The sequence below is a fragment of the Galendromus occidentalis genome, unplaced genomic scaffold (genome assembly GCF_000255335.2).
Source record: "Galendromus occidentalis unplaced genomic scaffold, Mocc_1.1 scf7180000076384, whole genome shotgun sequence".
Taxonomy (NCBI): Eukaryota; Metazoa; Arthropoda; class Arachnida; order Mesostigmata; family Phytoseiidae; genus Galendromus; species Galendromus occidentalis.
The window spans coordinates 39595-107439 of NW_003804373.1; the positions used below are offsets into that span (position 1 = coordinate 39595).

Below are 67845 nucleotides of genomic sequence, written 5' to 3' on the forward strand. Positions count from 1 at the left end.
CCAGTCGTCGGAGCGGGCCGCGGTGACTGTAAACTTCCGTGGAATAAAGGGTCGACAGTTTCATACTGAGGCCCGAAAGAAGCAAGGACGCGGTCGGAAAAACTAAAGTTCTGGCGAAATAATCCAAGCTCCCTACATTCTTCACTGTGAAGAGCCAACCCCTCCAATCTAGTCTCGGTCTGACCTCTCGAATCTGAGGGATTGTTCCTTCTTCAAAAAAGGCTCGTACGTGTGTTCATAGGAACTAGAGCGGGAGGCCTCGCAGGAATCTCTGGATCTGACGTGGATTTGCGGATGGTGTTCCTCGCAGAGAGCATTCTTGGAACAGACATTGAGTATTTTAAAGTTGGACAGACATACAGGCGTTTGCATGCAAGTGTTTGTGAATTGTGGGGGGCGCTTAAGTCGATCGACCGTCGCTCCGTGATGAAGAGACGATCCTTTGGTTCGAAGAAAAAGTCGTGACCGACAATGCTGATGTATCAATCTGTGAATGATCCATCCGACGAACGAGAGGAGCGTCCTGGATCTCGAGGGAACACGTAGAGCCTAGCGCTCATCACAAAGTGCACCTCATTCTTAACAGAAGCAGTTAATTAGCCCTTTGTACATGCATGTGTATGTGGGCGTGTGTTTGGCTCTCTGAATCAGCGAACACAACTATCTTGCCAGAGGCTCTTTGTGCGTCCAGGCGTTCCGTCCGCGGTGGCGGCATTCGGTGGGTTCTGAGTTGGGTTCAGCCAGGAGTGATATTAGCGTGTCATCCCCAGGAAATGTCAGCAACACTCCTCGCCCCCGGCTCTCTTCCAATATGATTAACAATAGACCAAAAAAGCCCGCAGCCAGAAAGGTAAGAACTAATCACAAGATCCATGTTTTCCGAAGTGAATCCTCCAACTCGGATTCTCCGGTCTCCGCGACTATATACTGGAAGTCGATTCCGAGCACGGCTCGATTGGAGAAAGCCGTTCTCTGAGCCGAATCTCTCTGAGTCCCCGGTTCCGATGTGTTTGCGGCGCTGGAAAAAATCGAGTGAAAACTCGAGCAAGGTTTTTCGATCAGGAGCATCCGCCGTCCGATATCAGGCGGAGAGGCTATCCATTCCCATCCATTGAGCCTCGATCTATCACGAATTCGAGGTTCTGACCAATCTAATTCCCCGCCCTCAATGGAAGCCGTGCTCAGCCGGAAGGTGAACCTCCCATCTCGCAAAACTGTACTGGAACCTCTCAACTCTTTGCAATGGAGTCTATTGGGACCGACCGACCGACGATTCAAGAAGATGCGACGCCCGTCAGAAGGAGACGACTCGTTAAGGGAAAGAAGTCGCTGGAGTGCGGACGAACATCTCCCGCATTACCCAAGAGGAAAAGAGACTCTTGGGCTCCAACGATCTCCGACTGATAGAAATGACTGCCTGCATTGCAGGTATGCTTGGCGAATCGCATCTTGGATATCCATGTGGCCCATATATGCGGAAACTCTGCGACCTCTCGGAAGCCGAACTGGAAGACAGAAGAGGCGAAAAGTGGAGGTAGACGGTCCGCAGTCCTTCAACTCATCCGAGTCTGCTTGAGGGGAAGCGCTGCCTCGGAAAATGCACGTGCCGAGTACCGCCCTGAACTCTAAAAATGAACAGTGACCGACCGTGCGATTCTTGTTTGCCAAAATTTCTATCATGGCTCGGTACCATTCATCGGCCTCGAAAGGGCTCTCGAGTCGGGGCGGCTTTTCTGAGCTTGTCATCGCGATGTTTCAACAAAAGGAGCTGCAACACCTTTTGTCGATTGCTCGGTGAGGTGCTTGTTCTGCCTCTTCGATTAGAGAAACGCCCGTCTCGTTGTTCAAATTTATCCGCTTGGAAATTTGGTCCGCTCTATTTGGACGAACTTCTTAAAAACTGTTACCGGCCAAACAGCGTCTGTTAAGCCGCGCCATTCGCAGAGCAACGCCTCGGGCGCGAGTTCCTGTGCGGCTTATTCACCGCTGATGGCAGTGAACTAGAATGAAGTTGGATGGAAATTCAGCTAAGAACGGCGAGAGAAGCCGAAAGAATCACCCATGTATCTCGTGCGAGCTGCGGACAATCGCCTCCAATCCGTCGCATTCATTTCTCATCAGGGAGGAACCTGAAGTGATTCTCTTCGGGTACATTCCGGAAACAGTTCCGGTTCGACCGAGTATCCCTGTTCTACGAAAGAGAATCTTCCGCGCTCTGCGAGCGCCTAATGGAGCTCCGAAGAAGTCCGCCGCTTTGTCGGGCTGTCGGGGCGTACCCAGGAGGTCAGACGGCAACGGATCGATACGATGCTGCCTCGAATCGTGAGGAAGGGAGGAGGGCACTCGTCTTTCGGGACTCGGCGAGTACCGATAGAGCCCAAGACATGACGGAATCTTCCGCTTGTTGAAGCGCGCATCAGATCAAGATTCCCGCTCTCATGACAGCTCATCTTCAAACGCTGCAAATGGCCATCAACAAACCATGAAGAGATTATCTGCGCTCCAATGTCAACGATATCATCGGAAATCGTCTGTGGAGAAACATGCGGAGGAATTTCGTGAAGCCCCACCTAATGTCTCATGGGTCAAAAACTCCCGGGACATATCGGATGAGTGCGCCCCCCGCGCAGGCTATCCCGATGGAAGTCGGGCCTCCGGGGATAGTTACATCGATAGGTAGCAAATGTAAAGCCTTTCCACTATGATAACTTCACAGCTCTACTGGGCGCGAAGTCCCCTCACCGCTGGCTTGAAATGAACCCGACTCTGAGAGTAAGACCTCGTGCCCTCCTCCAGAAGTCGGCGAATATGAGCTCGTGCTTATCCGGAGAAACACGGCTCCAATTCATTGCGATTGAAGCCTAAAAACTCGTCGGAGAGTCATTGCTAGTAATCGAACATTTTTCTAGCTACTCTCTATAACTTAATGACCCCAATCGATTAGGCCGAATCAAATTGAGGCCAATTCGATCGGGCCAACCCTGTCCTTGACGGGAACATGTGAGTTGCAGATGCCTAGAATCCACGCTCGAATGCAGGATGATACGTACGACTCGAGGAATGATTTTTTTCGGGTTCAAAGGAGTTTATCACCCTGCATTCGAATCCGCCGATCCAGCGGTTCAGGAGACAACTGCTCTATTGCACGATGATTGCGCCCCCGATGAAGGCGAAGAGAATGCAGAGATCGGAGAAATCTTTCTCAGCAAACAGAATGCCTCCACCGTCCGTCTCTCTCAAAGCTCACAGACATGAACAAAAAACAACACAGGCTGTCCGGCTCCCGAGGACTTCTCCAATGTTTACCCGGCGAGTAGTTGTTAGCAACTCAAAGAATCCCGGGCCGAAGTCGCAGCAGATAAGCGCTCAACGACAATATGTAAGCGCCTATATCGGTATCGCTGTCTTCTTTTCTCAAGGAATAGAGGTTCCAATGTCTTCCGGAAGCCGGAGCAAGGTCACGGCTCCTATGTCATTGTTTCACGATGCCCCCACCATGAATCAATGTGTGGATATCGAACCACTTTTCGAGCGATTCGCATTCGCAGCCTCCTAATTGCTCCACGTTACTTCGTGCGAGTCACGGGCGGCCAACTATTATGACGAATCAGCGTCTTCCCCAGCGTGGATCCTCTTCCCGTTAGACGTGGCTAGCTATGAGCTGATCACTGGGCTTCTGTCAGAGCGAAGAAAGTCGCTGCTCCAGTTCATGTTCGCTATCTGAGGCATCGAATCATTCCGGCGCGGTAGAGCAAGGAGACACACTCTCATCAATGAACCTCATTGTTGGCTAATGTTGTCTTTCCGATCGAAGTAGACCACGACACCGCGATACGACTCGACGCCGATATCGCGCAACATAAAATCGCCCATTAACCTTTTGACGGAGAATTTTTTTCCCCGTGATGATACCGTTGTCGTTCTTCTTGGAAGTCAAAAGGCACCCGAACGCCGGAGGAGATGAGTTTTCGTGTCGTCGTCTTCATCATCGTTTCAACGAAAGCACCAGGAGTCGCCTAAGGGATAGACGATACGTTTATTCGCGGACTCTGTCGAACACCGCTCTCGCAGCTCCTACTAGAGAGCAGCAGCGCTTCGAAATCCGTTCCCGGGGCCGTTCAGCCGTTCTCTGCGAATATATCCGGGAAGGCACACGCGGCGGACTTGTGATACGTGATCACTGTTCACAGGGTCAGCTAAGTCACTGTCACGACTCCGCTACCGGTTCCCTGTAAAGAACCCTCAAGAGCCAAATTTGTCTTCGAGGGCAGTAGTCAGCTCCGTGAACTCGTTACAGTCTTCCAAGTCCTCTGACCGTGGGCTTCGAGACGGCACAGAAGCATATTTTCTCCTCTGACGGGTTCGATTTATCATTATTCTCCGAGCAAGACGCCAATGAGGATATCATGCATAGGCTGCAGGGCCACCAGGCCGCGCCTGTCGGAAAATCGCTCCACTTGGGAGTGTGGACGGCTCTTCTCAAGACTCAGAGGGAAACATTAGCCGGGGAGCATGGAGTTCTAATTATACCGGAGACTACTAAACTGTCGTCTCGAAACAATCAGTCACCAATTCACGCTACAATAAACGCGGTTCGAGGGGGAAGCGAGTTTATGCTGTCATTTTCTGTTGCCATTGTATGCGGGGAAGACTTGGCCCAGGCCAGCTTTGGTAGCACGTGAGCAGACAAGCGAACGTTCCAACGGACGAGCGAGCGTCAGCGGACGGAGGGGCAGGCGGGCGGGCGTTCGTTCAAGCAGACTGGCTGCCTTTGCAAAAATGGCGACAAATTTAAGCTTATTTGACAGCAATTCTCGTCTCTTCCTCGCTGTCGGGGGCTGGGATGGAGTGGGCGGAGCCTACATAGGCGCCGCCCAGTCACCCCCTCCGGTTTCCCTGTACGAGCCCCTTTTTGGTAAGCCCTTTCAGGCATCTGCTGCCCCCAGCACTTGTCCTGTGGCAAAGCGTCCCGGAGCTAGTGCACGCAACTTCAAGCTGTACTCAACGTGATCACCAGCAAAACCAGCTAACATCAAGAACAACAACAGCAGCAGCCGCAGCTGCTGCTGCCGCTGGCCGGGTCTAGCTCCGTCGACAATCGCTCGATCCGTGGAACCTTCCGCAACAAATATCTAGAGGATTCGAACAAGCGTGGGTTTTCCTTTCATCCCCGCATCGTTCCACCGAACAACCAGTCGAGAGCTCATTCTCCATGGTTGCGTGGAGAAGGGCTTAGTGTCAGTGGTCGAGTGCGTGAGTTGACTTGAGTGAAGCGGTTCGTTTGCTCGATTCATTATGTTCGTCGAATTTTGCGCGGAGTGACGAAGCGTCCGACGGCGACCTCGGGCTGCTTCTTCCAAACCCATTCGAGGGAGTTATATACATTCATCATATATTTGGATCGCACGAGGAGCGGACATACTATCATGTCGTTCTTGGCTCTGGATTCGTGCAGTGCAGCCGCGGCTTCATGGCAGGTAAGACTTTCCAGCGGGGATGCCGCAGATAAGTCGACGCTGAGAGATTTAGATCTCCTCTTGGAATCGAGCGGCTCACTCCTCAGAAGCATGAATCAGAGCAGCCCGCTTACGACGTGCGATTGTTGATTTTTAAGTCAGACTTGTCAAGTCCTTCCGATTCCGAATCATATCTCAGCCGACAATTCGATTCGCTCAGTCAGTGGTGCGCTATCTGCAAAGCCGATTTCCTTTAGACCAAATTCACATTTTAGTACATATGTCTGATCTCGCAAAATCGTATCACCGCGAGCGGGTAGGTGGTCCTGTGAATCCCTCGCTCGTGGGGACAGTGGTGTGACAACGATAGCTCGCTCGCTGACGAGCTGAATGGTGGAGCTGACTGCAGTTGCCCTAAAATGTTAAAAACTCTGACACCATCCCCTACAGGGTGTGCAGCCGGTATTATGATATGGGATTGTGACGAAACGAAACCGAACACCTTCTCACTCGTTTGATGGACATCTCAATGAGTGACAGCGGAGGCTCTAGAGCTGTACGAAGATAGTCATCTCTAGTATCATGTTGATCATCATCGTCGCTATCGGCAGAGTCGGCAGAGTATGATCCGAATCCATTCTGCTCATCATGCAGAAAAACATGGGCCGGCCCAGATGGTTTACCGCATTTTTGTAGCATCGTTATGGCACAGTGGCCCGGCGAAGTTCTCGGGGACTCATCTGATTACACGGGAAGCTGTAGCACGTCAGCCGAGCTGAGCATGCCTTATTGAGAGGAGCTCTACGACTTCGGTCCTCCGAACTCCCGTGAATGCTTTGCGGACAGCGGGTGAATCAACCCCATGGTTCGCACGTGAACATCCGGAGCTGACGATGAGGATTGGTCTGAGCTCGCATCCTGAGCTTGTTTCCAGCTTCATTGGTCGAGCTGGATCGATCTTTTGATGACTGATGAGACCGTTCAAGCGGATTATTTTCCGAAGAAGCTTACTTCTTCGGAATGAATGAACACGATCGTCCGAACGCCTCCCCACCGAATCCCCCTCCTGGTTCCTTCATCTCGCATTACGCTCCCGCGATCGATACAGCCCTTATACCGCAGATGAAATAATTCTTCCTCGTGACAATGCGGTCGTCGAAGTCGGAGAGCCGCGGGACTGGCTGAGTAGGGGGCGGGTGAGGCAGAGACTCGCATCAGTCGCGGTCGGTCTCATCAATCGGCGCGCTCCCAGAATTCGGCTTCAAATTATTTCTGAAACACGACAGAGTTCGAACACCGTCTGAGCATCGCCTCGCCGCACCGTCCGCATCCAGCGCGGTGTAGGATCCCTTCTCACTCAGATGTAGTCATTCGGCTCGATTGAAGAGTACCTCCAGCTTAGCTCCCAACGAACTAATAGTTGAGACAGACGATTACCCATCCGGTCGAAAGAATGCGCATCAATGCGGTCTGTCTAAATCCCGGAGCCGTTTGTCATACGGATGGATCAGAGCTATCTCTCTGGTTTCTTTCTCTAAATCCAATTCTCCGTGAGCATTGATCTCCGAGTGAGGGGAATCTGCCGACAACGACTGCATACGAGCATGAGATAACAAATGGCAAGCAGGCTCCGAACGACTCGACCGGAATCAATCTTTTCTTCGAGGCCTTTTACTCGCGATGCACCTCTTATTGGCTCATTTTCATGGGTAGCACATTGCCGATTCTCGGTTCCATTCGTGCTTAAGTATGAAGTATTGCATGCAGGGACCCCTCCGAGCTCCATAAAACCTTTCCGGATTCGATCGCCAGCAGCCGACCAATGAAATCAGTCCTTACTTCAATCGTATTAATTCATCCATGCCGAGAGCCTGGGGAATCGTTTATGTAAAATATGATCTAGATACTGAATTCACAATCATTAATTTTTGTAGGAGGAGGTAATATGTATGTTTGCCGCTATGCGTAATGTCACGGATAGGTAGGGCACATTATGCCTGTGGCCTTGCTGTCTCCCGTCCGATATTCATAAGAGTAGAAAGATCAAGCACGTCTCTGATGTGCAGCGTGGCATATTTGCTCGGGATCCATTTCGGTAACCAGATTCATGTCCACCCTGTGTAGGGTGCCAGACGGTTCGCCATGTGCCGCGTGTGTGTATGCCGCGGAAAAAACATCGAAGACGACTCAAAAGAGTACGTCGACCCTTCTCCAATGAGTCTCGAGACGGAGATCAGAAAAGCCGCTTCTCTTAATCCCGTGCTTGACGGGTTCACGCATCAATGACTTCGAAAACCGTTCGAATAGTGGAATCTCGTGCACAAGTATCGGGTTCCCAAATTGAAACGTCATGGGAACCGTCATCGCTTCTTGATCCGAATCATGCCGTCAATGTACCATGAACCATGACTGAAGAACGATTGCGACCTTCCTATTTCAATGATTCTCCTATCATCAGATTTCTACACGGATAAATGGTCGATTATCGGGAATATAAATCGGAGAAAACACCTGGCCTACGCATCGGGATCCTGGATCTAGGTTTGCCGAGGTGGCAGTTGTTCACAATATCTCGTGCACTACGGATGCGAGCAGAGTGGGTGCCTATGGATGCCGGGCTTGGAAGTCAGCGATGCGGCAAATATTTCAATTTTAGAGCGTTCTCCCCTCGAATTCCTACAGACTTGGCTTCACCCTGTGCCAGCAGAGGGCCGACCGATTAGAGCGAGCACAGTTGAGCGGACCGACGATTGAACCGAATCGAACAAGGGTTACTACCCCCGCTCGTTTAGTGGTTTAGGACACCTGTTCCACGGCTGCTCTGACTGACTGCTTTTCTGAATTGCAGTTCTCCTGAGTACCCGTTCGACGAATCTCGAAGAATCTCTGAAGGACTTGACCAATCTGATTGAGAATAGAGGTGCTTCCTTCCGAAAGAGAATTTGGAGGACTCATTGTTATTGAGAATTCATTGTCAGTCCGCATGTCTGTCGAAAATCTCTCCGTTTCCGAGCGCCGCCCAAGAGCCGCTCAAATAATTTTGACCAGGCGGCCCACAACCAGCGAGAACTCGCGGCGATTCGATCACAGAGGAGACTTCATTCAGCTGACCATCAGCTCGCAGCCAGTCCCCTCGGAGGTCCGGGCGATCAGTGTGTCGAGGAGGCTATATTTGCCTACACGAGGAAGCTGCCCACACTACAAGGAGTTTTCCGGGAAAAGTTCGCGGACGCGAACACCAGCGTTCAATATGTGACTCGAAAACTCCGAAAATCGGACAGGGTATCTTTCCCCCGAGCTCGCCAACGGAATGACGTCGGCAGGGGCTTCCGCATGGAAGCCCCAGCTTCCATGATCTCGAATGAGCGAACGGTGTCTGTCTTTTCGAAGTGAACAATTGTCGAATATGTCAGCCCGACTGGGCTCCGCCGCCATTACGATAACTTCCTTCTAATTGAGTGCAGTACGGACGGATCTCAGATTGGATGGGCCCTGAAATGGCCGCAACGCACCAGAAGACTCCCGCACGTGAAGGCTCCTTTTTTTTCCTCGATATTTGCCCAGCAACGCTACCGTTGTCGAGAAAGACCCATCCCGATGTTGATGGCTTGCGACGGCGGCATGGGTGCTAGAGTGAGAGACAGATAGAGCAGCAGCGTCTCGGTTCTTCTGAGTTTGCAATCTTGTCAGTCGTTCCCCGGCTGGCTGTGCTCCTCTGCCTCCAACCGCCCGAGGGCGTCTGTAGGAGGACGGGACGGATAGGGGCGACGGGAAAGGTGGTCGGTCAGGGGAGGGAGCCTTCGGGAGCGAACGAGGGAAGGAGGAAGGGAGGGAGGAACGCAAGCGAGCAAGCAACGAGCGAACGAACGAACGAAAGGAGGAAGCAGACGAGTAAGCAAGGAAGGATGAAAGCGAACAGCCATCCAGTCAGTCAGTCAGCTGGCCGGCTACTACTTCAGTTCTGAGAGGTGGCATTCCTGTGCTGGGAATCTCATATTATTCCGAACGAACCTACAAGAGTACCTACATCCTGTTGAAGGGTTGCGGGATGCTTTTTCCACTCTCGCCGGGCATTCGGTCACTGAAGTCTGTGCAAAACGACGTAGTCTGATTCGTGTTCCGGGTCCTGAGCTGGGTGCAGCGTAGAACTCCGCCCGACCCTGCCTTGCATAATATGTATGCATGCAGTGACTGAGCAAATATTAACATGGAGGCCGCCGCTGTCGTAGTTGGTGGCGCTACTTCTACAACAGTTGGGCTGCTGGTTGGAGCGTACGGCTCTTTCCCTGACCGACTTACACTGTCCGCAGGGTCCCGAGAAGCGTCACGAGAGACACTCACTCCGATGAAAGCCCGCAAGAGAATCCCTCCTCATAATTTAGATACAGGAATGTCTTAATTTTGACTGTAGATAGCTCTGCTTGATTGCCTGGAAGAGAGACTATCTTCACTCGGAAACGGAACGGAAATGGGGAGGCCGAGCGGAAAAGTGCCTCTCGGCCTAGCTGTTGGACCGGCCTTCCATCTGTCTGATATTGTGTATTTGCGCATATCACAGTCGTACTTATCGAGTTAGTGGGTGAGCGGAAGCTGCCGTTCTCGTCGCCACATCGAGAGCTAGCTAGTAGGGCAGGATCGGACGGCGACGGCTGAAGAGTGACCCGGTGGCTCGGATAGACGGTATGCTGTTCGGAAGCTTGCTTGCTTGCTCGCGTGCTCGCCCGCTCGGTTGTTCAGTTCGCCACTCTCGTCCTTCAGCATTGGTCTAACAGGATTTCGTCGAGCCTTCCCTCGCTGGCTGGCTGGCTGGCTGGCTGGCTGCATAGATCCTCGGCTGCTCAGCCTCTTTTCTATCTAATCCAATCTGCTGAATTACAATTGAGTATCCTCTCGTTTTGTTCAGGATTTGGTACTCGTCTTCGCTCCTTCATCGTCGTCCTCGTTTCCATCGTTGAGCTCTTGCTTGGTCGGCGGTGGCATCACAATTATATTCGTCTGCTGGTGACAGATGCTCTTAGCTCGTGGTGGTGGTGGTCCACCTGAGCTTCTGTGGCCGTCGTCTCACTATCGCTTCCCCTTTTGAATTTGAAATGAATCGGTATTTACACTTCACTTTCAGAGCTCCCACGATCCGAGAAAAGAAGTTCAGTAGCGGAACTCCACACTCATACGTCCAAATACCTGCTGCTCATGATTGGGGATCGTCTGTTCTCGAATGAAGCTCCGAGTTTTATGCGGAAGGCGTGACTCGAAGCTGGTCGAGGCAGCGCTAAGCGGCAAAGTTCGCCGATGACAATTTGTCGTACTATCCGAACAAACCTTCCTGATTCGCGCGATGTGTTCGACAGTGCAAATATATGCCATTCCTGATGCATAAGCCGTACAATCCCCCTGACGGGATTCTTGGGACGCGTCGACGTTCACGGTTTCGCCGAAAGCAGGACGTTCTTCGAGGAGATAGCCGAGCCAGAACACCGGAATCCGCCGAGAAAAAGTAATTCAATGATCGAGCGAAGAGCCCACGAAGGACGCATGGGAGTCAGGGTTCCTCAATCTTCGGGAAGGTGTTAAACTCGCATCGAGCTCTGATTATCCGATGCCGGGGCTATTCTAGCCGTGAACGCAGGAATTGCTTCGCGTCAGCCCTGGGGAGGTGGGGGGATTTTGAATAAGTGTTCCCTTGGGCTACAAGCGCTTGCTCTCGAAAAATGATGGCGAGCACTCGCTCTTCCACCAACTCTTGCTCGCTGTTCCGACCGTTCGTTCGCTTTACACTGCTTCTATACCCCCCCCCTCTGACTCCACCGGAGCATCGACCTGAAGATTCGGAATCATATCTAACTCCGGAGAATCCCACGGGGCATTCAGAGATCTCGACATCATTTACCGTAATGGCGAAGTCGGGGAGGAGGGCATAAGAAGCTCGCTAGAGTGAGGGCTAAGAGGAGACATTCCATGGCGGGAGTTGAGATTCTCGTGTGTCCGCACAACTTCCGCGAATTCAAGTCCAAGGGACGCGGAAGGGGGGAACTCGATATCTTTAAAAATTAACGTCTTCTCGATGTTCCACTGAATATCATGATTGCGTTAAGGAGCCCTACTTCGCGAAATCAGACTGACAAGGAACGTGAGAAGAGATCGGCGAAACTTTCTCCTCAGGGACGAAGTAGATGGATATATTGAGAGTTACCGGATACTCCGGTATGTACTGAATGACCCGAAATGGGACGCTGATTGCCGGAATCGTAATTCTAGCTCTGGACGGTTGAAGTCGAAGTCAGTCTTCCCGGGAAACTTCGAGTAGTTTGAAGTGCCAAGGCGAAACCCGTGATCTGGTGACAGATTCGAAAGGCTCCTCTGAAGCTCACCATAATCCCTCTCTCGCCGTGAGGCGCAAGGTCCTGTGAGATTTTTTTTCTTAATCGACAGCCCAGTTCATTACGCGTATACTTATAACAATGAGTGGTAATCCACTAGGGCAAGCCCTGTCCGTGGTATACCCCTAGATCGGATGCACCCTCTGATAGAAAGTTCTAATCGGCTTCAAAAACGGATTGATTTTGGATCTTGGAGCCGGCAAATAGGATCGGGGCGACATTAAATCTCAGAGGGTCTCGTCCCGACATTTGATCAAAACAAACACTGAGATGCACGAACATAGCCGCGCAATCAAGGATCGAGTCTCGCAGCAGGACTTTGACCTAATGAGCGGAATGTGACCGTCGCGCAGTCGGGGGATCTTGGTCGTAGAGCGCTGGCTGGTGAACCGTGCTGGATGCTTCAAAGCTTGAGAAAGTGTATGTAGGCATGAGATGCTGGAAAGAAAGCCCGCAGTCGTTCCCTCTCGTTGTACAATCTCCTTCGGCTCACTCCGAAGTCACCACGGGAGCTCGAACGTGAGGAACGGTGCTCCGGCTCTCTCCGGAGCGGATGCTTGTTTGCAAATAGAAGCCTCGTCTCCGCAATTCGTTCTCATCATATTTTGGCTCGAGTTGAGAAGTCCGGATCGGATGATCACGAATCCGCGCCACGAATCCTCACTGCCATCTCAGTCTGTTTGCGAGCTCTCGGAGATCCCGAAGCTCTCCACAGTCATAGGGACCAATCTCCCAGGATCATGCTGCTCGATAGTCCTGTTCTTGTCGACCTCTTATGATCTGTACACTCAGGCTGCTCAAGTGAGGAGGAGCGATCAGTGAAATATCGGTTTGACCATTATCGGAGACGAGAAATGTGAATTTGTTTAATTAAGAAGCCATTCGTCGGTCGGTGCTTCGATCGGTGGGGAGTCATCGATACGCAGTAGATGGTTGGAAACGAAATCAATCACGGGAAGAATCAGACCACGCCTATCATGAGTATGTATCGGAGATGGCTCGGCTGGCGCCTCCGGAAACAGCCGTATGTCTCCTGCGAGTAGTGAATAGTCGACCGTGAAAGGACTACAGATGTACAGCACCCCTCACGCAGTCACATGGAGATCACGTATATCGAGGTGAAGAGATATCCCTGTTTTTCGCTCACGTCGCTCCGGTTTCTGGCTCGCCTACGGGTCTCAATTTGTCCATCGCAGAGAACGAGAGCAGGACACTTCGTGACTCTTGTAACCCATAAGTCACGCCTTGCTAGCTAGCCCCTTCAGAGCGTCCAGGCGAGCTGAAGACGCGCGTAAGCTTGTTCTCGCGGCCGTCGCGAATGAGAGTCCCTCCTGTTCTGAAGTACATATATCTCACTCGTATGGATCGTCATCACTCAAATATTTATTTATACGCGGAGATTTTCGAAGACAGTCTGACCTGGCTTGAACACGGTTCGGCGTTCCTTATCCTGGAGCAGTCGGCGGCGTCATCCGCGTATCCGCAACTATGGAAACATAGTGAATCAGCGCGCGGCTATTCGCCCGTGAGAGCTATTCTCTCCGTGGAGCTTGAATTTGTGTCAAACGCATGCGAGCTTGCTCCACTCTAATCGGATCACTTAAAAATCGTTTTCACATTTCTGTGAGCAATGAACGAGACCGCTTTCTCGCCTGTGAGCGCATCCGCTCCTCTACCGATGAGCTCGGCGGTCGACTGGAAAGCTGTCACAATCGCTACGAGTGTTTTGATGACCCGCCCCATCATTGTGGCAGCTGCAAAGATTTTCTCGGAGTCGATCCGTCTGACGAGCCCACGAACTCTTTCGGGACTAATTATCGCTAGAATACTTCGCTTCTCAGAGACAATGTTCGACCGATGAGTCGAAGAGCGCCGAAGGAAGTGCGTCGAGTGTCGAATGCCCGGTCGATTGCTTCGGCGGTTGGAGAGTATGTAGTGTGTTCACTGATAGACTGGCTGTCTTCGTATGTCGAAGCAAGCTTTCCTCCCCATTAGTATTCGTTCTTCTCTACACGCGCGAACATCTCAATTCATCTCCCGTCGGGAGCTTGTTTAACAATTTGCATCACTGGTCTCTGCGGTCTCTGAGGGCAGCCAGTCGCCCGCTTCGCTGACTGACTGCCGCCGCATCTCCGCCGCTGGTCCCACTCGGCTGATCGTGGTGGTGGTCGTCGTGGTGGCGGCTGTGGTGGTGCCGATGGTACGGGGAATGAACCCCACTACCAAGTTTCGTACCTAGCGAGCAGGGGAGCGAAGCCGCGAGCGAACGGGGGTTTCTCGCACGAACGGAGAGTGAGTGGCTGCTCGGGCGTGAAACGAGGGTGTCAGGTGGGTGAGTAGCTGAGAGCCAAGCGTAGCTAAATAAATACAGATTAAATATCCATCTTTTGCAAGGGAGAAAATGACGATGCCGCCACTTGCTTTCATAACAAGTACTTGCGGCGACCTGCAGAGAGACGATCCGCTGTCGGAGGAAGGAATCATTTCCGGCGGGACTCGCATTCGCAAAAGGATCAAATCCGCTCAGACTGACCGCTGGTCGAATGCCTCCCGGAGCTGGCGCTTCCCGTGCGGAGCGCGCATCCCGTATCTGAAAACGCCGTGACGAAGCCGCTCTAGCGGTGGAGGGGGGCGTCGGTCAATGATATAACTCTAGAATCAATCCACATCCTCGACCAGGGCTCGGAAGCACTATTCCATTCGATGTCAATGACGTCGAGAATAGACTGTACGTCTCTAGTGGTAATATTCAACCGGGCTTGGGGGATCTCATCCACATTATTCGCGCGAATTGTCCCCACATTCTGATTGTTGTGAGAACATCTCGGGCAGGATGTTCATCGAATCGATGACGAGTTCGGAATTAGTTAGCAATTAGCGGATCACGCCATTTATGAGCAAGTATTCAAAAAAGAACGGTAGCAGCTGGAAACCCAATCGAACGATTGTCTGTCGACGAAGTAAGAAACAACAAGCCGGGGACGCGGACGAACTAGCAATGAAGCATGAGAGCTAACAGCCATCCTGTCAGTAAGCCGGTCAGTTGGCTAATTGAACATACTTCATTGCTGAATCATACAGACATCTCCGAGAGCTCTCTCTTATCGGAGGATATTCACCCGAAGAACACTGATGGTCACTCCCGTTTCCTCGACATTCGTTCCTCACCGGAACACTGAGAGCGTTCATGACGTGATATGTACCTCGGATTTCGTCTACCTCCGTCCCCGATGGCGGAGTGGAAATGATTGAATGGATCCTCTCTCTATTTTGAGCTCTCAAGCTGAGGTCAAGACGGCCAGAAGGATAGGTTTCGTCTCGCAATTCAGGCTGACGGCAGTCATGGGCTCCCCCGGTGATTAATTCATAGTAATCCCAACTTTCCGTATCATCCTCATGGATGGAAGAAGTTTTTTCTCATCAGCTCCATCGAGTGGTTTCTTTTCATCATTGCCTCCGTCGGGCTCAGCGACCTGTGGGTCTCGATGTAAGGTGGATTCGCAAGGAGAGAGTCCCCTGTGCAAACAGCGTTTTGGCACTGGCTCACGCCTAGCTGCTTGAGAACGGTACCAGATGTCGCAACGACGATGAGACCGGAAGTTGTGCGATGAGGTGCTAAATCCAATCGATCCGCCCGAAGATCGAGACTATGGTAGAAATATAGCCGTCCAGATGTACTCTGGATTCCAGCACGGTGCCGATCTCGCCCGTGCTTCGCTGAATCGGAGTGTTTTCCGATAGCCTGAACGATCGGACACGGCTCATATATGGAATTAATATTGTGCAAATAGGCACACCTGTTGGAACGGGCCTATTACACCCCATGCTCGGTCGAACGGAGTGGTGCGCTCGATAAACAAAGCCCATGCTTGTACCCGATTCGGATGGGTAGCTAGCACCTACACCTTCAATCGCTCGGTCCCTCCATCTAGTCTCACTAGCCGTATATTGGCACCCTCTGGATTTCAGGGGTATGAGGGAGTCACCATCTCCTTTCGCTCATGTTTGTGGCGAGAACATAAGATATGGTTCTTCCATCACGAGTGTTTTGCTCAGATCCATGAGCCCGTGAGTGACTTCCGCGGCGAAAATCCATTACTCTCTTGATACCAGGAGCTAATTTCCGGCAGGCCACAAGCAATTGGAAGAGCCACAAAACATTGCTGACGAACCGCATCGGCGGAAGATAGTCCCGATGATTCTCTCACTTTCGGGGTGACTCAATAAATGTGCTCCGAGATTACGATACGAAATTTTCTATCGGTTCTCGTACACGCTCGATCTGATCAATAGGTTACTTCTTTCTGCTCGTTCCGCGATGGGTCTCCCTCGGAAAATCATGACCAGCGGAGTATAAGATTTCACGTGAGTCCTAACAGATCATCGAGTTAGAGCTGAGCGTCGGCATCCGGTTCCGATTCAGGGAACAGCCAGAGAAATGATCATTCCGTTCCGTGCTTCCTCGGAGGGAGCGCATTGGATATATACGTTCCCTTCAATCACAGTCGATCCAAGTGAAGTTTGGATAGACTCATCGGATTGACGGTGCGAGCTTTCCTTGCGTAGAGGATGAACATCTCGAGCGCGCAAGTATCCTTGAGACGCGCTTTGCTCGCGCGATGCTGAAATCCGCTCACTCAGTCAGACGCAGATATTGTAGAGAAGGGCTCCGAATCGGCTTTTTTCTCCTCAGATTCGAGGCGGGCTCCTGATATCAGAGCCTGGCTGTCGGTGGCTAGGTAGACAGCAAGCAAACGACGCCGCATGATGTTATCGATATCGGAACCACAAATGGCAACCGGATGTCGATTCAGAAGTCATCGTCTAGCATCGTAGTTTCGCAACGATCAGTTCACAGAGTGCATCGCCATATTGGGCCGACATCAAGTCGTGCAAAAGGAAAATTCGGCGGCGACAAGTCTTTCCCGTCTGCCTGTCAACCTATATCTGCTAAATAGAGTTTCGCATCAGGATTCGGTTTTCAGCGGGATTCACAGGACTCTAAGGAGTTCCGCTGGATAATAAGGTAATTTGGCGTTTCCTCGACCGGAAAACTAGAATACTATGCTGTGTCTGAGTGAGTAGTAGAGAAGAACACTCGCATGACGGGAGCAAAGATGAAAGCAGCGGGCGCGAGCAAGCCTCTTCACTCACATGTATGATAGAAACGGATAGGCCCGAGCGAATATCATCATCGCGACTCGAATCTATAGGTCGGAAAAACAGCGAGTGTACTCGGAGCTTTTTGCGATGCCGCATTCAATGCTTACCCGAGTCGCCTGCCGCCGAATTAACGGAAGTCGCTTTATTGTTGATTGCGAGAACGATGTGGGAAGAAAAGCTCGGGGGTACCTGAGTAGCGAAAAATCCCCATCCTAGGAGGAAAGCTATGCGCCATTGAGGATCTGAGTACGATTACGGCTATAAAAAATATTTTGTGTTTTGTCTCGCTTTTCCCAACGAGAACAGAGCGCGGGAAGAGGAGGACATCAGGCGACTCGTGTCACAGACTACGTATCCGTTATACACACACGAAACTGACCGAGCGAACAGGAAAATGATTGTAAAAAAAACATAGATCGAAAAACAAGCTCGAATACATCCCTCGATGCCGCTGTGTACCGAAATGTGTCGATCGAGGGAACCTTTATGCTGCGCCAGTACAGAATATTTTTTTCTGCTGATAGCTTCTGTCGAATTGGCACTCTACACTCGTCAGTAGGGCTCAAAATTCCGAGTGAAATGCAGTTCTCGCATAATTCGAATTCCTTCCCGCTCGAAATGCATACATATACCGAAACTTCGCTGCATATAATGCATATGTATCCCGAATCGTAATGACTTCCCAGGTATAGCGCAAACCATCAAGCTCGGTAGGCCATCGGCGCCCTTCGACGGCTTCGCAACGAAACCAAAGGGATGTTCCTTTCGCCAAGCTTGGCGTTCTTCGGTGAGACGTTGATAAAGTAATGACTATCATACGCTCCGAAATCATCGTCTTCTTGCGCCATAGAGTGCCCGACTGAGTAGGACAACGGAGTCCGTGTATAGCCTCGTGTTTTTCAGAACTCCCCATATGACCGATTTTTTCGAGCCCTCCATACGAGCCCGAGTCTGACCGGGGTCCGAGTCCCGATAATGGCCATCGCGAAGATTCCAGACGAGCTCCCGAATGAACGCAACCACGTCGTCGACGCTCAACGGAATATGCATACGAACATCCATATGTACGCATGCATGCATATAGGTATGTCTCACGGAAATGAGCGCTCGACGATCTTTGCGTCGCGGCGCATCATCTGGCGGCCTCTGGGCCTCAGCGCGAAGCCTGCCGTTCGTTAACAGCAGCGTTCAGAGGGGTGCTTCGGAAAAGGCCAACCCTTCCTCCTCCGCATATTGTTCAGTGCCCGAGCATGAAGATAGACTGCGATGAGCCGCTTCATCAATTTCCACTCCCGGCCTTCCCTGGTTTCGATTTGCCCCCTCTTGAGAAGAAGTTGGTTTGTCCATCAAGGGTGGGACAGGAGCTGTGACGGACTACCTAGCTCTGATTTTGTGTTGACTCAGAGCTCGCTCAGTGGGTATGAATCGACTCTTAGTCGGAAACGATGTAAATCGTTCGGGTTCAACTTAAATGGTCAAACGTGCCCGAACACTGGAGAGAGCATGAGTGTCTACTCCGCTCCTCTTATGATCAGTGTGTGAGGTTGAATAAGGCACTTAATAATCTCCGTGTCTCTAACCCCCCCGAACAAGAGGGTGAACCGAATCGATACATATATATTTCTCCCTCTCACGGCGTAAGTTGAACGGATACACTGGCGCTTATTTCGCTTATTCACTCCCTCCTCCCATCTGGAGTCTTCTCGGACGAAACCACTTTTCCTCCCAGCTGTAACGGCAGCAGGTTCGAATTCGAAGAGAGTGCAACGTATGCTCGTTCGAGTCGGAACCGTAAGCGTGGTGTCAAATCGAATAAGCTGGAGGTTTCTAGATTTTCTAGATTCAGATGATGGAATCGAAGCTCCGGTAAGTCGCGCATTCAGCGGGCTTTCGAAGAGTCCCGCAGAAAGTCGTAGATATGTTAGGAGTATCCCTCATTCGCCGCACCATCGGGGTAGCCGCCCGGAGTAGAGTCGGAGCAATGAGTCTCAGGAGTATTGAATATGTATGGCGAATATTTATAATAACGAGTCGCATCAATCTTCGAGAATTTTGAAGAGATCTCCACAGAAAAGCAATGCGCTGCAGCGGTGGGAGGCTTGCTTTGCACAGCCGCGATGGTGTGTCGGGCGGCCAGAACGTTGATGTATCAATCCTAGGGTCGAGTGAGCACCGAGTGACGCGACTCTTCGAGATGGAAGAGGCCTCCAGCAGCGTCTTCGATGGCCTTGGAAGAAAGTATCGGAAGGATAAGCTGATTCTGCCCCTTCTTCCGAGGGTACTACGGGTTCTGTAATACAGAAGGCGTCTGCGTCGCCCGCTCGCAGGGGTCAACGCTAATCAGCAGGGCCGTATTCTCTCGGCGGCATTACCATCGCATGCCGACTAAAGAATGAACATGGAACCACGCAGCAAATATCAAAACACATATTCGCTCGGAAGGACCCAGGAATGGAGCAGCCCCTACACTACGACGACGCTCTCCCTTGCCCCATCCTGGCTCTATCCGTCCTCAGTCGACGGCGAGCACCCGATGCCAGTAGAAGATATCTCGAAAGTGCATGACCCTTGTGGGTGCACGTGCCGTAATTAGCGCAGCACCGAAAACGCATCACCTTGAGCGCAGATCTGGTGGCGAGCCGGCCGCCGGGCGGGATGTGGGAACGCGAGCGATTCAGGAACCGCCACATGACAACGCAGAGGGTTCTGATCCCCACGGACAGAAATTCTAGTGGCGTATTTTGGCCTGGGGATTCCCGTCCGAACAGTCGATCGATCCGATCATGCAAGCTGTCGGCGATATCTTCCGCTGTCTACATTGTCTGGGTTGGATCGGATTGTCAACTTTCTGGGAATGACGCCAAACATCTCTCGAAGGATACGAAAGACTCCTCGAGCTGTCTCGTGTGCGAACGAGTTCTCCCCGGATGAGACTCATTCGCCTTCGCGGAACTGCGGGCATCCCGGGTAGGCGGAGATGTAGGAAATGAGGATGATTACATGATGAAGTACGGAATCTTCTTGAGTTTCCGGAGCTCCAACCATCGGTCGAGTGTTCCAGTCAACTCGGAATCGGATCCCTTTCTTGGGTACCTCCCTGGTTCTATGCCTCAATCGATGCGTGGAGCCGCAAGTCGAGTGACCTCTTCGTCCTCAGCTTTGACGTTCAAGAAACGGATATCATGTCTTATCAATAGACTTCCCATTTCAGAGGACACGTCCTTTTCCTTCTATCTGTCCTCTTCCCGCGACCATCAAGAGAAGGTCCGTTTTTGCTGTTCGAACTAGTCGATCATGTCTTTGAATGCATTTCGCGCATAGAAATCGATATTTTCGGGCAGCAGACCGGGGAACGGCTCAGGGCAGTGGTTTCCAGCATCCAGACTCGCACGGCTCCTCAGAGAGAGCAACGTGAAGTCGCGCCCCTGGTCGAGGCAGAGAAAAGGGACACGATTGATAGTTAAGAATGGAACGGTGTTTCTATGATCAAGACCCTCGAATCTCTTTGTGAAATGGATGTAGGCCGCTGATGTTCATGGCAATATTGTGTCTCCATAGTCTCCAATGGTGTCGATTCTCTCTCAAACGTTGCTCGGAATTTCTCATCAACTCATTATGGGAGAGTCGAGAATCCATCCTCTGGAAAATCCCCAAGATGCTTCCCTGGGCTCCCCTGTCATCCTCTCTGAGCTCCCTTAAGGGTGCCGATTCCTGAATCGAGCTACCGCCCTATGGCGGCATACGATGCCCGCATTTGGGAAGTTGAGAGTCAGAATGACTCGCGTGACAGAGTCGCTCGAAATGAAAAGATCAAAGGTGTTCTCCCTAATCATTCTGATGTTCGATTTTGCTGGAGGAAATCTTGGATGAAGACCCCAATAATTCAGATCATACGTACAAAATGACTTAGTAGCATTCCGAAGTCTTCAACTGCGCGATTCCCTCCATCGCAAAGGTAAATAGATCTTTCTCGCTGCACGAAAGTCTCGTGTCCGACAAGCGACATCGCGTGTCACAAGAAATGATCAGATTCATGTCGATCCAATTCAATTCTCGCATATTCTTCGTCGAAAACAAGACCTTCTCTATCGGGAAGGCTTCCTCATTCAAATGCTCTTATGCTGAGCTTATATCAAGATAACTTCAGCCATCGCCGCTCTCCTTGTCCGCTTTCTGCCAAGCTGTCCGCCGGACGAGTGTTCTCTTTTCGCCGAAAAAATGTCCTCTTATTTGGGAGGTCCACTTATCAAGCAATCGTCTATCCATTCCGTTCTTCCCGACAGCTTTGGGCCAGAGGAGATGTTCCGATTTCGCTTCGAGATCACAGTGCTTCCCTCGTTCACTTTCTAACAAACGGTAACGCTGGGGTTGACTGCAGTTCTAGTTAGGGCGGATCTCTGCTTCTATCCATGCGGGCTCCTGGCAGGCCGTCAGGCGAACTCGCTGGCTTGCCAGCCAGCTGAGTTTGTCTTACTGGCCGGGGGCATTCCTATCAGCGAGCATTGGCCGTAGGCCCGGCCCTCTCGCTCCCCATGGCCCACTAGTCCCGCCGCACTCGTCGCCCCAGGCGGAGTCTGAATTATATTTAGCTCGCGAAGATGAATTCCACGGTGGAAAAAATTCTGGAGCATGCAGGCGGCTGACTGTAGCCCCCGCAGCAGGTATCTCCCGCGCCCATCGGTGAGCACGAATCAATGTGTGTAAGGGAGCTCAACGAGGTCCGATTCGACAGCACGCAGAAACTCGCGCAAAACCGAATTTACGAAGCCGCAACGCCGCTCAATTTGCTGACTGAATGAATCTGCCATTGAATAGAAGACGGAATGATAAATTCATTTTGCCCATATTCTGAGATTTCATACGTGGTTTGAAATGCTCGCTGCGCCTCATTTTTATTGTGAGTTTCATCTGAGCAACGAGAAGGAAGTTTCAGCAGAAGATGCCCGGAGGCTCTGTGTCCTCCTTTGTGCCACGAATGTTCGCTCAATGTCTGTTCATCGGTGAGTCTGTCTGTACGTCTGTCTATCTATCTTTCTATCTATCTATCTAGCCAATCGCTCGTCTCTTCGCCTGTCAGTCTGTTTGTCTGTGATTTCAACTGTGCGTTCACCGGTTCATTTGTCCGGCCGTCTGGCCCATCTACCTGTTTTTGTGTCTCATCCGGAGAATACTCAATGAATAGTTCGACTGTGAGCAGGAGCTTTTCCCACTATCCGCTGCAAGATATTCGTTGAGCTAGGCGTCTTTCGAATCCAGGTAGTGTTCATCAACGTTTCCGGATCGAAATCACATGCTCGGACTTGAACCGATTTAGCGTCGGCTTCGAGTGCTAGCGCCTGAGGTATGAACGCCTTGAATTCTGGGAAAATGGGAAAACGTCGACTTGCAGAGTCAGTCAGTCAGTCAGCCATCCAAGTAGTCAGGGGAAAAAGCAGCAGCATGACGAAAATGATGATGCTGCTGCTGCTGCTGCTGCTGCTCGATCCCTCGAGTCTGCGGGTGGCGTTAGCTCCTCTCCCGGAGGCGGGCCCTGCGGCGAAGCGACCACCCCAACAAGGAGCGAGCGAGGAGCACAAAGGACAACTCCAGTCAGGAGAATATCTTGCGTCCTGCTGCTGCCGGTTCTCCCAAGTTGATGTCTTTGAAGCCGCTGATGGTGATAATGGTGCCGTTGCAGCTGCTGCTGCCTTTTTGAAACGTCACTGAGCAAACCACCGACGGTTTGCGAGTTTGTCATCTTTCTCGTGAGCAAGTGTGCCGGTTGGAACCCTTGGCCGGAATGACCGATTTTCCGTCGATGCTGTGGAGGGAGTGAAATTCCCCGGATCACGTCGGATCGCCACAGCTCTGCTGTCCCGACTTTTGCACTTCCGAACTCAGAATGCCTGAACTCGGAGACCGAATGCATCTGTTACAATATACGCCGATGGTGAGCCCTCATCTTTTTTCGTGAGACTATTTTCTAGCGAGGCAGAAACGGCGACCTGTGTCGGGGTATTCTGTGGAGTAACCGTCGTCGGAGGCAGGGGGATCGCGCAATGTACAATAGATGCTAAAATTGCTTCGCTCTACGCTCTATGTAGTCGAGCTGTTTCGCATCCGCAGACACCTCTCTCATAGGAATCGGAATCACGCGTAATGACAACCACTAAATGTGGAAGAGTCGACAGAGAAAAGGAATCGTTCTGATTTAATAACGGGTTGCTGCCGCAGATACGAGCGAGTCGAATGAGCGATTTCAGTACATAAAACATGAAGACAGCTGAGTTTGTCCAAATTGCTGCCTATCGTCGTTTCTAGTCGAATCGGCCTGAACAATCGAACATTAGAGGAAACGCCGAATGTCAAACTGTGGGAAAACGCTTCTGATGAGGGCCTGCCGCTACCTGCCAGCACAATAAATAGAGCATCTACGAGATGCGAGTATTCCGAAACTTAATTTTCGCTCTGCCCGATCCATTTCGACCATATGTGGAGTGAGCGGGTCTCCGAAGCGAACGAACATGGCAGTAGCCGAGGCTCCGGAAAAAGCGTAAGCCGCGAGCGAGATTATCTAGAGTCTAGAGTCTAGATAGATGAATACAACACTCCGAGAGTTCCCACAAGCGATGGACATGAATGCATGAAGCTGATCGCCTCGCCAATTAAAGCAGAGAAATAGACCGGATCACGCATTTGGTGATGTACGGAGACACGGAGACGCTCACACAGACTGATACAGCTCAGCAGGAATACACGCGCGCAGAATGGGCGCGTCTTCTTCCCGTTTCATCTCGATCTGGCGTTGATGTACAATTGGAATGAAAGCAAAGCCAGAATCGGAACGAGTGAGCGGGGATCGAGGATCGGGACGCTGCCAGGGACAGTGTATTTAAAATGAGCATTTTGATCGAACGATTTCGCAGAATGCACAGCTTGCCTACCGAGTAACGTCATGTCAGTTTTCTGGAATCGATTGGACCCGACTTTCGGGGAAACCCGTTTCGCCACTAAGCTTTACCCATTCAATGTTCATCTCAAGTCACTCAGGTGTCACGATACGGCCATCGATCGCGTAGAAGATACCGTCGACATTTCGAGACTGTCGTCAACGATTCCTCTCGAGTCCGAATCGGGGAACCTTAGTTTGACGTGTCGCCGGATCAGCGGCCGTCCCCGCCACGAGAGCCCTTGGCGCCCTCATAGTGATGCACATACTTACACAAGCTGTTCCCGGACCGGGTCGTGGGCCCGAATTCGGCGTCGACCGCGGGCTCGAATCCGGCGTCAATCGTGGCGGCGAGACACCGTTTTGCACGGCTATCGAACGATCTGCGTGGATTGCGAAAAGCGCTATCGAGGGACTGGTTGTGGGGTATTTGGAAGAAAGAGTTCCCTATAGAATTGAGAGTTGGGAAGGCGTTCTTCTCGTTTTGAAACAGAGAAATCGGAATTCGCCGGAAATGGTGCTGACTCGGAGCAAAATATCTCTATTAGATGTTTCGTCTCGCTGAATCGACTCGAGCTCATCGCGAAGAGAGCAAGATAGCTCTAAACGTCGAATTCAAGGATGTTCAATCATCTTCTGTTCCTGAGGTTGTCTTCCTGTGCGCTTGCCCTTCCTCTTTCTCTTTAACTGATGATGTCTTTTGCCGATCGAGCGACAGGGACAGACACGTAGACGGATCGTTTGACGGACCAATTTTGACGGACGCCGATATGCCGATCGAGCGCAGGCGGCGCGCAGGAAGAGTTCTCTCATGTTTCGCTTGAACGCGAGCCAGCTCGGATGACTCGAAGAAGTACGAGCATAAATTTATTGATCACTAGAAGGGACCGCTGCGGTCATCTACCGAGCTTTTCGCTCAGACGAAACGCCTCTTGTCCAAAGTTAGCTGCTCCCCAGCTGACCAAGCAGCTTCACCTTAAAGTGAGGAAATTGATTGTTTTCGTATCTACTTCACCATCGAGGCATCGGCGCTCTTCTGTCGATGCTTCCCGATGCGCCGTGAGTGTACCCGTTCTTGACAACAAGCAAACAATTGACTGACTATTGGGTCCCTACATCCCGTATATACATATGTAGCATGTTGATGAATTAATCTGGGGCATCGGCTCCGTCAGCCTGGTTCTGATGGGTACACACCAGGAACCTACTGTTGATAGAGGTGAGTTCTACCCGGGAGCTGGACCCTGTGACGATCCTCGCCGGCCCCAGCGCCTCATCCACTCCGGGCTGGAGAGAATCGAGATTCCCCGGACACCCTTTATGGATCCAGCCAAATCGCGAGACCACCTGCTTTCTGGAGACTCCGCTCCACTCGAATCCGAGATATCATTTCAGCTTACCGTAAGAACTTCTCCCAAGACACGGCAAGTCCGTATTTCAGGCAATCAGAGACGCGTCGACGGAACAAGCCTCATTTTCCCGAGCTGCCACAGTGGCTGTTGATTTCCGCGCTTTAATTGAATGACTCTTACGCTATCACTGTGTGAAGCGCCTCCTTATCTAGCCGATCTGCTAGCTCCAGCATCTGAATCTGTCGTCGCCGAGATATTTGTCTGAGCTCCCGCTAGTCGTCGAACTCGGTCTGCTCCCGATATGAGGAATATTTCCCCCAAGAGGACGAGGCTCGGGGATCTTTATGACCGTACACTCGAAGTCTCAATGCTTCTGGCAAAATCGCCGACATTCCTCGCCTCGAGTTCCGAGACTTTTTCTCTATAGCATCGCTCTTCACAAGAACGTCGAGACTCGGGAATGGAGCAGATGAGACACTATTTCACGTTTCCGACGAAGCACGAGACCGGGCCAGTGAAACGCTCCGAAGTCCCACGGCGGGCGACACCAGCTTCCGAAACGTGGATTGATCCGGCTCCTTCGTATACGACGACGGTTCTGATTCCATACAGATATGCATGCATCGGTCATTCTGGCCTCCTCGGCGATGACGGGCACATTCTCCGTGCCGGAGCCGAGAAGTAGACAAAGCATAACAGGACTTGTCTCGCTCATATCGCAAGTCTGATTTAGCATGCCGACCATGATCTCGCTTCTACCACCTATATACATTGTATACCAATTGAAGTCCCGCATCGAGCGGACTATGGTGCGCCGAGTACGCTTCTGAAGTGTTATCAGTTATCATATTGTAGAAGCCGTTCCGGAAGGTGACTCAGTCGAGTAGGCATGGTATGCCCCGCTCTCAGAATTCTGTACTGGACATTATGCAGCAGTTTTCATCACGCTGTTTCGGAGCTCGAAAAGAATCCGTTATCTCATCTTCGTTGCCCCGGTCGACATTGGGACGGGTCTAGAATCATTGGAAGGACCATAGACGGAGGCACCAGCGTTCGAAATCTCGTCCTAGGATCCGATGAGTCGTGGTTGGGGGTCGATCTCGCGGCGGTCCGTGGCCGTGAGCATTCGTTGGATTGCGGGGCGTGTTCCGACAGAAAGTCTATGAGAGCCCGAAAAGGCCGCTACGGAAGTCGAGCCCAGGTCATAGTTATATCCGATCGAGAGCGCCCATTTTCCGAGCGAATCGATGTATGAAGGAAGATGGTACTCGTGACCCATTCGAGCTCCTGACCTCCCGGGGAGCTTCACTGATTTATTGAGTCTATTGCCGTTCGATTATCAGAAAGATGTTTATTACGTCGTGTTAAATGCAGAGCATTTCGGCGTGCGCTCCGATACTCTTCATTGGTCATGATGGATGCACGTTATAAATAACAAGCAGACATTTTCGAAGCAGATGATCGCTAGTCGAGGAGAAGGTCGCTCGTAACTTCTTATAAGTATTACGGCTGTTCAAGAATTTTGAAAATTATTCCCTGATCGCGGGACGATATACGGTGGCGTGGTTCGAGCCATGATAAATTTCTACGCGCAAGTGGCGGGATCCTCCGCTGTCGAGTTCAATCGATTCAATGTCATGAGTTTTTCATCGATCTCGGTCGGGCGTCACGCAAAATCTGTGCCGGGAAATCGTGAGTTCCGACCGCAAGGCGTTCATGCCAAACGTGCAGGATCGCAGGGATTATCCGACGACTGCAATGACCAGCTACGACGAATGGCAGCTTTCGATGCAGGTTCTAACGTACGAAGGAGGCCCGCGTACAAGCGAATAAACCGCCGAATGAGGCGATCCTCATGCCGTACATGGGAATAAATCATATGAATAGGGGAAATGAGGAAGGTGCTCTGTATGCGCCTCTCCTCGGGAAGGAGCTCCGGCTCACGCGACTTTTGCCAAATAGAGTGTCCCTCGCCCGCAGTCCGTCCGATGAAGAATTCTCCTCACGACCGACCCGACGCCGGCGTCAGAGACTCCCCCAAGTGATCGAATGTGCACCTTGACAGTGCTGTACACCTGAGCCGGGAACTCTTTCGATAACCAGCGATTGTGTGTAGTAATCCCCAAGAACATTCCCCGATGCTCGATCATGGGACTGAAGATGACGCGCTCCACTCGCTCTTACGGGTGATTGGGATCCGGGCTCACTGCTCAATACTTCACACAGTCAGGCCGCGACAATCTGGTATGAAGTATCGCAGTTAATGCCTGTTTGTCTTTGCCCCACTGTGAGCCCCGACAGGCCGAACTATGCTTCCATTCGTTTCAAGTCGATGGTACAATGGATCAATGAGAAAATATCTGATACACAAATTCCTTAAGATGTACGCCACAAAACCGTCAACAGGGAGAAAAAGCTCATGCTCTGAATCGTGACTTCGACGAGGCGATCCGGGAGACCGTCATTGGCCGTTAATAAAGTTTTCAGCTAATGATCGTGTTCCCCACGAATCCTCCACCTCATCGAGCTGAAATTTTAGGGCGACTATCATGGATTCTTCTAATCTTCACCAGAAATACGCAAGTAATTTCGGTCAATCCTCGTGCGAATGTTCAAATGCGGCGTCGGCGGATCCCATCGCGGCTCTGGTCGCTCTGATCGAGGGTGAAACCCTGCTGGTTTCATGAATATTCCCGTCGAGCCCAGGTATAATCATTGGATAAACATGATCCCGCTACTAAGTGCGTGTGTAGTGTTGGCGTAATAGGTGAGACATTCGCGGTCTCGGAGCTTGCGAGGGTTCGAGTTGCGATTACAGGGACGTCTTCGGTAGATCAGCCACGGATGAAGAGAGCGAACGATTCGTCGTCCTGCTCCAGAGTTTTTCCCTGTCGGCAAAGATTGCCCGAACTCGCGAGTCGAGCCACCGCACTGGCGCGAGTGAACATCGCAAGCTAGTGTTCGGATCTCGTTTGACGAAATGGGCAATATTCCTGATCAGAAAGTTCGATCATATTGGAGGCATGTCGCTGGCCACCCTCCACACCCACATGAACACTAGCTCAGACAGCAACGTTTCGCGCTCCGTGGTTCCCATTTCACTCTCAAGTCTTGGCGTTGACTTCTTCAGCCTTCGAGCGCCAAATGAGATATATCCTTATGAAATTCGAGATTCCGGAGAGAGAACCATAGAAGCTAACTTTAAATCGTGGAGCGTTCAAGCTCTTCAACGCTTGTCCCTCACCGACACGCTCGACTGATTTCGTGAAGCCTGTTCAGCTCCATCCACGACTATGAGGACGCGACCTGCTCTGAACAAAGACGATGCTCAGCGCCGAAGCGTTTCGCGTCTTATCCACAAGCAGAATGATAGCCCGCGGATATGATATGATAGCAATAATATTATGAATCACAACCGTTTCAATTGGAGAGGAGGGACCGAGACGTAGAAATAAGATATCGCAAAGTTCCTCTTGCCCCGTGGAAGAAGCAGCGAGCGGGTGGACGCGCGGTCATTGTTCTCTCTTCTGGAAGGCGGATCTTTCGCAAATGCCGATAAGTGAACGAACTAAGGTCGAGCCAACGCAGCATTTCCTTCTCTATTCCAAAAGCCGAAAGATTAAAATATCGATTGGAATATTCGAGCAAGAAAAGCATTCGGCACGAACTCCCTCCTTATTTCACTTTTTTTTCTGTGAGCAGAAAATCGCCGTGGTCGTCACTCTCTCCCGAGCAACTCTCAGTGAGGGGAGCTGCCGAAAGTCGCTCGTTTGAGGGAACGGCGTCGGGTGGAGAGCGCTCGAAACAACGGCACAACCGGTAAATGCTCAACCAGTCCACAAAGGAAGGAGTCAGGATTCCGGCATCGGAAGCGAAGGTGGCTCCACATTGCTAAAGCTCGATGGTAGCGGGAGCGATACAGGGAAGGCGCGGGTTTTCCGTCTCGTTGTGTCTTGTCTTCATTTTCTCTCTCCCTCCATTGATCAGTGGCTTCCTGCCAAAAGTTGTTTTAGCTGCTGCTGCTGCAGCAGCCGCTCCGATGAGTTCCCGCTTTCAGCGAAGAGCAAGTCCCTCTTTCTCGATCAATTGCTGTTGTTCGCTAGCCGGTCCCCCGAGCAGCCGCCCGATGCCGATGGCGGCGTCCTCGTCGTCATCACTGCCGTCGTCACCGTCTTCGTCTTCGTCGTTTTTCCATTTCCATCTATGCCAGCGAATGTTTCAGGGCTTGTTGCTCGCCTAAGTGTCGATCTGAGAGTCCGGCCTCAGGGCATGCGCGAACAAGGCCGCATCCACACGCGGTCCCGTTAACGTGGCGCTCTGTGCAGAAGGGCGGCCAGGAAGGAGAAGTCACTCGATGTCATCGTTCCTCACATGCCCAGTTCCATCCTTGGAATTCATTGTCGGTCGAGCAAGGCTTCTCCGATGAGTTCATAATAATCAGATGAATGCTCTGGAATTCGACGTCGTATGCTCGATCACTCGGACTTTCGTCTTTGTTCGAGAGTCGAAAGACGCGGAACTCCAGATCATTCGTCGTTGACTGTACTCGAGATCTGATTCGCCGGGCGGAACTCCCGGCATTCCTCATTTATCGTGGCGACCGCGGTCATTGATCGCGCCCCGTTGAGCGGCACTTGAATGGGACCCTGGAATCGATTCCAATACGCGCCGATTCCCGGAACTCACGGGTCCTGTATTTTCCGAGACGTTCGAGCAGGCCGGCAAGGACATACATATGAGTTGATTCCACGGGCAGATTCGATGCACGCGGGCTCCTTCATCGGGATCAAGAGACTTTTTGGGACAAGGTGATGACTGTGCAAAGCGAGGAGCTAGGGCACCGTGCAAGACACTACACAAATGAGGCTGAAAATCTTGGATTCGAGCGCAGAGGATTGAATGAGGCTTGCAGTAGCTCGTGAAGGGTCTGAAAATCGGAGCACCGTGTCTGGCTTCTCGGTAGCCTTCGTGCAGAAGCTAGTCGAAGTTGACTATTAGTATGACTTTTGATAGACGACAGATCGTCGCGACGTCTCCCGGTTGTGCCAAAGGAATCGAGATTCTCACCGAGCAGCCGGCGGGGGAACTGCTAACTGAGTATTGAAAATTTAAATGGAGCTGGTCACCTTTTCTCTCTGTTCACATGCCGAATGTTATCGGAAGACGAGTTAGCACGATATACCGTCGTGATCTCTCGCGGAGGATACCCGGTGCCATCTCTTCAGTGGAGCGAGATTGGTCAATGTTCATTCGATGTGTAGAAGATTGCATGAATCCTCATTTTCGGCTCGAATCACCAGACTGCTGAATAACGAGCGGGAAGAAGGAAGGGTGGCTCCTCCAAAAACGAAAATACGGATCCGGCTGCCGCTCGATGCATCGGCCGGCCGGCCGGCCGGCAAGCCCCTCTGTCTTTCCGTTCATGCGTCCGTTTCTCGTTCTGACAGCTCGCTGGCCATTGCGGTGTTCATTCAGTCGGTAAGCAGCACACAATATGACACTTATTATTGTCGTTGGTGCAACAACGGCGGCGGCGGCGACGGTGCTTATTTATGTTATCGCCGCTCCAGACGGACAAATTGCGCAGCCTCACGGAATCTCCGACGAGAACTGATCTATCTAAAAATCCTAACAGCTCGCTGTCACTGTGACTCGCGTAAGCTAACCGTTGTCGGTGGCAGTGGCATCGGCATGCCTCGGATTTGTGTCCCGCTCGCTCGCTTGCTCCCTCCGAGTGGCGCTCACGCCAGACAGAGAAAACAGCAAGCCAACCGAGCCGTCCGGGAGCGAGGCGAGCTAGCACTGAGCTTCTTTGCGCCCGCCATCACTGAAGTCCATCACAGCGCCACGATCTAATTGTGGAGCATCGGCGGCGGTAAAGGCGGCAGTAGCAGCGGCAGAACGATCGAGAAGAAGAAAACGGAGAAGACGAAGAAAACAACGATGACGACGACGTCGACGACCAAGACCTGTTCCTCGTCGCTTCGCATCCACTAGCAGTCCCCAAGACACCGCTAATAATTTGGTCCGATGCGAATGAGCCTCGACTACCAAAAATGCGAGTTCGAACCCGCTCGACGCGAGGTTTTCTCAACTATCTGAATTCTACTCGGTTGAGATTCCCGGTTCCTCGTCAATGATGTCTAAGGGCTGGAGGGTTCATCTTCTGTTAGGAGCAAAAATGACTTCGACGGCGCAGCGTTGCCTCAGAGACACCCTCGAGAGATTCTCGGCGATTCCCAACACGAGAGGGACCGGGAGAGATTGAGAAGCGGTTCGTGGTCAAGCTCGGAAGTGGAAAATGAGATTCCGATCCGCTGTCACCCAGCTGATCACTCATGGCTCTCGCCGAGGAGAGCTGCTCGGACAAAGTCTCTCCTTCAAAAATCCGCTGGTTTTAATGAGAATCTCTCCTTTCAGTTGGCTCACAACCTCAATGAGGCGAGGGTAAGCGAAGAAAAATTCTTTTGAGCTATTCCCGACTTGGTTTGATGACGTATTCTCGGGAAGCAATTTCGATGGTAGAGGAAAATGTGCCCGATCCCAGAGTCTTCCGAATGGAAGTGGTTTTGGAAACTGAGGGGAATAATGGAATCAGCGTTGCGAACTTGAATATATCGTGGTTTCTCATTGCGAAGCCTATTCTCCGACGACAGCAATTACCTCAGAAGATAAAGGTCGCGCTCCCTTGCTGATGAGGCTTTCTACGCTTATCTACACTTTGAAGTGGAGTTTTGTAGTTGAGTGATGGGAAGTTGAACGTGTTTCCTTTTACCCATCTCAATCCTCTTGCCTGACGCTTAAAACTCGCCGCCCTACGCCTTAAGACAAACATGTGCACGCGAGCGGAAAAACGGCCGTTTTGATCTTCTTGCTTCGGATACACTCCGCGTCGCTGCCGGAAAGCTCCGTCGATTCGGGATCTTACTGCGGAAATGAAATCGACCCGAGTTCTGTTTCCACCATCTGACCAGTCCTGCTCCTCTCAATCAAGGCCATAAATCAGTGTGAGCAGTGTCACTGCCGATTGATTCTGATGATTTTCATCGTAGAGTCCTGCGACCCGTCGGGCTATCTACGAGCTCGGTGTCGAAATGGTGGAGCTAGCAGCGAACTCCAGGAGAGGATCTGAATCCCGCGGGCAATTGATTAGCGCTTTGAGAAAGAGATATTTGCTGGGAAAGATCCGTAATGCTGATCTCTGCTTCAATCAGTGAATTAATTTCAACCTACAGAGAATTGGTTGTTTCTCGTGACCGAATCTCAGCATTGTCGGGATACCCATGCCCCGAGGAAGCAGGCGCCGCCAACAAGAGGAATTTGTGGATTCCGCTGCTCGTCTTCGGATGTACATGCGTACTTAACGCGTACTCTGAACTGAGTAGTCCTCCGCGTAACGACAGCAGGAATCTGTTGTCACCGGCCGAGGCATGCATCATATATTAAAACGTACTAGATGTTCTGTCTATGACATCTGACAGGCGGGGAGTCGCTGGGAGAGGAGGTCGAGCGGCCCTCTCCGTGCTACCGTTTTCGCATGGAATGGCGAAGTGCCGCCAAACAGATACTGGAAAAGTTTGTCTCGGTGGATGTTATTCCTGTTCGCGGCAGGGTGATAAAGCGACAGATAATCAATGATGTGCACAATGGATACGATATTATTGTGTAGACGCGAGTGATAGGAGTGAGCGCACATTCGGCTCAAATCATGAAGTCCAGCGTGGACTTGGGCAGTCTGCTTGATACCGGCTATCCTGACAAACTGACACTGATGGTGGTAAGCTCTAGCTCTCCGAGAACTCTTCACTCAGAATAATTTATCCTCACGACGGAGTCCATGTATCAGCCAGAAGAATACGGCGGCAATCTTGGCACCCGGCTTCCCACCGTATGCCTCATTCTTTGTAGAGATGAGTGGATGGAGGAGGGCAGGCGTCAAAACATTCGCTCATGGTCACCTCAGAAGGTATCCGAGTCGGACTCGTCTCGTGGGGGCTCTCTGATGCACGATTCGCTCCTGGAGCTCTGACACTGCGGAGTGAAAAAGGATGGGCAAGGTCATGGTATCTTCGAATATCGAGATCTGGAGTTATTTTTATGATATGTGGGCCTCTCAAGGAATAGTCTTATGTCTTGAGGCTTACAATCTCTGGGGGTCACTTTCGGCATGGCATAGAAAAACGTAGGGGAGAACTTCGAATCGCCCGGATGGTCAAGCTTGGAAAATCGATATGGGTCCAGAGACACGCGGGAAAAACCATTCCGACGAATGAAGGCCTCCAGCGGAGGGTCATCCAAGTCTGACCGAGCTTTCTGAGACCGGATTATGAGCAAATATTCCTATAAGCTAGCATCTCCGGAGCTGATTCGGAGAGCGCAGAAGATCTGCTTCCTGACGGGCAGTAATCGCTTCGACTTTGCTCCTCGTAGATGCAAGCCGAAGTTCCCGAGTCGTGGACGATAAAGATCCAGAAACCACTCAACGATCGTGCAGATGCTCCGAATATATTCACACAAGGATGATCGGACTCCGATAAGATCGAACTACAACATTTCACTTACAATACTCCAACTTACAATACTTCAACTTACGATAATCACCTGCAGTACTCAAGCTTACAATACTTCACTTGATACCCTGCAGAGGGTACACTCTGTAGACCAAGAATTGGACCGCGATGGAAGTCGTGAGTTCCATGGTTGGAACGATCTCGAATGTCATTCAGTCTCGACAACGGGATAAGAAGAAAATAAGTCTGATGTTCCCTTTTCCCCCTACAAGGATATCGTCAAAGGATTAGCGACCGTTTTCCTGGGCGTTGTAGATGTCCGCGAGCAACTGCATCGCGGGAATCGAACTTTCTCCCAGGTTCGCTGTGTGATCTGGCCAATTGATTGAATGATAGGAGTTCTCTCGTCCCCCCGTGTACCTTTACTCGGGGAAGACTGGCAAACGTATGCCCAATAACAAGGGGGTCGGTATGTGTTGCTCGCACAGAAAAAACTCCCCAGCGCGACCGCCCTGTCTGAGATAGCTGACCTTCTGGCTCATCCTTCGAGGCTCGATTCCATCTGCTTCCTTGAAAGCCCGCTTGCTGCCTTGTGGGTTGTGTCTGGCGATAGCGGCAAAAACATTATACTATCCCTCATTTTTCCTGCGATGGACGCGAACCTCCACGGAAGACTCGGGAGTTCTCGAGCAATCCGAGTCGATAATCCTCTGCTGCTTTCCGGACTGATGCGATGGGCTCGTTCCGCCGAGGAACCGATGTTCACGGACAAGCGTCCACTGCATGATAGGTAGAAACGCGGAAGAGAAGGACACCTTGTTTCTTGTCCGTTTCGTCCGTTCCTTGGTGTTCCCCAAGAAGTGTCTGCCTTCTGGAATTTTGGAGGAAATACCTCTAATTGAAAATTAAATCTCCGCTCGATCTCTCACTCGAAGCACCGAAGCTCGACGGCATCGGCACGAGCGTGAGCCGCGGGGAACGGGGGGCACTTGAGCGTGCTCATCGGGAATAGTCGAAGGGTTGAATTAATTCAATGGAATCGGCAAAAACATCCGATGGAGTGTCCGCTTCCGATGTCCGCGCGGACATCGCGCTTTTTCGGAAGAAAAATGCCGTCTCAAATCGCGACCCTAGTCATCGGTGATGAGTTATGATTGACATCCACTTCAATCAGAACCGTTCAATCGATCGCAGGGAGCATATGGAGATCCTGGACTCATCTCTGGTCCCTCTGAGCTTCGGTACGAAGAGCTAGAAAAAAAACGTCAAGGAGTATTAGCCCATAGGTTTATCGGTCGTAGCTACCTATGTATATCCGAAACACTTACAAAGAGCATGTCTACGCCTTCTGATTGCATGAGCACGCTGTCGCTGCAGCAAACGACTTCGGCTGGATTGGCCTGCTGGAGTCGCGCCGGCAGAGCGTCGAATCGAGTTTTTCCCGTTACCACAAGCGGCAGGGATGTTAATCGAGAAGTCAAACTAATGGTTGAAGTTCGAAAAATAATCGTTAGGGAGAATGAGACAAGAGACCAAAGATGAGCGAGAACACTCCCGAGGAAAATGATCCGGATCTGGCGACGAGCACGACTCCAACAATTTCTACTGAATCTGTCGCTAATGTCGCGGATTCTGTGTGATCACTCAGGTGTCAGAGGGACTCGAGACTGCTCAACGCAACCTGGAAAAGATAGTCGGGGAACTGAGGCTCGCTTCGATCTCCTCCGGCGGATTTCGCAATTGGAAACTTAGCAGAGGACAAAAAATTTCTCGACTCCGTTCAGTCAGACTATCTTCACGCAACTCTGTGACATTTCATAATACGTTTTTATCTCCTCTTCCATGCCAATCTTCTGAGCCCGGCAAGCGAAAAAGCGTACCGGATTGGCGCCTGAGGGCAGGAGAGAAGATCCGACCCACTGGTGCCAAGCTGTCTACATCGATGTCGGGACGACGATCGAGCAGGCGAATGAGCACGCCGCCGATGGACTTCGTTTTCTCGTTCTATGATCTCAGTCTGCCTAGTAGTACTAGGCAGACTAGGCTAGTACGCGATCAGCTCCGTCAGTTTCGCTTCCTTGTGTTCCGGCAATCGAGACCGGGGTAGCATGTGATTCGCGTCTCGGAATAGAAAGACAAAATTCGAATCGCTGCCTGCAGAGTCGCGCGTGGAATGAGCCTCCAATCTCTCATGGGCGCGATTCCGGAAGAGAAGCTGAGGGGAGACTACCTCATAGGCCTCCGCATGAGACATGAGACGCTGCCTCGCGGCGAAAGTTCCTGTATAGGTCGGATCGGCTGTGGTCAGATGAGTACTTCATTAGATCAGCAATCGCTGACCTGATTTCGCCCTTCACGGCTCGATCGGAAGATACTCCGGCAATTCATTGGAATAAAACCATCAAGTTTTGAGCGTGGAATGCTCACGTCGTCGTCGTGAGCGGAGCGCTCCGTTCAACCTGGCTGAGTTATCTGTGCGCGCATAAGTGTCATACGTTATTCAAGTTTCTGTTCCGCCCGCCCCGTGTGGGAGTTTCTGCTTCACTGCGTTCTATCGCCCTCCCTCCTTCCTTGGTTGGTAGCCTGGATGGCTTCTCGCCGGCCGGCTGAGTTGCTGGCTAGCTAGCTCTTTTGCCTCCTCCATCTCTCCCTTCTCCCTTTCGGTCGCTCTTCCACATCAGCAATAGCTACAGCGGAGACGTTCACTCACGACATTCGGAATAATACTATATTATGATTTCAAGACGAGGGTCATTCGTTGAATGGACGTCCGCGGACAGAAAGTCTGAGCGATATCAACACGTCCTGATGGCTCCGACCGCTGGCTTGTCGAGCACAAGGAATTCATGCGAGAGCATATGCTCCACTGTCAGATGGTGAACGAGCGACAATATGCAACAGAAGAGAGTATGCGTTCGTTCATCAAAGTCTTCGCTAGTCTCGACATGGAGGAGAGCGTCGAAGAGCTGCGTCCCCGAGCTGAATCCGCTGACTGCTATACAGACGAAAGGGAACCAAGACGAAGATAGAAACAGAGGAAACGAATCTTGTGCTCCAACCTGACGTTCAAGCCAGTCTGGATGACTCTGTCCCTGAGCGAGCATTCCAATATCGACTCGCCCAACAATGAGGATGGACGCTGGAGTCGTCGAATGCGCATCGGATGCACGAGAGAAGGAATGCGAGGATTCCACAGATTCTAGCTTAGCTCCCAGGAGCCCCACCACTCGGGAGGTTCCGTCTGACTAGCTGTGTTTGCCTTGGCGGCTTCACGGAAAATCGCTCTCTCAGATCACATATACATAGCTTCCGACGTCCGGGGATATGCTGCAGTGTTCCATGCAATTCTTGGATATTGAGTTCGACCGCCGCCAGATTAGCTGTGCGGATTCCCGAAAGCGGAAATTACCATCGATCCCCGTGGATTGGTCCTTCGCGTCACTTGTAACGCGGATTCGCAGTTAATGTGCGTGTTTGTGTGTCAGTTCGGGAGATTGGGCTGGAGTTTAATTGCGCTTCGGTGCAGCAGTGGACACGGGCAGCGGTCCAGTCGACACCACGACGAAGCTAGCGACTCGGTTGTCTGTCTTCGTTCTCACATTTCGGCTATGGCCTCATTACACCACGAAGAACAAGGAACGCTTCTTGGTCTTTTTGAATCATTCTCGGCGACGGCGCTCGCACTTATTCATTTGGAAGGGCAAGGAAAGTCTGACGGCCAGCTCATCTTGGTCTCCTCAAAATGGCCGGCCACTCCCCAGCTGTAAACTTCGTTTGGTTTTTTCGGTCGACTCTTCGTCTCAATGTATAGTGACATCGATTTCTAGCTGAATCTGGATCGTTACGGTGATCCGCACTCGTTCGACGTCCACCTGATCCGCCGTGCGGACGGTCTGGAAACAATACTGAGAGCTGATTGAAGACGAGAGACATTAATCAATGAGACCTCACGAATGTGCATTGTATATCCTTCGCAAGAAAACCTCCGATGCAAACCACCGCAATCGCTGAATGAGGTTCAATTTGATCGAGTCTCAGCGTTCTTCTCGTTCTATTGCAGGAGCGTCGAGACATGGCGTCGGGAGGCCCGACTGGAGGCTTGGGCCCGGGCTCGGGGGGTCCGGGTGGATTCAGCGCACCCCGCCTCACAACGACCGCTGATTTCCAACCACCGTATTTCCCTCCTCCCTATAATCACCTGCCCCCGCAGCAGCAGCTGGATTTCCAATCCGCACAAGACCCTTATGCGAATCACCTAAATTCTCTACATCCAGCATCTGCTCAACACTACCACCAGCTGCATCCCGCTGGAAGAACTCACAACGTTGCGGCCACCCCGACTGGTGAGTTGTGCTCAGGACTCCCGATCGTACTCTGAATCTCGCAATCCGACTCAAAGGCGAGTGATTTTTCAATTTTTAGGGCGACGTCCAGAAGATGATGCCATTCTGCTTGGTGTCGGTGGCATGGGCGCCCCACCCGGGATCTCCTACGATGGCAGAAGAACCGAATCCAGTTACCACCGGATGGACCAACACGACCTTCTTGCTGGCATCCATCAGCAGATCGATGATGGACAAGCCTCAACCTGTTCGTCGGACAACGGCAACCCGAACGACTTCATGGAGGTCAGTGTACTCCGCCTAGCCGTCGTTGTAGATCCTACCCCCGCCCCTCCGTCTAACAATGCGTTTGAGCATAAATCTTATCGTGCACGTTAGCTAAATCAATCAATCAATCAATCACTCGCTCACTCGGACGATCGATCAGAAAGAGAGCGTTGTTTCCGTTCATTAGCATTCGAGACTCCGCCTACCTAGATGAGGAGTCGCCTTATGTTCGGGAGGTGGAATCTGGAATCGATCACTCCATTAGCTCCCCGCGGATTGCTTGGACGGATTTATTGTTTATTTGTTTGTTTACGTGTTCGGCTCCGGACGCAGGGTTCGTGTACGACTCCTCGACCGTCGTCTCCATTGTAGGCTCTTGTCTGCTCCTAGCACTACTTCCACAACATTGCGTTGGAGCAATAAAAATACAGGTTTATCTTATCGGCCACTGGGAATTTCGAGGGGTGAACGCATTGTCCGCCGGTATTTTCCACAGCAGGTGCAGCTTTGGTCGATGCTTGCGGTTGTTAATCGATCGTGTTCACGTGTCCAACGCACGTCTGCGCATACCGGTACCCAAGCACGACAGCTCCTGAGTTTAGGTCTACATACATCGATGCGGGAAGACTTTCGTTTCAATAACTCTGTATTTTGACGACCAACCCTGTTTCGAGAGAAACTCCCGCGCCCCACTGGAGGAAGAATCATGGTACTGGGCTAGCGCCGTGGGCTCAATCCAGGAGGAACAATCATTCGCCGCTGCTATGTTCGGGTGCTCGGTCGATTATTATTATTAATGTTGGACACTATCTGATTGCATTGGTCGAAAATCCGGAGGGAAACAATCCGTAGCTCCACGTGAACGCAGCGGTCTTCATTTTGGAGCGACTTTACAAGCCGGCTGTTCCAGCGAATGGTCCAGAGCCGAGAGAGGATAGTCGTCGTCACTCATCATGGAGCTCTTATCTCATTCTCCTTTTTCACCGCGAGTCCCGTTGACTGGTTAGTCGATGCGCTCTCCGAACCGTTGTGCAGACGATGATATTTATTAGTCTCGGACTGTCTGGTAGAGACCCGATCCACAGGCGCCGCGACAGTTTCTGATGCGCCAGTCCTCATGAACGGGACGAGAAATGATTCTCGAGGGTTGAGCGCTCGAAGACTCCGAGCAGTAGACGACGACGACCGTAGTTTTCTGGAAGCCTACCTGGCTGTTCGCTCCTCTGACTGGCCGACCGGCTGGCTGGCTGGCACCACTGCCACGCCGCTGTCTTTGCTGGTGCCGCCGTTGCCGGTTTGTCGATTGGCCGCATAAACTTGACGACGATGTCCAGAGCAAGTAGCGAAATGGAGAAGTAGCGTAAGTCAGCTGCTGCCACCATCGTGGACGTCGCCGTTGCCGCCAATCTGGGCCAGGAAGTAACGGAACGCGTGAGAAAGTGTATATGTCGGTTTCTCGGACGAACCGACGGATAGACCGACAGACAGATGAACGAGCAACCAGTCAGCCCGCTAGTCAACCAGACGGGCTGGCGAGCCGCGAGCCAGTTCCTCTGTCTGTTCATCCGGCCCTTCGTTCGTCGGTACGTTCATGAGTCCGTCGGTCTGCAATCATTTGTCCGGCGGTCGACTACCGGACCGAGTGGTGGATCACAAGTCAGCCCTTCGCCCGGCCGATAAAACGAGGCTATTCACTCAGTACTCGATGCCACCTGATGATGACTGATACGAATACGCCGTACGGAACGCGGATGCGAAGAGCTGGACTTTTCGCAGTTCTCCGGGGGTTGAGCATACAAGCGCGCCGAAATGATTCGGTCGTCCGGCTCCTGGTCGGTAGCTTTCCGCGTATAACCCACGCACTGATTACCGCACGACATCCGTCTGAGAATCAGGCGAGGGGAGAATCCCTACCCCCGATCGGTCTCAACCATCACGAAGACATGGCCCGTCGTTTCTTCTGACTACGAGGAGATCAGAGCAGAAACAAGGATTGCTTCCACCCTGGGAGCTGAGGTGGAGGGGAAGGGGGACGACGCGATCACGCTGAAGCTTACAGTCACCAGTCACGCTAGACGAGAACAATTCCATTGAGAGATTCCGTGGAAAACGTTTCCCCTCGAGGATAAGGGAACTGCCGGACGTCAGAGGAGAACACGCTCTGCATTCGGATGGAGGGTATAATCGTTTTCTTCTCCGTGTCTTTTCGCAGGCTGCTAGCGTCGACGATGGGATCTTCGGCGATCACGGCGTCATACGAAAAGGTGAGCTCGGACTCTGGCTCAGTTTCTAAGCATTCTCAGTTGAGAAAGATTCAGGACTGCATGCGATAGCACGGTTTCATGATGGCTCTATATAGGCTAGTCCCCCTTGATTGTCAGGCTGATGCAATTTCGTCTCCACCGTTCGAACGAATATTCTCTCATATGAGTGGGGCCGATCGGAATATCGTTGGCCTGCCCCAGCCCACATGCCATAAGATCCGAATCATTGTACAATCATGCCAATAGCTCAAAGATTCTTGATCCGGCCCTTGCTTTCCGAAATTCCCGTGTGCGGCCGGATCGTCCTCATGGAGAGAAAGCACATCCGCTATAATCTATGACTCCACAGGCATCGAAACGAGCCTCGCTGCTGGGTAGTTTAGCTCCTCCACTAGTAAGGCACCCTAGGGAAAACGGACACGACGGCACTGCCCAGACGATCGCTGCTGGCGATGTACCGCGGGGATTTTACCGTTAAAGTAGCTCTTCTGCGGCACTGCTGCAGACGGGACGGCGTTGAGGTGCGCCGGCGACTTTTCTCCTGGGCGGCAGCAACAGGATGATTTCTGCTCTGTGCTACGAAACAAGACGAGCGGCTAGATAAGCTCATCCATTCTTCCCTCTCTGTCTCGCTTCAGTTTCATTCGAGACGCCCCCCCCTCCCCCTAGCAGCGTCGACTCGCTCAACTATTGAAATTGGGCATTCAATATATTGTATTCAATGTCAGTACGCGAGGCCAAGAGTTTCAAATGATTTGCGGAGCCGACTGCTGAAAACACAACGATCCTTTATAGAGCCGGACAATCAATTTACCTATCGGGAACTCATTTTCCTTCGTTTCAGGAATACATGGTGGAAAAGAAGGGCTCATGGGACCCGGAGGGCCCGGAATGGGTCTCCCGGGTCAGGTGACTGCCACCGATGTTTTCTGTTCAGTTCCTGGAAGACTATCGTTGCTGAGCTCCACGTCCAAGTACAAGGTGACAATCGGGGAGGTACAGAGAAGACTGTCGCCCCCTGAATGTCTCAACGCGTCCCTGCTCGGGGGAGTTCTCAGACGGTAAGTCGGCGCTAACGAGAGAAGCTGATCGAAGCTCAATGAACGCAATGCTGGTGACAGCAACGGTCTGAGAGCCTTCCTACCCGGAATCTGCTCAGTACAACAAGAGAGTCACGCCGACTTTTGGCGCCGAGAAAAGCTCTACAGCCGCGGGCAGGGGGCTTCATCTAGGAACCCTGAGCTCGAGGAGGAGATCAATAATTTTCCCTCACATTATTTCGAGCCAAGTCGGGGCATGATCGGCCGCGGTCGATATATTGGTCGGCTCGCAGCCATTTAAAATCGTCGAATGGGTCTTAGTTAAACAATTATTATTGCTGCCGTGCAGAGTGCGATTTCAGAACATTCGAGGAGAAGTGCGACCAGCATCACGGCCGCTGTTAGCCGGCTTCTCATTTCGTAACTACCCGGTAGAACGGAGATATCGATGGGGGGCCGCTGTGCGACGCCTAAAGGCTCTCGGCCGGCCTACAGAGGATCGACCCGGACACCGAGGACGGATACTGATTTCCATGTCTAGCCGATATATTGTCGAATGAGCTAAACGGGATCCAGGCTTGTCGTTGGAATCAGTCGTGTCGTCGGAGTTGTAACGAGCGAGATGCGACAGTCATTTTCCTCATTCTTTTCATCACCGAGAAAGGCAGCGGACAAAGTGTCATTAAGTGCGACGTCGAAAAAGGGTCAGTGTTGGCCAATCGGCCGCTGGGTCCGTCGGCCAGCTAGCTGACCGCTGGGCCGGTCGACCAGCTTGCTGTCTGCTCGGCCGAACCAGCCGCTTGTCGACTGAGCTTCATGGTGACGGGTGGAGCCATCACCGGGGAGTAAGCTTGCGTCGGTCGCCGTGGACGGAGCCCATCATACGAAGTCAAAGATGGTCGATTTTCCCTTTTGTAGACGTCACACCTAAACTATACCGACGCTCGAAAATACGCAGGACTCGACAAGCAGGAGAGAAATGCGCTGTCGGAGGCAGAGAGAGATATCGATCACGGAATCCTCATGATCTGTCCCCCCTTTAAGGATCGAGTTGCACCGAAATTAACCGGAATCTCGGGGCTCCCGATCGATGAGCGCAGCCGCATCATTTGACATGCGTAAAAATTCCAGAGCGAAGTCGAAAAACGGAGGCAGGTCTCTCCGCGAGAAGCTGGAAAAAATCGGTCTCAATTTGCCCGCCGGAAGGAGGAAAGCCGCGAACGTTACGCTACTCACCTCTCTTGTTGAAGGTTCGTATCCATACGAAAGCGGTCGATCAGTGATTGTTCCGTCCTCTCGATTCTCTCTGATCAGAGAGCTCGAATTTTATGATCATTATTCCGCCTAGGTGAGGCTATTCATCTAGCGAGAGATTTCGGCTATGTTTGCGAAACGGAATTCCCGTCACGACATGTCGCCGAATACCTCAGCCGGAATGTTGTACAAGCTGGGGACCCGCAAGACATATATCGGAGGAAGGAGCTGCTGCTAGCCACGAAGGGGATGATACAAGAGTTCATGGATCTCCTAAACCAGGACAGGTAAGCCTTAGGTCGCTGGTCGAGGAGGCTACTACGCATATCTATCCGATGGAATCAAGAGCCCCTATCGTCCCGAAAGGAGTCCCGAAGTTTATTTGTTCTCATCAACCTGCTCATTTCTTTCACAGGACCCCACTATGCAATACACGACCCCAGGTCGTGTTAGAACCAAACGTACAGCGGCATTTGACGCATTTCGCGCTAATAACACATGGGTTTGGTTCTCCTGCTGTTGTGGCGGCCTGTACTGCAATGCAGAACTGTATCAACGAATCGCTCAAACTTCTCGATAAGCATCTCAGTGGGAATTATAATACCGCCGTGTCAGGAGTTACGAACGGAGGCACATCAATACTTGGCGTGCCGACGCAGGTGGACCCCAAGAAGGAGGATGACAAGAAGTGAACTATTTTTTAAACGAGCTGCCTACGAAGCTAGCAGAAGATGAGCTGAACAATTGCGAGCAGGATTGTACAGAATCTCAACCCGTGGTGGTCTCGGACTCCTCTACCAAATGGCACTTCATGTTAGCTCTCTTTCCTAGACGACACCATACGCGGAGAAAACATTCCGGTCCGTTATTTGCAGCACCGTTCTGAGATTCGAGTCTTCAGCGATCGAACACCCGAACGGGCTTATCGATCTTCAGATTTATCGATCAAGTGGTCGATGATAGATCCTCATCAATCCTTAATCTAAGCCGATAAATTAATATATTGTAAAAAGACAATGTGGAGAGGTCTTCGCCGCTGTCGCACTCATCGACATTGCTCTCGCCTTCGGATCTTATCAATTTCATCATCGGCCGCAGTTGTGAAGCGAATCCGCGGTCTAAAACTGTATGGGCTGATTGAAGCAATCGTGAAAAATCGCGGCGTCCTTGGATAAAGGTCGCGAATGAGAGACGGAGTGAACAAGCGACTAGACGACTCGATGCGTACCTCGTATGGAGATCTTGTAAACATAATTAGCACGGGATTCCTTTAACGAGTGGGCGAGTTGACGTGATCATTGAGTTCATGAGCTACACAATCATCGATCCTTGGATGCATGAATGAATGGACCGACGGACGGACGGACAAAGACTCACGGAAGGAAGGATGAGATTCGAGAGAGGGACAGAGAGAGAGGTAGATAGATAGGTAGATAGACTCATGATAGGCAAAACTCAGTCAGTCAGCTGGAGAAAGCCTCCCTCTGGAAGGTCAGCGAACTGAATAAGGAGGCGAACGGACGGGAAAGAATCAAAGAACAGGTGATAAACCCGGGATTTGATCTAACTCCATTCGTTCGCTCATCAATTGACTCTCAGATTGACATCCAATGCATCATTCTGTCATGGAAGAGTCCACCAACTATGGGGTGGAATTGTCCTTACCCGCGACGGGTCACCGCTCCCAAATGAACGAGTCGTCATTCCTCATCCTGTGGGGACATCGCACCATAGAGAAACATATCGGGAAATCTAGAAAACCCAAACACTTGATAAAGGTGTACAAAAGGGACGCTTCTGACAAGAACCGCAACAATACTCATATTTATTCTTGTGTTGGATAGTCAGGTGGTTTATCGTTTCTTTAGAGATGGGATCAGCGCGGATTCTCACGATCACGCTGCATCATCGCATCGAGCGCTTAGTGCCGCTCTCGATCGAACTTCGCGATTCTCCTTTGTCAGTCAATGCTTATTGTAAATATAGAATCTATGAATTGTCCTGGATAGGCGCTCCCTTACTACAGTGAACTCTTTCGATTTTCTATAACAACATCTCCCTACCCGTATTTATCACAACCTTTTGTTGTCTTCAGTTGTTTTGATGATACCAGTCGCCGTCCGATCCGTCGCTCAGCTAGGTGTCCCAAATCAGAGAAAAACCTCGGAATCGAGGCCGTATGTCGGGAGGCGATGAATAATTCGTATTCGAAAAAGTCGTCCACCAAATGTGATGACGGTATTGTACGTAGGAGCCGACTGAGCGGATGGCTGGGTTTTGTTTCGTACGTCTTTCAATGATTGTTGTTGTGGTTCCGACGATGAAATATCATCATCCCACCCAAACTATATTGTAGAATGGAGCCAAATTATAATAAAACGTTTCTACCAAAATTATTCGCGAATCCACGTAGAGTATGGAAGATGAGGGAGGCTTCCTAACCTTCTCACGATCCTTTCGTCTATGTTTCGAACTCGCATGCGATCGCTTTGATTAACGGAAGCGGTCAGATGAGAAGGATTTAGTAGTGATGCGAGATTTTCCCCTGTCACCGCCTCGCGCTTCTCGGAATCAAAGACCTCGACAGTCGATTGAGGATTACATACATGTAGCACCCGGTGAGGCCTCTCCTCAGATCTCTGATTTGTGAGACGTACCGTAAATATCCTAATAGACGGATAGTCTCCAATGGACGAGCAGGCTTTGCGGAATGAATGAGGTAGACGGGCAGTCTATCTTCCGGTTCCTTTCTTTAGAAATTATTTCGAGGATGGGAATCATTCAGGTGAGCGAGTCTCGTATGAGTTTTCAGTGTGCTCAAGTCATTATGCTTATTTTATCCGTTCAATATGGTATGCCAGGATGAGTGACTGGTCTCGGTTCCCTCGTTGGTACACGGAAAATATGGACGGACAGTCTCCAACAGACGCTCCGATTTAGCTTCGTCAGCTCCCCGATCGAATTCTAACGGATCGGGTTCTTCACCGATCTCGAAAATAGAAGAATGGGGAGTACAAGGAAATCTTACATATTCAGGCATGCATATGCTACTTGTCGATGGGAGCGATCCACACCCTCCCGGGAAAAGAAGGCCCGGCACGGTACTTTGGGAGATCCTACTCAGCGGTTCTACCATCATTTTCGCAATCCTCTTGAAGAATGTAGCCGACATCCTCTCGGGGCTTGAGCTGAATTTATTCTCCGTCTGCGCGTCGGCTCTCAGGGCCCCCTCCCGGGAACATCGACATCGCCTTCGGTTCACATCCAGGCACGGAGCCACGAAAGTAGGAATCACGTTGCCGCGGATTTCATGGGACATTCTTCCGGAACGCCTCATGAAGAGACAATCAGGGGCTCCGTACCAGACTCTGTACCTATCACATCGATCCATGAAAAGGATTTCGTATCACGGGAAGATGACAGTATATTGCTTCCAGTTCAGGCCGACAATACATATGGTTCGAGCAGCGACATCAATGTACAGAAAGGTCCGTGAGAGCCCTCCTAGGGCTCAAATCTGCCTCTACCTGTAGATGATTCTCGGGACTCGCTGGATTCCGGCAGAAAGACCACCGGCTTCTCAGGTATACAGAAAGGTCCGTGAGAGCACTCCTAGGGCTCAGTTCTGCCTCTACCTGTAGACTGTAGATGAATCTCGGAACTCGCTGGATTCTGGCAGAAAGACCGCCGGCTTCTCACGTATACTTCTCACGGACAAAAGAAATCGAATACGCTTAGAGACACCTGCATCAGCGAAACAACGACGAACATTTTATTCCGCTCAAGGAGACGTCTGCACAACTTCGGAGGATCGAGGTCGCTCCACCACGCAATATATTATTACCCCCGAAAGCTTTTCGGAGCAAGGTACCGATTCTACTTCGTTTTAGTCACTAGGATCCTGAACAATTTCGCATAATGATTCCGTCGGGCTCTGTCTCCGATCTCATGACATTTCCTCGCGATGAAGTTGAGCGCGACTTTCGATCGCTGGACATCTCCGAAAAAATTCCATTCTTCATAACAAGAGATCATATCCTCGATCGCTCTATCATTCTCTGATATCTCTGCCCGAACGCTTCGTAGTAGGAGTTTGTCGTCTTTGGATCCATGAGCGAGGATCATGGGTGTTACAGAGTCAAGACTCGATTTCAGCGATGGTTTCGAGAAGTTCCTCCGACTCCGCGCTCGCACGAGTTCGAGTTTGAACATGCATTCCAAGTAGCGTAAATTATACCGCTCACAGAGAGCGAGCCCCTCCAATATGCACTGGAACGAGTTATCCGAGTCGATATCGATCAGGACGCGCGATTTCAGAAGAAACTGGATAACGCTCCCGTAGGAGCCCGAATTCTCAACAGATGTCGGAGGAAACCCGTTGATGAGTTTGATCGCTCTCTCATAGTTTCCCAAGTGCTGATACATCCTGACTTTGTACAGTTCGGCGTCAGCCGGTGATAACAGAGCGAGTGCGTCGATCGAAGCCCTACATTCGGAGAAGCGATCTTTATGAAGATTACTCTCGCACTCATTGCACAACTTGGCGATATCTACGGCCTTTCGGAGCTCTGAGAAAGGCGGAACGAGCGAATCGGCGATTTCCAATAAGGTGCCCGCTGTCACATAATCGTAGTCCTGTATTGCGTATCGAGAGCAGAACACGAACGCTAATATCACGCTTTCGTTGATGAAAATCCAGTCTTCATGACGCGGATTGATCTCTGTATAGCAAAGGTGCAGAACCATTTCACAATGTAGTTTCGCGTTCTGATGTAACCCATAGCTGATCCATAAAATAGCAGCGCTCATACCGAAGCTCATGAGCGCTGCAGGCGATCCGCAGTTCTCAACGTGTTTTCCCGCAAGTTTCTCTAAACACGAGCTAGGGAAACGTCCCGTGAGGATGCCTAACTTCGACAAAGTTTGCAGCCCCAGAGTGAATAACAACCACAAGCGCTGCTGCTGCCCGCCATGGAGAACCGAGTTCTCTACAGCCGAGGACATATCGTTCTGATTCGTCCTGCTCAACCACAAGAGAGCCTGCTCAAGACATTCATGATCACCAGCTTGCTGGGAGAGATCGATGCTTTCACGCAAAGCGAGCTCCGCCTCTTTTTCGTGTCCAAACCTTTTGTGAATGATCGCCAAGTTCAGTAAGGCGTATCGGAACTTCTTCCCTGCGATATCCCTCTTCAACAAGAAGTGCTTGTGACAGTCCCCGATCGCGGAAACGTATTCTCCGAAGAAAAGATTGCTCATGAACGACACATAGTAGGCCTCCGCCATGTCAGGGTTGTTGCAGAGTATTTTCAGAATCTCACGATTGAGTTCTCTCGGCGGCAAGGCGGACGCGGGATTATCCCTCAACCTTTGTCCCTGTTGTCTCAAAAAGGCCCGAGCGCTGTCTCTTCCATAGGCCAGTCCGGAAATATCGTTTGCCGATGAGGACTTCAGCTCGGCGGCGCCGGAAGACTCCAGATCTGTCGATTCGTTATGTGTAGACGATGAGCCCCCGGTATCTTCTTTCGTACCGACCTCCGACATTGGAGCGTCGGCTACTTCGTTAGTGAGTGGCCGATCGTGATCGACTGCTTTGGCGACGTACTCTTGAACCATCATTGAAAACTGCGTTTGAGCTGTAAAATCCAAGGTATTGATCGCTAGAATCAGCTTGCGGAGGAACATCCCGGTTACCGAATTCTTATGAATTTTACTGTAATCAGCGTCCTCGCTTCCCGCGAAGAACTTTTCGAAGCTCCTTGTTTTCTGGAAAATCGCGTTCACGTTTCCTCTTCGGAAGTGTGCGAGTTCCTGGAGTGTCCGCGAGTGCACCGTTTCTGGTAGTTCTTTGAGGCAATCATCCAGGAGCTCCTGAAGATATCATACACTCATTGACGAGCGGGAATGGAGTCCGTAGTGTACTCGCAGAGTCGATCAGCTCCTGCTCCTGATCGCGCCCCGTGAAATTTCGATTGAAGTCTCCGATAAACTTACCGCACAAGATTTCTCAGAGCTATGGATGAGCCGCAATATGAGGATCATAGCAGCCCGACGGTGAGATTCAGAGATCTGTTGTCGTGATACTTTACTCGTGTAAAGCTGACAATATTCGCCAACCATTACACCGACCGCGAAAGTGAATGGGGTGAGGGAGAAGTCGCGTCTGAAGCGATCACTGACCGAGTAGGCACACTCCATCTCCTTGGAGTCCTTTTCTAATCACGGGAAACTTGGGAGCGTCAGGGAGATGAGAGGGAGTGGGTAGCTGGCAGAGCTATGGAAGGTTGACTCCATCGGACTCCATTCATCAGGGATCCGGTGCCGATGTTTTGAGTCTGCTGTACTAGCATTTCCGAGCGTCTCCTCTCTCTGAGGTGCAGGAATGGGGCAGACACTCGAGGACCGTTCCTGCGGCTTGAAGTTTTCCCATCCAGCGAAACCGAACGCGCTCTTCCTGCCGCTGCAGACCCGTCCTCGAGTGTATTCCACCTTGAGCGACCGGGCAGGTGTCTCCAGATCAGTGAGCCGGTTCGGTAAAAGGGAACATACGCCCAATCCAGCGGTCCGGGGAGTCTTCTTCCCAATAGAAACGAAGAAAAATGCTGCCCTCCGGCGCACGGGCCCGCGGTTGCGAAGGCGCGATCGGTCAGCAGCCGACGACGGAAACAATCATCGTCGAGAGGAGGAGGAGAAGCCCCCACACCAAAACACATGAGCCGCTGCTGATGACGATGATCATGGATCACTATGGGCGGTTGGCGGCCCTCACGAATCGAAACGAGATTGTTGGTGTTCTCTCAGCCCCGGAAACGATCCGGTACGTGGACTTGATGCGACTAAGGATTAATACCTAATGCAGCTAGTTTTGAATTAATGGTCGATGATCGCCCCGTTTCGCCACATGCCCGAGCCCCGATTGACGCTATCCCTCCCAGACGCGCGATGAATTCGAATCTTTCCTTGAACTAGTTCCCGGGACTTCTGACCTCAGTAAGACAATACCATCCACCAGCGCGGGACCATCTCCGTCTGGATGATCGCTTGCCGCTCCTGGGATGAGTGTAAGACGTTGACGAGGCTTAGTGGTGATGAGAAGGATATCGATGCTCAACTTGAAGCGTGACGTCGTCGGAGTTCTCGGGAAACACTTCTCTAAATGTTTGCGAATCCTCGAATGATCGTCCCGAGGCTTGATGACATCGATGATAAAACGGTGACGGATACGGAGGGGGCTATGCTGTACGTCAGCGAGTTATTTCGAGGAGCATATGAAGAAGGAGCATGGGGCAGGATCCATACGCGCTGCCTAACGGCTCCATTCGATCGCGAGCATCTTTGGAGGCACTATAGTCTCGCCTGTTGCCATAGAGTATCTAAGGATGATAGAGCCCGGAATCTACCCAATCCAATTTCAAGTTCTCCAGGATCGTTGTCGGCGACCGGTCGGCGACGGGCTCGGCTCACCATCATTCGAACCTCCCACAGCTGTTCCGAGCAATGTCGTATCGTGCCTATAGGATGCCCGGGGCTCCCCACCCATCTTCTTGTTATCGACGATACCGAGGAATTCTAGATCGGTGGTTGTTAGACAAATGATCGAACGCAAAGATCAGGACCTTCATTTCGCTATTTGACCGCAATTTTATTTCGATTCGCTCTCTTCTTCTTCTGTATCTTCTCTTCTTGCCTGCTTTTCTTCCTGAGCAGATACTCCTCAACGTTATCGAACCATTGTTTGTACAGCGTGTCCAGCTCAGCGTTGCTCTCCGTTGTACCTGAGAAATGCAAGGATGTCTGTCGAGACTAGCCCGTGATCATTAGCAAATAAATATTTAATGAGAATAGAGCTTCGAGCACGGAGAACGAGAATGTCACGCCTTTACAACACACCTGCGAGCGGAGCGATCAGATCCCTAAGATATTCTGCAATATCTGGTGACAGCTGAACTTCGGAATGTGAGCCCGCAGCGTCAAGCTGGTATATGGATGGCGCAGGAGTCAGGATCTAGGGGTTTGAGCGTCGTGAGCAATAATCGATCAAACAATGAGGGGGGAGGGTGGTTCCAGCGAGCAGCAACCGATACTCACCCACAGTCTCGAACTTTGATCTATCGTGGCGTCCCGAACTGGAAGATCCGTATGGATTCCGGCAAGCTTCTTGAAACTTGCTCCTCCACGACAACTCAGTATGTGGACGTACGGAACTCTGCTGTAGATGACAACGACCAGATCGCCTCGGTTCAGGACCTGAGCAAATATTTCGCATAAGGCCCAGACCGAAATCTCCTTCACGACCGACATGCAATCCAGAAAATCCTCTCATTTACCAACACAGAGGCATTCTATTCATGCCGAATAGATCAGTACCTTCTTGAGCGGCGGTCGGGTCTTCTTTCCATCTTTCACGCTGCTGTATTGCTCAAAGGGCCGTAGGCGCTCCGCCTGAGCCGCGTCAGCCCAGCAGTCGAAAGAGTCCAGACAAGTGCCCGTGCGGATGTCCCAAAGCTTGAGTTTTCCGTCTCCTCCCACCGAAACCTGAGCAACGGATGGCATCGAGATGTCACAACCTGCGTATCGCTCGCTTCGTCTCTCTACGCTGCACGAAGCTAATCATGATATCACTCACTAGCCGATCTCCGTGGTGATCGAGGGTTGTTATAGAGGTGACGAATTGTTGGTGTCCTAGACAGAAGGCGACGATGTCGTAACAGTCAGGATAGCTCGAGACCTGGATTTTCTCGTCGCGATCACAGATTATCAGAAATTCGTTGCTGGCAGTGAGCGTCATGTCGAGCAACATCGACAGTCGTCCCATGAGAAGTCGAGGACTCGCACCACAGTCCTCCAAGTCGTATTCGTATACGTCACCCGCTCTGGAAACATCGAATGTATACTTGACCTACCAGTAGGGCTCATCGTCATGCATCCGAGCTGCTGAGAGGACAGGGATGTACAATATCTGTTCTTACTTCAGGAAGAGACCTTCACGTGTTGGCTCTATCCGCTATGCAAATCAAAACTCCGACAGTCACCATTCCTATGCCCCAGTAAGTGAGACGACTTCCGAGTTTCTCGCCACAGAGAGCGCCCGCTAATGTGGTGCACACAAAAGTTAGAGCATTCACGAGAGGAACCGCCAGCGTGAGTTCGGTGGAACCCAGACTCATTGCGTAAACGGCTGAACCGGATTGATTCATCATGAGCGGTATGACGAACTGGGGCTTTCGCAGGAGAAATTTCACCTCATTGAACCATCGCAGCAGGAAATTCGAGCCTTGCACGCTCTCTAGTCCTTCAGAGCCCCGCCTGAGGAGGGGCGTAGAGAACCCCCACATAACCGCCACCGCTACAAGCCACAGAATTCCTGAGAGATCCAGCATATTCTCGCTGATAAGAAAAGTCTCTCCTCGAACGCTGGTGGTCAGATGATGAGCGGACCCATGCATGCGGCTGCTGACGTGCTGACGCTTCAAAAACAGAGAGAGATCATCCGCTAGCAGACGGCTGTTCCTTGTTTACGGTGTCGCCATGGCCACGGCTGCCGCAAAATTCGATTATATTTCAGCTGCTCGTTCTATAGGTCTATCTATCAGCCGAGGCGACGCCGGGTTAATTGCCCCCGAAGCGAGCGAGGTGGCGCCTGATAAACTGTTCAACGATGATGTTTTTGTGGGGTAGCGATTCAGACTTAGCTAGACGATACGACACTAGATTACGGCTCATGGAGTATTCAGCAAATCTGCGGTTCTTTCCCTAGAACCCGATTAAGCCTTGTCTTCGCAGCCTGAGACATCGGGAGGGGGCTTCGGGAGTGAGATACTCTGATTCGATTCGACTAGCTTGCGGACCACATCTCCCTGACTGCCTTCCACGAAATCGGGAGACGTCGAGCGTGTCTCGAGAGTGCAGCACTCGTCTGAGGCTCTGAGGCGTTCCTCTCCCGAACTCCGTATCAGAACAGCATATAAAGGATAATTCTCCCCGCGAATTCCGGGTAGCCACCGAATCGATCATTGGAGCGTTTCGTTCCCCGACTCGGTCTCACCTGTCTGCAACGAGTACCATCCTTGGAGCCAGCTTACTCAGGGAAGTCTGGATACATTTTCTCGGCGTTTTCCTCACTGAGTGAATGAGCCACTTTCCTGTGATTGGGAGGATAGGAATTATACCTTGGGCCAGTTCCGGTAGGATGACCGATTTTGGTGAATCCTCTTGTACACGAAGGAAGCCGAAATGATCGGTTTACAGGGATGCGAGAAGCAATTACCTTCAGCTCCCCCCGAGGTCTCTTCTTGCTGTCGATTCCAAATGATCAAACGCTTGTCGGATGTGGTTGCCAACAGGTACATTTGACAAGACGATATATGTAAGCTCGTCATTTCTGGACGAGGTCCCACCGCCTGAGAGAAAATTACGTCGAAATCCTGTGCGAGAAAGTCGGTCTCCCCCTTTGTACGGAACTCGATCACTCACGTCAGCGCAGTCTGCCCCACTCCTCGACTCGCATATTTCCGGGCTCGGGAGAGGAAGCTCCATTTTCGAGCTGGAGGATCCGCGATTCCTCATCGCAACCACTCGATTTCCCACGGAGAGCAGCAGGAGGTCTCCGACCGCAGAGATGAGTGTTGGCATCACTGGAAGTATAGGCTGCGTCAGCCACACCATAGGCTCACGAGCCGTTACAGGCAGCGTTTTGATGAAATTTTCGTTGATTCGGTCTCGAGAAGCAGCTCCGAAAAATTGGGGAAGCCCCAGGTATGTGTTGCAAAGCATGAAGAAACTATGAGGGGTCTAGGAATTGATATGCTCTCAATTGATTTCTTTCTTCTTTCTCACCTGCTAAATTCCCCGATGGGGAGGCAGCAAACTTTCAGCGAGCTCTCACGCCGGGCTTATCCCCTTGTTTCATGTGAGTGGCGCGAGTGCGCAACTCTCATCAGCCGATGTTTACTTTCGAATTTCGACTCCTTGAGCCTTGAGCGCTGCACAGAGCTGCGAGCGATTAGTCGACACCTAGATCTACGTCCTGCTCGATTTCGGGTGATTCCACGACTGTACGTCTTAAACTATCATCTGCGTTAAGAGGACATGCCGAATGGCCGGAATATTCTCCTTCCACGAGAATGGGTTGCTTACCGCAGCTGGAGTGTGAGTAAACAATTGCGTCCGTGATCTTTGCTTGTATTCGCAGCGTGACCGGGCGCCCTAGACTCTCCCAGACTGTATCTCTTCGGATTAATAAGTACCAAAGCTTGTCTGTCCCACGCTCATGGAGCCCGACACTATGTTATGATCAGCTCTCGCTGGATCAATAGAGGTCCGGAGCCGCGTGTTCAGCAACGGGATTAACCGTACTCAATCCAAGCATCCGGCGGGAGTCCAGGAATCATCCTCAGGTTCGGCTTGCCTACTTCTCGACTGCGTCGCGGGAATACCTACATTCGAAACTAAATACATGGAATCATGCGTGATTTGGAATTCATTCATTATCGTCTGCAATCTAGTAATGCTGCCGATGGACGAAGACTCAAGCGAAAGTGACACAATGGAAGAAAACCTTGGGACACGCGGGCATGCATGCAGGATAGGCGCTCGTCGGAATCGAGAAGTACCCTGAGAAATACCCAGAGATATCGAGACTCGGCATCGGAAATCATGTGCTCGAATTGAGATGAACACGCCTGGTCGAGGAGATTAGCGGAAAGCTCCAGTGAATGGGTACCCATCCAAGGGGCGTGGAAGGGTACGCCTGGAAGACCGCTGTATTCTGCCTCCCCAAAATAACGCCAAGAAGGAAGATCGACATCCCAACCAATGCGGATCGTTTCGGTTGGGAATGAGGGAGGGAAGTTCACGGCAGCGGGCTTCACTCCTACATTCTGGAGCTTGCTCTGCAAGAATGCATGCTGCTCGCACCGATGATGATTCCTCGTGTTATAAAGGTGGAGCGACTCCTACCGCGAGGAGTGATTGCTCCGGGACTCCTACCCCGGTATTCCGTCACACTCAAAATTTTCCTCGATACGTATGTTCGAATCAATCATAGCCTCGAAGGAGACATCGCTGAATACCGAGCATTTTTGAGTACTTTCCTCTTGTGAGCGTAGGAGCGTATCACGATGGTAACTGATACGGTCGTACACTCCGGTAGATAGATCGAATGCGACATCATGATTCAGCATCCGACATCTGCCTTTCCGAGCCAGAAGACTCACGAAGCGGAGGTGCATTGAAGACGCGAGGGTGAATCTTCGACGAGAATGCTCGAAAAAGGCTACCGGCCAGATCAGCGACCTGACGCAAACGCGCCTGCAGAGAGAGCTTCCGAAACAGCCGTCTCCATAGGGATGGGATTCTGTGAAGAAAAAGTGGATGTCCCGAGCTCCCGTTCCATCTGACAAAGCCGCTTCGATACAAGATTTTACAACATAATACCATTAAGAGAGGGCGGATTACTCGAGAGCCATCCCATCATGCCATATCTTAAGAAGCCTCGTCCTAAAGACCACCCCGTGAGGTGGGGAAACAACGCGCCGTTGCATCTCGGCAGCCGCCGCCGCGAGTCCCAACACACGGTATTACAACCAACCGGCGGCGCGTGTGTGCCAAAACGGTTTTGCTTTCGATCGAGATCTCGCAGTTCGGCGGCTAGACCGCTCCACGAGTGAAAATGACGATCTCAAAGAATAATAAGATGCTGCAGGTGAGTCTTGAGTACCTAATGCGGAACCTTCAGCCATTATCTCAGTCCATCGCCGCTCGCGTCATGCCGAGCTCAATTGAGGGAGCGATCACTTCGGATCGACAAGTCTGTCTTCCAGCGCTGCATCTGACCTTTCTTTCGATTATCCTTCCTGCTCCCTCTCCGCCCCATCCACCGGACTGGGGTTTCCCTTGACGGCGCCTCCGTCCGGTGTCCGCGTCTTGAATACGATCGAGAAACTCTTACTGGACCCTTTCTTGTCCACAGCATATCAACTACAGGATGCGAGTCACGCTGCAGGACTCTAGAAGTTTCATCGGAACTTTCAAGGCTTTCGATAAGCACATGAACCTGATTCTGACCGAATGCGAGGAATTCCGAAAAATTAAAGCGAAACAGGGCGGCCAGGAACGAGAGGAGAAGAGAGTTTTGGGACTCGTCCTATTGAGAGGCGAGAATATCGTATCGATGACCGTCGAAGGTCCTCCTCCGCCCGAGGAGACGGGACTCCCGAGAGTACCTGGCGCGTCTTCACAAGGAATGGGTCGCGCGGCTGGAAGAGGGATGCCCGCGGGACCTTTGGGAACCAGCGCCCCTGCAGGACTCCAAGGACCTGTGCGTGGTGTGGGCGGACCTTCAACTCCTCAAATGACTCCTCAAGCCCGAGGAGCTTCCATATCCGCGCCCCCCATGCGAATGCCCGGCGGAGGAATGGTTCCGCCGGGAATGGGACCACCGCCTGCGATGAGGGGACCCATGCCTCCGGGGATGATGGGGGGAATGCGCGGACCGCCGCCGGGAATGCGAGGACCACCGCCCGGGATGATGCGAGGACCCCCTCCCCCACCACCCCACATGCGTTAATTCCGTGCTATCCATCGGCAATGTAAATAAAGCGGGCCCTGTTTTTTCTCGGAAGCGATTCCTCTCTCTCTATTTTCCTCCGATTCTTGGATGCTTCCTCCTATGGGGAAAAGACTTGCACGTCGGATCTCTCTGAAGTATTACCTCTCAGCCCTGGAACCGCTCCCTTGTACGATAGCTTCGAAACCCCTGTCTGGTCTCCTGTGGTGTTTCTCAATGCCGAATCGGATGAGCTCATCGCATCGTGAGCGGAGGTCTCCTCGTCAGAACGTCGGCTATGCCCAAATCGCGAAAAGCTGTATAAACTTGGGATGGCTTGATCGATTGCTTCAAGTCCGACCGATCCCCTTATGAGTCCTTGCTCCAACCCGTCCCGAGTACGGAGAGTACGCAGAAGTGTTGAGGGTTGGAGGTAAGAGAAAACAGCGTCGTCGGCAAAGCGAAACCGGTGGGAGGATTGGCTCTGTAATTGACAAATCGCCCGATGCAGTTTTCCGGGAATGCTCTCGGAGCACAGCATGTAATAAACTTGTGCAAATTCTATGAGTGTCTCTCCTGATGGGAATGCTACACAACTTCCAAACTTGAGGGACAGCTCCGGTGTCGACAGACCTGGTCGCTGTCGCCCTGCCTGGTCAAAATATCACACATACATCCTGTAAACATGACGCTCGTGCTGCTCTATCAGACGGAAAGTTCCCTTGGGGTAAGTACAGGAAAGGAGAGCGAGAATCAACCCCTGCCCGCTTCCCCTACGCCTGGGCCTGGATGGGTCGGCCAAGCACAGAGAGGTGGATAGCCGCTGTGTGCATCTCGCTGCGGTAAAAACCTTCGAAGCAGCCTGCGATCTTGAGCCTCTGCTTCCTTGATGGAGTCCTTTCCCTCTCGCGTCTCTCGAAACATTCTCGGTGCATCCCGAGGTTTTCCGAAAATCCGCTCAAGAAGGCTGTAAGCCTCCCCGAATCGCTTAATCTAGAACCCCTCCTGCGTTGATGCTCACTTCCCCCGACTAGAAGCCATTAGCCAAACAGCCCGAGTTCTCCTCCCCTCTATATGTACACTCACGCGTATATAAACTTCTTCTCCCTTGCGATTGTCACACCCGTCAAAATATTCCGAATCCCCTTATTGCTCCAATGAAGCGCTCGAGGCTGGGAAAACTTTTCTCCTCCATCGATGGAAGCCGGGCGGACCCGCGATGAATTCATATCGACGATGTCCGATCCGGAGCATCGCTTTGGATGGTATACACGACAATAATAATCCATCGCCGGAAAACGGCGTTGGCCTTACCGGCGATGAATTTTCCGGCTTCGAGATGCCCGATTCAGCTAACGCGATGGAGAGGGGCGGGGGATCGAAGACACTAGCCTTCCTGAGCTCATTATGTAGACAGATAATGTGATCCATATATCATTGTGTCTGTATTATGAACCTAGCGGCGATGCGTTTCGGTAAGACGGAGGGCTCCGAATCCAGCAGAAAGCGGAAAGCCAATGCGCTTCAGTTGGACCTGGGCTCGAATGTATATTAACTACTCTGAATTCCGCTGTCAAGCAGACTCGGTCGGACGATCCTCCTCCCAGAAAAGCCGGCTGCGGCGCTTGCCATTTCTAGGATCATACCATATTCCGCAAAGACTCCGAGGCTCTGGTCGATGGTTGAACTGGATTTCGACTTCGCTCCGTCGAAGTCGGATCCATGTTGGGAAATCTTGCACCTCGGAAGGCAAGAATAATGTCGGTGAATCACCCTAAAGGCTACTCCCAAGACCTGCGATTAACCTGGCTAGCCAAGGAGCCCGGGAAACATCTTGAACGGTTCAAGCATTCCGAGGCAGCGCATGGTCATTTCCATAGAGCGGCTCTGGTTGCAAAATACCTCCACATGGCCGAGGGAAAAAAATTCTGCTTGCTGGATGCACACCGTCCGAGGGTCGTTCCTGAATTTCCTGCATCTTCGGACACACTGAGAATCCAGTTGCAGAATGGGGTAGAAAGACAGCTTTTCGTGGAAATGTGAGCAAGCTCTGAATACCTGATTCCGTTGTTTGCAGGATTTACCCTGGAATGGACCTGAGGAAAGTTTCTGACGATCCCATCTTCTCCGACAAAGACATCCACAGCGTTCATTTCCCAGGACTCGGACTCCTTCCCCTGTTGGAGCTGGCGGCGCGAAATTCCAGGATAGCTCAGGATATCGACGCTGTCAGCCACGTAGACAAAAGAGCGACTCTGATTCTGCGAGCTGCACGGGACTTAGAGAAGCTCGAAGAGGTTCACAGAAAAATCCGTCGAGGTCATCATCTGTTGTTACCCAGGGGCAGTCAATTTTGGTTTTCGAGCATCGCGTGTTTCCCTCCTGGATTCTCTTTTTTGCGTGAAACAGCTTGCAACGAGCCCGATGATTCTCATAAGGAGATGCGAGTGCGGAAGGGAGAGAACCTAGGAGAAGGAAGGGGACCACAGGAAAAGAATGCATCTACGCACGACCCAGGAGAGTGTAAAAGTCGACTGGGGTGTGGGGCTCATTCCAATCTTTCCAGTAAACAGAAATCTAGAAGAAACCTAGAGAAGGAGAGGAGAGGACAGGGCTGTAACACTAGTAGAACGATTCAATTTTGCATCTGATCAAGGAACGACCCCGTCGCACAAGACGCTAAACCCGTTATTATCAGAAATAGTTGAGCAAATCGTCATTTTTGTAGTATGTAGTCACTGTAGCTCATGTCGTGCCGGTAACATGCGGTTTTGACCGGCGCAAGCCGTGTGGCGAAGTCGAAGGCGAACGGCTGCGGGCAGCGTGAGATCGTTTTCTGGATCCTGAAATGAGATATACTCGATTTTCATGGTGGTGTGGGTTCCGACCAGCTTCAACAATCTCATCTTGGCACCTGATGTCTCGGCGAGGAAAAGAAGACCCGGCAGGGTTTGTCGAAGTATTACTTCCAAGGCAAATGGAACCATGTGTTTTCGACCCGCCGCTGATTCCAGATGGGAAACAACCTAGATTATGTTTCACTGCGCTTAGGACGCAGGGGCGACTCTCATCAACACGAATGAATGACTTCGGCGGCATCGACCGCGAATCGATACCTGCTGTCTTAGGATCTTTGCCCTTCTCTGACCCAATGGCGGTACGAGACCGCGGTACCTACCGTGAAAAACCGCGAATGTCGCTATGGCAGGCGGAACATCATGCGCGTCTGTACGTCGAAGACATCTAGAGGTGTCAGGAGTCGGCCAAGTCAGTCTGGTAGAAACGAGCGGAGTGGACGAACGAGAGCGGCCGATGGACCACGACTTGTGAAGGGCTTTATTTTATTGCTTTACCCGACGCTCCGAGAAACCTATCTGATACCTGGTCCCACCAGACACTGCTTTGAGACAACAGACTCGATGTCTGACCGAGCTTCATCAATATGCGGCAGAGGAACGCCAGCGAAAGCACCGACGCCCGGATGGACTCTTTGAAAATAGACTCAATATTCCGAACGGGAACTATTCCTGGAGCCGAAGATCAAATCGGATGGGTACTCGAGAGTGAATAGGAGAACGAAGGACGGAAAAATTGAATTATTATCCCGGAGCAAGCTTATATCGCTCTGTTTCCGGTTGTTCGATTCCGCACGCGATTCGATTCAGGATTGCGCAGCTGCCATCTGGGAGGCTCTGATCTCGAATGCTCTATTCCTCGCTCTAATCATGGCCCCCCTCTCCATGGCCTCGGAGTCAATCGTCGGCAATTCCACCTCGACTTTTGACTCCACTATCTGGATCCTCTTCGGCAGAGCTATTCGAGTATGCTCCGCAGGCAATGTATCCACTCCTTCGACACCGTGCACCAACCAGAGTGCACGCTCAAGCTGAAGCAGATGTATCAGACTGGTCATCTTTGAGTCCATCGAAAATTTTCCACGACTCACAATCAGAATCTTCCTTCACTATTCCCTCAAACTCGAACTAGCTGTCCCTAGGCTTCGGCTCCCGGAATTCGCATACCCGGACCCTCACAATTAGATTTTAACGGAATCTCGGAAGTTCGAGATTTCTTCCAGCAGAGAGGAGATGCGGTACAATGTCATAGAAAAAAAAACAAGGATGAATGTATCTCCAGAAGGGCCACAAAAAGAACGGAAAGAGTGCAAGACCGCGAGCGACTCGCGAAGTCCAGGAACAATGCTCCTCTAGCTCTGAACCGGCAAACAAACCATACAAAATCTGGGAGATTGTCATTGGCCGAAACCTCCACTTGGTCCTGCGGGATCGCTTACGTACCTCGTTTGATATGGCTGAACAGCCCCGCTGTACGCTAGCAGCCAGCTCCCTTGCTCGATGCCTGCTGGGATGTCATATGATCTCATAGTCCAATTCTCTGTCACTTTACTCGGTCATACGGCTCAGAGCTCGATGAAAACTGGAGATGTGCCTTGCTCTTACGGAGTTTCCGCGCCATCCTCGGAATAAGCGCTTCCAGCCCTGCCGTCTTCCAATCTTGATAGTTTTTCCCAGCACCTCTGTTCCACACCCTCCGTACCTAGTCAGATACGAATACGAATAATGTTTGAAGTGTCTCTCGGCGTTCAAACTCCCCAAGAATCTTTGTGAAGGGGCCTCAACAGAACACGAACCGATCAATTTTCGACCTCATACTGATCGGATTCAGGGGCAACGTTATGCTCGAAGGCGCCGTCAGGCCCATCTGATCTGCTCGATGGGACAGACTTAAAGCCGTGCAACCTAGGCCTTTGTCATCTTGGATATCCAGTGCATCATTTCACTCATCACTTTCTCTCGCTCAGAATGTTGACTTGTCGTGAATTCACGTTACAAATGTTTCCGCGATTCACCCTCCATTCCAGGTCACAATATAAGCCCGATTCTGATAGTAGCCCCTCTTCAATCGAAGTTCCCTCCCGCTGAGGCCTCTTGAAAAATAGGAGCCCGGTTGTCTATCGGACTAACCTAACCATTTCCACGACTCAATCCCCCCAACCTTGGGAAGTATTTCCCATTCGCTTGGCTCCTCATCCGCCTCCCTCCTCGAACGACGCATGATAACCGCAAGGATAGGTCCTTTTACAGCGCGGGGCCGAGGATATCGTCTCCCTGAAGTTTCATCCAAGCTTCTTCGTCCGAGGAGAGCACCGTCGACCGAGAAGTCTTGACCATCGAGACAGTCCCTGATCGTTAGAAAAGACTCATGCGCGAAGTCGACTCGTCGCGCACGCTATACATACGTATCCGTATGGGACAGGGCTAGAGATCTTACCAGGGGGGGAACTACTTCTTCCGTCCCGTTCACTCGTTTCTCCTAGTCCTAATCCTTCATTCCTCCCTGAAGTTGTTCCTTTATGTTGCGAATAATGATGGATGTACCCAGTGTATTATCAAAATGAATCGCTTCTCCCCCGAGTCGCCTCGTCCTCGTCCACGTCCCATGGGTATCTTGACTTCCTTCACGCCGTGCTACAATTATCAGGCTCCCCCACCTCCCCCGCATCAAGTTCCGCCTCTCTTTCCTTTCCTGCCGTTCACCTTTGAGCACGTGCTCGACGAGATGTGTCCTTTGTCCTTCCGAGCAGACGAATTCTTCGAGAGGCCAGGAGAGAGGTCCTTTCCACCACGGCCCCTCTCTCGCGGCACACTAGGAATTCCACCGAGCCGCATTGTCTTGAAAACCAAGATAACAAGCGCTTCAATCAGGCTCCGGTCCAGCACGGGCCGAGCTTCTTCCCGGAACTGGCGCTTGATAACAATCTCGAATCGGATCGACGGCTTATCCGGCCGAGATTCGTCCGAGAGAATCCGTTGCGGTGATCCGAGACCAAGTCTATCGGAGCGGGAGAAGCTTTAACGAATGATTGAGCTCTTCTCCTATGCTGTGCTTCTCTCGGTGAACTCCAGATGAGATCGATGTGGTCCAGACCCTCGCCCAGTGAGACTCCGCCGGCCGAACAAGGATCATCGAGACTTAATCGGGAGAGGATAGTGGTGCACAGCCCGTGAAGACGATTGGGAGAACGACTCGAGATGACAAAGGTAGTGGCCAATCCTCGCGAGGAAGAACACACGACATCACAGATTCCGGAAGTTTTGGAGGTAAGCATGGAATTTCGAGGGGGCTCTGACGCACACTTATCCGGTCTAGCTAGCCGAGACGAAGTATCGATGTGCGCGTATCGATGATGCTACCTGTGATTTTCAGTGGTTCGGAGATGTCGTGGAGAACTATCATACGGCGATCGTTGTTTCCTTCAGTACTCTGTTCTGCTTGCTACTGTCGGCGATGTTCGTCCTACGGCAGTGGATAAAGACACAAGAGGACGCTCACAGGAACTGCAGGAGCAAAGCGAAGCTGGACATCCTCGAACTGTCTGATGGTGAGATTCCCGGTCGTAAGCAGGCGTTGTGGTATGGCAGTGACGAGCTTCGGGACACCGCAGTGCCTGAGGTTTCGCGTTCCTCTCCGGTGCTTTCAGGAAAGTTCGGTTCGGTGGTCGACCGGCAACCGGTTCCCAGGCCTCTTGTGTTCTCGGAAAACGTACCGGAGTCTGTATTAGGAACGATGCCTCAAAAAAAAGCCGATGTGATCCGCATGGAGAAGGAGATCGCGAAAGCGCTCACAAAGGAGCAGAGATTAACCGAAGCTGAGGTGAGGGAGCTTCTTCCAGCTTCAAGTCGTAAGGTGGGTGCCCAGGGAGGTTTCATCCTTGTTTATTGACGGCTTCCGCCTTCCAGGTCCAACGAGCACAATTAGAAGCCATTTACGATTTGATGTCAAAGAATGAGGAAAAGTTCGGTGAATCATCGATGGCGCAAATCTACTCTCAGGCATCGATGTATGGGAAATAACCTGTCTCGAGATCTCGACAGCGGCGTGGTCGATCGTGTCTCGGCACCAGGCGCCTCAACTTCCGAATTATGCCGGGGAGACATTCCCCGTACGATGAGAAGCGGGTTCTAGCTGCATCCACCGGCGGAGGCGCGGCATCGAGAGCTGCGAAAGTCTCCCGCAATAAATGATCGTTCCAACATAGAACAGGAATTCGCATTGATGCATCGAGATCCGTCGAGTAATCATTCCAGCAAAGGGCCGCTCTCACGATGGGGTGGCTATGAATTACTTTTGCTTTCGAACGTAGTGCGGCCTCAATTGAAACGATGAGCTCCGGGGACATGAAGACAGATCGATCGCCTGGTCGCGTGATGAGCTCGAGCTGAGAAACTACTAGAGGTTCTTTCGGCAACACTTGATCCCCCTCCCCGTACTCGGCTCCTTAAGGGAGATAGGTACTCTTGCGTTGGCCACCACGGGTCGCTGCTCAGGAATTCCCTCGAAAATAGAGCCGATCGAGCATCTTACCTCATCCTGTTCCCGGAGCGCCCCGGTCTAACTTTTGTGACATTCACCGATCAGCGAAGGCTTTCGGCGCGTAGCATAAATATGAGGGCGTGTAGTATAAATATTTATTGAATCGGTCGATCATCAATGCGTCTCTCACTTCGAGCAAAAACATTCACGAGTCGAGAGTTCCGTCGTTCTTGACTTTTCATGATTGTGGGTTAGGAATAATGAACTCTTGAAGACGAAGCGGCCCTTCCAGAACGGTTAGAGAATTACATTGATACTACTGCCGCGTGCTTGAAACTGAGACTCAAGCCAATTTTTTTGTATAAAGCACGCTATTCACAATATCAGCGCCAAAATGAGAAGTGGTGTGAGTGATGATGACAGGCTCATCCCCGCCGCTGAATCGATGTCTTCATCTAAAAATTATTCCGCCCGGTTTGTACCAGACATAAATAAGAGAAATATGAAATCGACTACAAGATTCTCGAGCTGTAGCGGGATCGCGGCATCTCTGCGAAGCGGGACCTAGTATTCTTCCTCTTCGCCATTTCCTTGCGGCACTTCCTCGTTATATTCTTCCGGAGCCGAGAAGCCTTCCTGTGGGACAAAAACGACTTTATTCCGAGTTCCACGAGCGCGGAATCGCAGACGCCAGCTCAAGCCTACGACTGTGGAGAACCCACCTCGGTGGCGTAAAGGATTTCCAGTATTTGCTCTAGGGCGGGCGTTTTGTCTTCCTTAGCCTCGAAGTCTTGGCATAGGAGCTCGATGTCCCGGAGTTTGTTGTAGTAAAAATCTCTCTCGCGTTCCAACCCTGTTATTTGTTCCGTGAGCTCGGTGACCTGCGTCTCCAATTGTTGAACTTTCGCTGAAGATACCGCATTCCCACCAGTTGAAGCGCGAGCGGCAGGGCTTGTGGCTGTGGGAAAGGTACAAGCACTAACTGAATGGGGGAGTCTCCTTGTGACTTTGGATCTGTCGGGAATCATTCGAGAAGATCACACAAAACCTCGATGTAGTCTCAATCTTACGGTCCGCGCTCCCCCACGGTGTGAGAAGAAAAGCGCTCTTTCCGAATTCATACCGCCGAGAACGACCTTCCAACGACTCGATTCCCAGCATAACTCCCGCCTGGGTTACGTCGTGTTCCAAATCAACTAGTAGGTATCGTCAGCAATTCCTGATCACGTACTTTTGGCCGCCATGGGCACGGGCGCCTTCCTGATGGCGGCGGGAGCTGGCTGCCTGGGACTTGCTTTCGCCACGGCAGCGATCCCGCTTCGAGGTCCTGCACCTCCCACGGGAGCCCCTGAACGGGCTTCGACAGCATCGTAAGGCTCGCCATTGTAATTTGCATCGAAGAACTTCTTGAACCACTGAACGAATTCGAAGTTGTCCTGAAAAATTCAATAGAACTCGAGAAACCGAGAGAATTGCCTGGAATCTTGATCACGTGATCAGTCGTCGCTTGCATGTTAGGCGCCGCCTTCAGTGCGCGTTGATTCGATTTCAGTCTCGTCAGAACAGTGAGAATTATGGGGGGGGGGGCAATATTGAAGATAGCTAGGTTGTTGAAATTCCCGATCACTGACTTCACTACTGAGTTTCATGCGGAGAGCCCTCCACCGGGTGGTGTTTGGCGAAGCCCACCGTAATCAGTGAATCGCTGGAACACTTCCTGCGATCCATATTTCGTTCTTGAGGGAGCTCGACTTCGAGAGCTGCGACACTCGCGAATTTTCTACTGGCACGGCACCCGCAAGGAATGAAGAAATCACTTCGTACCTGGAAGCGTCCCTTGACCAGTCGGTCGACCGGGATATTCTTGTCGACTCCAACTTTCTTGAAAGCGGCTTGGAGGATCTTGAAGTTCTGGATGTATTCGTGCTCCAAGTTCGTCTTGAATTTGACTTTCTTCAGCTGGACACAGCCCGAAAAAAGCATATCCATGAACTGACAATAGGCAGCCCCTGAGCACAACTCTTCAATCTTCGTGTAGTGAGTTTTCAGGCAATCGTTCACCCATGCCAACATGTCATGACGCGACAGGTTCTCAGTCGTGCACGACGTGGCGTACACGTTGACGCACATCGGAGTGTCTGTCATGGCCTGCAATGGGGAAAGCTAGCGTCAACAATTTCGAATGATCATGGTAAGGTTCATCGAAGGGGATTACGCGGATCTAGCCTACGCGGACTATCTCCGTCAGGTTACTGTCATCAAGCTCATATCCGGAGCGGGGGGAATCCACGAACCGACGCCTCGTCTGCCCCCATCTTCTCGGGAACGCGGACGAAAATAATCCCGGCACAAGACACCGCTACGGTCGAGTTCCTAGATGACAGGCATTCGTACTGGTCGTCTGTCAAACCCAGCTATGAACACTAAGCCAAGAACGACTCGTAGGCTCGTCACACTAATTATCTCCGTGCCCAGCCGTGCTGTTTGAGCTGCGGAGTTCGCACGACATCACGAAATACAGATGAATGAAAAGTCCGGTAACGGCGTGAGCCGCAGCAGTGGTAAGTGTGTCAAGCGTCCGCCCACAGACATCGCTCCACCACTGAACGTTCCGGTGGACCTGTTAGCTCTGACAACGGTCAGTGGTCAAGAAAACGTATGGGTTTACATCTCTTTTTGGGGAGCGCTCACCACTCCTAACCTCGGAGACAAGGCTAAGGATACACTCGTCCCCGCTGTCACGGGGTGCGGTCTCGAAAGTTAATTTTCGGAACGGTCCACCAGAAAGGATACCCCAGCGCGAGAAGTCATCGAGACACTCGCGACTCATGAGCCGAATATGCTCGGCACACCATTAAAGGCATGTGCTATCCGGACCCGTTAGGCGGACTGTATCCGCAAAACGTCAAACGCTCGCTCATGTGGATGCTGCCGGGCTGTAAGAACTAGCTAATGGCCTGAGAATAGAGTTGCTGACCGAAGTCTCACTTACTACGTCTTCTGTTGGTTCTCTATCATCAAGACTTGTCCGGTCTTCGCCGGTCAATTCGCTGATTTCGGAAACTCTCGCTGACCGTCGCCCGGAGCAACGGCAGGACAACGACTAGCGATTCCAGCCTATGGTTTCAATACGAAACCACTCGTTTCGAGCCGGCGCGCCAATATTTCAATCCGTACCCATGTGTGTGGATAAGCGGCGGGAGAGCCTGTGATCGAGTGTTGGAGTAAGATCAAGATATCCGTCGATAGCAGCCGCGGCTTTTCCGCGGATTCCTGCAGAAGTCGTCTATGAGCGAGAGCAACCCTCTGCGAAATGCCTCGAGGTTCTGATGGCCAGGATAAATTCATTAGCCGTACGACGTACGATGATGTCGAACGTGATGAACCGATCTCAATTCATGATCGCCATCGGGGACCTGATGCCGCGCCCCGATTCGATCCCCCCTGGGAGATGAACGGACGCTTCTTGAACGCGTCCAAGCTGCGCTCGATCTCTGAGTCTCCCTCACGAGCGAGCGTAGTCCGTCCGTAGCGCCTCGAATCATCAGCAAGAGCAGACAGCCTCACCCCGGATGATCTTTTCTATAAACATTTCGAACTCGCTCTCTATTCCATTGTTCATGTTGGAGACGGTCTCTGAAACTTGTTCAGTACTGTCTGACTGCTCGAGATTCCCAGAATGAAGGGGATGAAATCAGCTCGAAAGGCCGTGGAGAAAGTCATTCATACGACACCTCTCAAGACTTACGTTCCAGCCGGTGAGCCTAAGACACCTTCGGGAACGTTATAGCGCACCTTCCGACTCTAATACCATATCAGAATATTTTTTTCTGAAATATTTCTTTTCCTAGGCATGGCTATTCCTGGTCCTCCATTAGGACCTCAACTCGGTCAAAGAGGCGTGAATATCGCCGCGTTCTGCAAAGACTTCAATGAGAGGACAAAAGATATCAAGAAAGGCATACCGATCCCGTGCAAAATTTCCCTCAACGCTGATCGATCGTACACGC

The 67845-nt window shown here is 51.5% G+C and overlaps 7 protein-coding genes across 7 annotated transcripts in view; 4 read left to right on the forward strand and 3 right to left on the reverse strand.

Annotated features, from left to right (window-relative positions):
* Positions 1–32813: 32813 nt before the first annotated feature.
* TfAP-2 (transcription factor AP-2) lies at positions 32814–43646 on the forward strand. The gene is made up of 9 exons (XM_029113197.1): positions 32814–32915; positions 32946–33053; positions 37847–38129; positions 38209–38414; positions 40609–40660; positions 41505–41721; positions 42832–42950; positions 43049–43241; positions 43370–43646. Exons 1-9 carry the CDS (start codon positions 32814–32816, stop codon positions 43644–43646), a joined length of 1557 nt encoding a protein of 518 aa, XP_028969030.1.
* Positions 43647–46693: 3047 nt separating this feature from the next.
* LOC100904497 (anaphase promoting complex subunit 5 ida) lies at positions 46694–49152 on the reverse strand. The gene is made up of 2 exons (XM_003739093.3): positions 48949–49152; positions 46694–48825 (listed from the first exon to the last, which is right to left on the reverse strand). Exons 1-2 carry the CDS (start codon positions 49150–49152, stop codon positions 46831–46833), a joined length of 2199 nt encoding a protein of 732 aa, XP_003739141.2. The 3' UTR covers positions 46694–46830.
* Positions 49153–50580: 1428 nt separating this feature from the next.
* On the reverse strand, positions 50581–54108 carry wuho (tRNA (guanine-N(7)-)-methyltransferase non-catalytic subunit wuho). Its single transcript, XM_018641946.2, has 10 exons — positions 54091–54108; positions 53791–53946; positions 53428–53588; positions 53222–53354; positions 53000–53096; positions 51581–51827; positions 51322–51489; positions 51043–51201; positions 50845–50959; positions 50581–50729 (listed from the first exon to the last, which is right to left on the reverse strand). The coding sequence occupies exons 3-10, from the start codon at positions 53584–53586 to the stop codon at positions 50581–50583; spliced, it is 1227 nt and encodes a 408-aa protein (XP_018497462.2). The 5' UTR covers positions 53587–53588; positions 53791–53946; positions 54091–54108.
* Positions 54109–55526: 1418 nt separating this feature from the next.
* On the forward strand, positions 55527–56521 carry SmB (small ribonucleoprotein particle protein SmB). Its single transcript, XM_003739095.1, has 2 exons — positions 55527–55657; positions 55925–56521. The coding sequence occupies exons 1-2, from the start codon at positions 55625–55627 to the stop codon at positions 56519–56521; spliced, it is 630 nt and encodes a 209-aa protein (XP_003739143.1). The 5' UTR covers positions 55527–55624.
* Positions 56522–62387: 5866 nt separating this feature from the next.
* LOC100902917 (uncharacterized) lies at positions 62388–63521 on the forward strand. The gene is made up of 4 exons (XM_003739082.1): positions 62388–62622; positions 62729–62903; positions 63003–63175; positions 63262–63521. The coding sequence occupies exons 1-4, from the start codon at positions 62554–62556 to the stop codon at positions 63373–63375; spliced, it is 531 nt and encodes a 176-aa protein (XP_003739130.1). The 5' UTR covers positions 62388–62553; the 3' UTR covers positions 63376–63521.
* Positions 63522–63987: 466 nt separating this feature from the next.
* LOC100903061 (microtubule-associated protein RP/EB family member 1) lies at positions 63988–66951 on the reverse strand. Its single transcript, XM_018641944.1, has 5 exons — positions 66828–66951; positions 65660–65983; positions 65067–65271; positions 64558–64793; positions 63988–64471 (listed from the first exon to the last, which is right to left on the reverse strand). The coding sequence occupies exons 2-5, from the start codon at positions 65978–65980 to the stop codon at positions 64400–64402; spliced, it is 834 nt and encodes a 277-aa protein (XP_018497460.1). The 5' UTR covers positions 65981–65983; positions 66828–66951; the 3' UTR covers positions 63988–64399.
* A 470-nt stretch (positions 66952–67421) lies between these two features.
* The window catches only part of mRpL11 (mitochondrial ribosomal protein L11), a 1352-nt gene continuing 928 nt past the window's right edge, over positions 67422–67845 (forward strand). Inside the window, exons 1-2 of the mRNA XM_003739084.1 lie at positions 67422–67593; positions 67687–67845. The exon at positions 67687–67845 is cut by the window's right edge and continues 83 nt beyond it. Of these exons, the coding sequence (XP_003739132.1) occupies positions 67515–67593; positions 67687–67845 (238 nt within the window). The 5' untranslated portion in view covers positions 67422–67514. The remainder of the gene's footprint in view (positions 67594–67686) is intronic.

Excerpts from the sequence above, each read along its gene's own strand:
- wuho (XM_018641946.2), bottom strand. The coding sequence starts at position 53,586 with ATGCCAACACTCATCTCTGCGGTCGGAGACCTCCTGCTGCTCTCCGTG. Across the intron at positions 50,960-51,042 it reads ATCAAAGTTCGAGACTGTGG|ATCCTGACTCCTGCGCCATC; the intron begins GTGAGTATCGGT and ends TCAAACCCCTAG. Across the intron at positions 50,730-50,844 it reads TCTGATCGCTCCGCTCGCAG|GTACAACGGAGAGCAACGCT; the intron begins GTGTGTTGTAAA and ends TGCATTTCTCAG.
- SmB (XM_003739095.1), top strand. The coding sequence starts at position 55,625 with ATGACGATCTCAAAGAATAATAAGATGCTGCAG. Across the intron at positions 55,658-55,924 it reads AGAATAATAAGATGCTGCAG|CATATCAACTACAGGATGCG; the intron begins GTGAGTCTTGAG and ends TCTTGTCCACAG.
- LOC100904497 (XM_003739093.3), bottom strand. The coding sequence starts at position 49,152 with ATGGAGTGTGCCTACTCGGTCAGTGATCGCTTCAGACGCGACTTCTCC. Across the intron at positions 48,826-48,948 it reads GCTCTGAGAAATCTTGTGCG|GAGCTCCTGGATGATTGCCT; the intron begins GTAAGTTTATCG and ends TGATATCTTCAG.
- TfAP-2 (XM_029113197.1), top strand. The coding sequence starts at position 32,814 with ATGGAATGGCGAAGTGCCGCCAAACAGATACTGGAAAAGTTTGTCTCG. Across the intron at positions 33,054-37,846 it reads ACAAACTGACACTGATGGTG|GAGCGTCGAGACATGGCGTC; the intron begins GTAAGCTCTAGC and ends GTTCTATTGCAG. Across the intron at positions 38,130-38,208 it reads CGTTGCGGCCACCCCGACTG|GGCGACGTCCAGAAGATGAT; the intron begins GTGAGTTGTGCT and ends TTCAATTTTTAG.
- LOC100903061 (XM_018641944.1), bottom strand. The coding sequence starts at position 65,980 with ATGACAGACACTCCGATGTGCGTCAACGTGTACGCCACGTCGTGCACG. Across the intron at positions 65,272-65,659 it reads TGGTCAAGGGACGCTTCCAG|GACAACTTCGAATTCGTTCA; the intron begins GTACGAAGTGAT and ends TGAATTTTTCAG. Across the intron at positions 64,794-65,066 it reads CGTGCCCATGGCGGCCAAAA|CCACAAGCCCTGCCGCTCGC; the intron begins GTACGTGATCAG and ends CCTTTCCCACAG.
- LOC100902917 (XM_003739082.1), top strand. The coding sequence starts at position 62,554 with ATGACAAAGGTAGTGGCCAATCCTCGCGAGGAAGAACACACGACATCA. Across the intron at positions 62,904-63,002 it reads CATCCTCGAACTGTCTGATG|GAAAGTTCGGTTCGGTGGTC; the intron begins GTGAGATTCCCG and ends CGGTGCTTTCAG. Across the intron at positions 63,176-63,261 it reads AGAGATTAACCGAAGCTGAG|GTCCAACGAGCACAATTAGA; the intron begins GTGAGGGAGCTT and ends TCCGCCTTCCAG.